Source organism: Prosopis cineraria, unplaced genomic scaffold (assembly GCF_029017545.1).
Source record: "Prosopis cineraria cultivar Desert tree isolate PC_DT_omini unplaced genomic scaffold, ASM2901754v1 PC13, whole genome shotgun sequence".
Taxonomy (NCBI): Eukaryota; Viridiplantae; Streptophyta; class Magnoliopsida; order Fabales; family Fabaceae; genus Prosopis; species Prosopis cineraria.
Window position 1 is genome coordinate 6,521,971 of NW_026555344.1, and position 72,089 is coordinate 6,594,059.

At 30.7% G+C, this 72,089-nt stretch overlaps 4 protein-coding genes and 1 long non-coding RNA gene across 5 annotated transcripts; all 5 read left to right on the forward strand.

The window, feature by feature from the left end:
• Window positions 1-8,609: 8,609 nt before the first annotated feature.
• On the forward strand, window positions 8,610-14,758 carry LOC129289825 (probable leucine-rich repeat receptor-like protein kinase At2g28990). The gene is made up of 11 exons (XM_054926592.1): window positions 8,610-8,809; window positions 10,354-10,799; window positions 11,023-11,158; window positions 11,529-11,600; window positions 11,689-11,766; window positions 12,009-12,169; window positions 12,689-12,906; window positions 13,019-13,145; window positions 13,343-13,405; window positions 13,495-13,684; window positions 14,341-14,758. The coding sequence occupies exons 1-11, from the start codon at window positions 8,610-8,612 to the stop codon at window positions 14,756-14,758; spliced, it is 2,109 nt and encodes a 702-aa protein (XP_054782567.1).
• A 6,560-nt stretch (window positions 14,759-21,318) lies between these two features.
• On the forward strand, window positions 21,319-22,112 carry LOC129290638 (uncharacterized). The gene is made up of 2 exons (XM_054927464.1): window positions 21,319-21,505; window positions 21,659-22,112. Exons 1-2 carry the CDS (start codon window positions 21,358-21,360, stop codon window positions 21,763-21,765), a joined length of 255 nt encoding a protein of 84 aa, XP_054783439.1. The 5' UTR covers window positions 21,319-21,357; the 3' UTR covers window positions 21,766-22,112.
• A 21,284-nt stretch (window positions 22,113-43,396) lies between these two features.
• LOC129289826 (probable LRR receptor-like serine/threonine-protein kinase At1g05700) lies at window positions 43,397-46,996 on the forward strand. The gene is made up of 3 exons (XM_054926594.1): window positions 43,397-43,481; window positions 45,687-46,257; window positions 46,464-46,996. The coding sequence occupies exons 1-3, from the start codon at window positions 43,397-43,399 to the stop codon at window positions 46,936-46,938; spliced, it is 1,131 nt and encodes a 376-aa protein (XP_054782569.1). The 3' UTR covers window positions 46,939-46,996.
• A 79-nt stretch (window positions 46,997-47,075) lies between these two features.
• LOC129290640 (uncharacterized) lies at window positions 47,076-47,835 on the forward strand. Its single transcript, XR_008588474.1, has 3 exons — window positions 47,076-47,197; window positions 47,377-47,448; window positions 47,755-47,835. It is a non-coding gene; the product is annotated as an uncharacterized LOC129290640 (long non-coding RNA).
• Window positions 47,836-48,009: 174 nt separating this feature from the next.
• On the forward strand, window positions 48,010-50,657 carry LOC129289827 (probable leucine-rich repeat receptor-like protein kinase At2g28990). Its single transcript, XM_054926595.1, has 6 exons — window positions 48,010-48,256; window positions 48,660-48,877; window positions 48,989-49,115; window positions 49,313-49,375; window positions 49,465-49,654; window positions 50,135-50,657. Exons 1-6 carry the CDS (start codon window positions 48,010-48,012, stop codon window positions 50,655-50,657), a joined length of 1,368 nt encoding a protein of 455 aa, XP_054782570.1.
• Window positions 50,658-72,089: the final 21,432 nt, after the last annotated feature.

The window sequence follows — 72,089 nt, forward strand, 5'->3', positions numbered from 1 at the left end:
TTTTATGATGTTCAGACTAAACAGTGGATCGGTTCTTGATTTAATTAGTCGAATCGACCGGTTTTGTTCGATTTTTATAATATTGGTTACAATATATTAATTAGTTAGTTCATAGGCTTGGCTTGTCATAGAATCATAGTTTGTATATATTTGTTTATTTTGTAAACATTTTGACTATTATATTTAAAACCATATAAATTGTTTTGACTGTGTCATATATGCGGGATGCAGGATCCAGTGAAATCTTTTTGTTTTTGAAAAATCTTTTTTTTTTTATACAAACAAATTAGTATATAAACATCATTAGACTATAAGAGGTGTTGGGCCTGAGCCCATTATTAAGTTAAGGTCCATTTCATTTGTAACAGAATATGGTTGTACTGTTTCTATTCCTTTGACTACAAAAAGGAAATCGTAGTCCCTGTAATGGACCTTAACGTAATAATGGGCTGAGGCCCAATACCTCATATAGTCTAATAAACATGACAATGTTGGATTATAATTCGAGGCCTTGTTCAAACAAGAGAGGTTGTTATATCACTGAGACAACTTGCTATTTACACACTTAGAAAAATCTTTGATCCAACTTAATTGATGATAAAACCCTTTATTATATTGAGATTTTCCCCCTAGTAGTCATGCTATTTTTTTAATTTTTTTTAATGGTTTGGTTGTTACAATTTTTAATAGAAAATTTAACTTAATTTCAGGCAAAGAAGATCAAGAGTGGAGGAGAAAGTTGGGGAGGTAAGAACTAAGCAACTAACGAATATGACGATACACACACTTCTAAATTATGAGTAATCAAGAAAATTGAAATTAAAAAGAGGATAAAATTGAAATAATTTTAAGATGTTTATATTTTTTTTATTTTTAACAACAAAACAAGTTTATAAATTTTCAAATAATTCCAAAGATTGATACACACCCACATTTTTGGATATACTATCCCGTATACATGTCCTACAGTAAGAAATAAACATATAGTATTAGAAATCATGAATGACTCTTTTACTTAAGCTGACTTTTTCTTTTAAATAAATCAGGTCAGAGAAACTAATTTCAAGCATTTTCTATTATCAAATTTGTAAAACTTAAATATTTGGGCCGAAAAGATCAAATTGAAAAACTTAAAATATTTGGGAATATAAACCCTAAGTTCAGAAATAAAACTTGCAGGAGACCATGATCTTTGAAAGATAATATGTTTTTCAACAAAAAAGTGAAAATATATACCTTTCATTTTCTACGCTCTTCCTCAAGATACATATGATTAAAGATTCATAAATGACTTTAATATATCAATTGAAAAAAAAAGAATATTTTATTATTTTCTCTGAAAATATATTATCCCTCCAGAAATATGATCATCGCTGAGCTGGCCCTATTTTTACATCTAGAACTTGTACCCAAATATTTGTGTCTTCTGATCTACGGGACCAATTTTTCTTAGATTGTAACATGCATGGGCTTTGCGTGTTGGACGATGCATTAGAAAAATGTACGTATTCAGAATGTGGGACCAGACATATTAAAATTCTCCAGTTGACTCAACATTTCAACCTATCATAAATCTTAAGATAGATGAAAACCTTTATATATATATATATATATATATTAAAAAAATCATGATAACCTCTCACTATCAAAAATTGTAATAATCAGTGTTAAAGAAAATCGAATTAATTATTGAACTGGCTAAAACTTTGGTTATGGATTTTTTTTTCCCCTTAATTTAGACCAAGTCCAATCATAAAAAAGCCGTCGTCGTTCTCCAGAATTGGTTGAAATGTGAGTGCCTCTTTCAGAATATTGATACATACTGCTGCTTGTCTTCTGAAAGTAAGCGGAGCAAATAATTTAAGCTGCCAAGTTCATTTCTCATCTTCTATTTTTCTCTAAATTCGCAAATTCAATTTTCAATTTTACAAATTTATTATGATAAATTTATAATTTATTTTTTAAATTTTAACATTATTAAAAATAAATAAATTTTTTTATTAAAATTTAAAACATAAGCTATAATTTATTACAACGATATTACAAAATTAAAAATCAAGTTTGCAAATTTTTAGAATTTGATATTTGAGACCTAAATTAAATTAATTGATCTTTTTAGAACCTCTTTATTATTCTCCCTTTCTAGATCGTCCCCTATCTCATATGTAATGGTTTTTTTAGGCCATTTTGGTAATTTCACAATGTTTAAGACATAAAATAAAATTCCTACCTCCATAGGATGAGGATTTGAACTCTAATTCCAACTCTAAGCCTATAGGTAAACAATAAGCATAATTTCCATTGACCCACCTAACAACTCATTGTATCTGCTCTAATTTTTTTTTTAAAAAAAGTTATCATCAAAATATGTTTTTATTAATTTTAATATTATAATTATTTCCAGAGTTGTCACACGGGCACACCTATATGCTTTTGAATAACATTTAAGTCAAAATACCAACAAAACCCATTAATTATTTTATTTTACATTTTCCAAGTTTGCACCAACTTCTCTTTTGCTGCTAAAAAATAAAATTATTTATCACATATTTTTTAAAAAAATCCTAGATTTTCCAGTCGTAACACGTTACTTGAAAAATCTTAATTTTTTAAGATAAAAATTTAAACTTACCCAAAAAAAGTTACATGAAAAATCTTAATTTTTAAGATAAAAATTTAAATTTACTCAAAAAAGAATATAATATAATATAATATAATATAATAATTTGGTATTTATGCCAACTTAAATAAGTCAGAAAGTTCCATGTGTTAGGGCTAGATTTAGTTATATAAAGTTTTTTTACATATTTAAGTATGTTAAACTCAATCTGAATAAATCTGGCCTCAAATTACAAAGTCTAGTTTCATCTATCATTTGGGTAATTGACAATGCCCTCAGGATTTTGTAGTTATTGGTTACTCCCACCAATTTTATTTATAAGATATTTTTAAAAGATTTATTCAAATAGAAAATGTTTTGTAATGTTATATAATATTTTTTCATTTTTTTATACAAAGGGAGGAAAAAACAACACAGCATGGCTTTTCCTTTTTACCCTTAAATACTTTTAATTGTTGAACCTTAAATGATTTTTTGTTAAATTTAATATTATAACAAATTGTTTTAACATGCGTCAAAAAAAAGATTGAGAGAATGATAATTAGGCACCCTATAAAAACATTAATGATAATTATAAATCTTAAATTATTAAAATTCTAATAACAAAACGTGATCTTTACTTGCAATTAAAAAAATGTAAATAGTCAAATGCAAAATCTACTAAATATATTTAAAATTATTTGTAACATTAGTTGAGAATTTATAAGAGTCAGCTTTGAATTTCAATTTTTTGTTATTATTAATATATAGATAAATCACTTGAAAAATTTATTAAATATACTTAAAATTATTTATGATGTTAGTTGGATTTATGAGAGTCAGTTATAAATTGCAAGCCAATCATTTATAATTTTTGCTCTGGCTTTAAGAATTAACAAAAGAAAGTTGAGAATCTTTGTAATGTTAGTTGGAAATTGGCTAAAATTTGTTGTGAATATCATGCCAATTAATAACAAATAATTTATTATAAATAAAGATTATAATTTATTATTGAGATTTTAATAGTTTAAAATTTATAATTATTATTAATATTTTTATGAGATTTTTAATTATCATTTTTTCAAAAAAAAATTTTGAAACATGGATAACAAACAAGAAGGGTGAGTGGTGGGTATAGTATGTTGAATAGTCTCTGATCCATTTGGACAACGAGCTCTCTGGTTATTCAGACCCTAGTTTAGTCGCCTACTCGTTTACTTTATACCTTAGAGGACTTATTTTTGGTTCTGTTTTAATGAGAAACAGTCTTGAAGGCTACGCGGGGCGTTGCAAACACGGTATACTTTGTTAGTTACTTTCTTTGTCTTACTCTTACTAGTCTTTTTTATAAACTATTTTTAACTAATTCATTAAAATTAATGTAAGATAGTTAGAATAATAAAATTATTTTAAAAATAAATTACTTCCAATTTTATCCCTACGTTTGCAAAAGAATGATTTGACATGGAGAACGAATTTTCTTGAAAATATAAATATTACACTTCTTTTTAAAATTTGTTGGAGGATACTTTTAAAATTAAGAAAAAATATAATTTTGAATCCCTGTATTTTACTCGAGAGTACAAGAATTAATAGCAAAACGGGAGTAAAGTGTAGGGACTTAAAATTATATTTTTCCTAAAATTAATATCAAAAGTTACAAAAACTAAGAGAAAGTGATTTATATAAAGGATAATTTTTTTTTAAAAAAATGCAACTTATAAAAAGGACTGAAGGAGTATTATTAAATCATTTTTAACATTCATTTTTTAAATTAAGGAAATTTTTAAAACTTATCCCATCTAAAAATTTAATAAGCTTCCACACTTTAATTTGCATTTATTGAATATATATAGCATTTTAAAAATACAATTTCTTTTTTTAATAAATTAATGACATTCTTTATAAATAAGATAAAAAATATTTGTTCTCTATCTTATACAAATAAGATAAGATAAGAGAGTACAGAAAACTCAATGCAGGAAAGGGTGCCCACAAAGAAGAGGAAGAGGAGGAGGAGTACGGAAGTGTGGACAATCCACTTTTTTATTTGATAAACTAGGTTTCAATGAGTTCAATTTCTAAGCTTAATTCATTTAAACTTATTCAAGGCTGGTTTTGAGTGATTTTAGATATCTTATATAAATTTTTTAATAATAAAAATTAAAATTTTTATGTATTATTTTTTTAAAAAAATGTAATAAATGAAGTAGGGATATAATTAAAAATTAATTTTTTTAAATATATTGTACCTTACATTTTAAATCAAATAAAATTTTTAGAAAATGTCTTATGTTGTGATTTAGATGAAATATTTTTTAGTATTAATTTTATATTTATCACTCATTTTTCAGCATGGTCCTATAACCACCTTATTATAAAACCCTTATAATCTTTTATTTTTATTTATAATAATTTAAAATTACTATATATAAAATAAAAAAGGAGGTCGGATGACTGTAATTACTATAGAAAGGAAGATTAAATAAAATACTCCCTCCGGTCCCACCACAGAAAGAATATGAGAAAGGAGCAGATTGAATCCTCGTCTTCTTGTGCTTTCAAATGCAAGCCACTAAAATGTTCCAAAAGGGTGAGGGCGTGTTTGTTTTTGGATTTGAATTATATTGATAAAAATTAATTATAAAAAAATTGATTGACAAAACCTGTTCCATTAATATTTTCTGAAATTAATTTTGATAATAGAAGATGTTAGAATAATTTTTTAAAATCAATTACAAAAATGAGGGTAGGAGAAATGGAAAATGCTTAGATATTAGGAATTGATTATCAAATAGAGAAAAAAAAAAAAGCTTTCCCAAATGAAGTTTGGAAAAATTGTGACTGTTTGGATAAGATTTTTCTAAAAAATTTGAAACCAAAATCAATTCCGGACGTATATCCAAACAAGTCTGAGAGAGAAAGTTGAGACCAAGTCCAAGTCCCCGTCAACGGTTGAACTGTTCTTAACTGTGAGTCTATTTAAACTCACTTTTCTCCGTTAATGAAAACAGTGCCAATCGTTAAAGCAACCAGTAAGTTCTTCTCTCTCTCTTTCCCCCTTCCTTTAAACTTGAAAGCATGAAGAGCACACCACTGTGGATTCTCGCTTTGTATGTGACTGTTCTATTCCTCCTTGCTGGCCACTCTGTTCAGGTTGGCAATTCATCAGGTAATTACGTACGGTACTTGCCCGTTTTTTCTACTATAATTATTATTATAAATAATAAATAATGAAACTTTTAGTTTTTCAATTTTATTCCACTTATTATTTTAGTTTTTTTAAATTTAATTTTATCGATGATCCCTTTTATTTTCTTAAAATATAAATTAACCATTAAAATAGTTTAACATGTAATGTATATTGATAACTTCACATGTTTATGTAGCGAGAACAAATTGATCTTCAAATTATTTTAATTTTTGTCAATATAATCTTTTATACTATGTTTTTGTTCTCTTGTTTTTTACAATTTCAAATTATGTTTTTTCTATTTAAATAATTATACTTTTTTTTCATTAATTTATAAGGCTGCCATCAATATTTAATTATCTACATTAGCAAATTTTAATATTGTAACCTCCCTTTTAATAAGGACCAAATTGATAATGAAATAAACTTAAAGCATAAAATTTATAAAAATTAAACTTAAGGGTCTAAATCAATAACTGAAATAATTTGAGGGACTAAAAGCTATATTATTCCTTTATTTTAATTTAGAAGAGACTTTATTCGTTATTTAATTAGTTCCACTTTGTAGTGTTTTTTTAAAATCCTTATTCAACTACCCACGAAGGCACATTAGATAATCATCATCCACGTATATAATAAAACTTGTATCAAATCTCATCTTGTACAAGTTATAAATGGTGTTATTCATTTCTCAAAGCTATGTACAATACATAATATTTAGTAGGTATCAATGAGCCATGATATCTATATTTAGGGCTCAATCAAGTCTCAAATAAGATTCTTTTCAATAGAATAGGATCTTGTAAACAATAAAAGAGGGAACTATTTAGTGGGTATGAAGAGTCTTAAACCTTTATTATCCCTATAAATGTAATAGACTCCTTAACATACATGTAAGAGCCCCGCACCCAAAAAAAAAAAAAAAAAATATACAGAAGAATTTTCATCATGTAAACAAATGAATGAGAATGGATGTTTTGTGTAACAGACCAAACAGAGCATACATACAGACTCACAGCGTTTCATTTTTTATGATTAAAGGAAACGTAATATTATATCATTCTATGGAAGAAATTTCTCAATCAAAAATTATTTTTATTATATTTTATTTATCAAACAAATTAGGACTAATCAAAAACAAAAGATAGGGCCATTTAGAGGAACACATAAATGCATATTACGTAATTTGGTGGGTATTTTAATTTTTTGATATAATAATTAACATTATTTTACAAGAATATAAATTTTCTTAAGATAACTTCTAATTTTTAATAATAATCCAAAATTCTAAGTTATTTCGAATTAATTAATTTCATCCACATATGTAATCGCTTTTTTAATTACATGAATTTAATGGTCTTAATAGGGATAATGTAACTTTTAGTCCCTCAAATTTATCTCAACTATCAATTTGATTTCTCAAATTTAATTTCTATCAATTTAGTCCCTTAAGTTTATATTGATTATCAATTTGGTCCTTATTATTAAGAAGTTATACTGTTAAAATTTGCTAACTTGGATCATATAATATTGATAGTAGTCAAATAGATTAATGAAAGGGATCATAATTATTTAGGTAGGAAAAATCATACTCTAAAATTTTAAAAAATAAAATAACAAAACACAGTGTAAAGGATTATATTAATAACTCATATGAGGGTTAATTTGTTCTCATTTAATTATATATATATATATATATATGTCAAATCATCAATATACTTTACGTATAGGATTATTTTAAGAGATAATTTATGTTTTAAAATTTAGAAGACTCATGTGATAATTTAAGAAAATATAAGGGATCAAATTGATAAAAATTAAAATTAAAAGACTAAATTGATAATTGAGACAAACTTGAAGAATCAAAAGTTTCATTATCCCATCTTAATATTGTTAAAATTTTTAATTTTATATTATTTTTGAACAAGGATTTTTTTAAATCTTTTTATGAAGTAATATTTTCTTGATAAAAAATATGAGTATTTAAAATTATATGCTTAATAAACTATTTTGTTACATTTTAACTATTTTTCTTTTTTCTTCCTTCATATCCGTTTTATTAATTATACAAGTTAAATTCTTTTGTAATATAATTTTAAATACGATGTAATTTCTTTGCAAGCTGTATATTGTTTATATCGAAGTAATCATTTTAAAAAATTGCGTCTAACATAATTTATATTTCAATTTTTTATTACAGATCTCAATTCTAATTACTAGCTAGCGATATTTCATGCTATATATATAAAGTAAATATCCTAAAATTGATATCGGTGAATTTTTGAGAATTTTTTTAGTATTTTCTCTTATTTTATTAATTTTATAAAATATAAAATTTCCTTTATCGGTAGTTTTTTTATTTTTAAAGAAAGATAAACTTATTGAAATTCACGATTTTCAACTTTAAATCATCCATTTGCACACACACACACACACTCTCTTCGCTGATTCTTTTCCAATTTAACAGAGGGGATAAGCATTGATTGTGGAGTAACCCAAGCAAGTTGGGACGAGAATTGATGGAAATGTGGTAGAATCAGGCGAAGTGCATAATGTATCTTCTGAATACATGCTTCATGATAAACAAGAACAGGCATGGAAGCAGTTAAACACCTTGAGAAGCTTTCCAGAAGGGAAAAGAAATTGTTATACTCTGAAACCCATACAAGGCAAAGGCAACAACTATCTCGTTAGAGCTTACTACATGTATGGAAATTATGACCTCAACAATTCAGTCCCTTCCTTCCAATTCCAGCTCAGCGTCAATTTCTGGACTGACACTGATCTCGACAGTACCGAGATTGGTTTCATTGACGAATGGAAATCGTTCATGTTTCTCCAACTGACAACATTGATGTCTGTCTCATCAACGCTGGCGACGGAGCTCCTTTCATTTCGTTGTTGGAAGTTTGGCCTCTTGCCAATTCTATATATCGAACCACTTCCAATTCATTGCCCCTAGATCTCATGGCCCGCTTTAATCTGGGAATGTCTGAAGAAGATTCTAGTTTCATCAGGTAACTATTTCCAGCCACTTCGTTAATTACTTTTTATTCTTTCAACCTCGATAAATTTTATCCTATAAATATGTATGTTTTGCCATTTGCTATTAATAACCAGTATATAATAAAGGAAAAATAATAATAAAAGTCCTTTAGCTTTTATAAATGATAATGTGGTTTTTCGAAATGTCACAATTTCAATGAAGTCTTAAAGAATCTCTTTGTCAATAGTTTTTTTAGTGAAAAAGATTTACCTTTGTTAAAAATAACAAACCTTATTCATGACTTTGCTTTGTAAATCGCAAGAATTAAACAAAAAATTATAATTTGTCAATTGTAATTTCTGTTAGAAAACAAACCGCAATAACAACTTTAGTTTGCTCAAAGAATAATAATTTTTGTTTTGTGAATCATAAGAATTAAATAAGAAATTACAATTTGTTAAGTTTAACTTCTATTATTGAAAAATATGTTCTCAAGATAATAAACCCCATTCACAACTTTTGTTTAAAGAATAACAACTTTTTTTTAAAAGAATCGCAAGAATTGAATAAGAAATTACAAATTATCAATAAGGGTAAAATTATTTTTTTAATTTAAATTTTATTGACAAGAAGGTCCCAAAGGACTTTATTGAAATTATGACATTTCAAGAAATTAAATTTTTATTTATATAATTGGAAGGGATTTTATTATCATTTTCCCTATAATAAAAGAGAAGGAGGTCTTGATGGACTCACGCTTTAAGAGAAATATTGTTATATTGTGTAAATATGAGTGGAAGTCTGATGTTAGATAAAGTTTATTCCCTCTAATTCAAAATATAAGCATTTTCTTTTAATTAATCTTGGTTCAAATTATAACCAAACTAGCACATGTAAATTTTTTTTCCTCATATTCCTTCTTGTATTTATTAATCTAGATATTTGTGTAAATGTATCTTTCACTTATCATGGAGTGTATTAGTAATTGAGATCAGGGGTAAAAAAGGAAACAATATTTTTTTTTATAGGAATGAAGACTTTATTAGTATACAGATTTTTCCTAAAAACTGCTTATATTTTAAATTAGAAGGAGTACTTAATAATTAATATACAATACTCCCTCGATCCCTATATATAAAATCTTTTAGAATCTTTTTTGTCTTTAAATATAAGATATTGTCAATATATTTTTATAATAAATGAACTATCATACCTTTATTACATTGGAAAGGAAAAAAGAGTACTCATAAATTTACTTTGAAAAAAGAAATTATTTTTTATTTACAATAATTAGGTGTAAAACTGAAATGTTACTGTGCTTTTGAGTAGACAATAAACCTTTAATGGTTTGCGTGATTTTTATATATAAGGTAGGAGGGAGTAAATAGAAAGAATTACCAATATACTTTCATTGTTTGGTGTGACTTTTGCACTTGTGATGTCTTTAACGTAGAGTCTCATCCATTCATTTTGTCCCCTGTTCTCTGACAATAAAAAACGTTTCATAACATTTTAGGAGATATTAACGTCCTCTATTAAAAAATAATACGGGTACCCGGATGATATCTATGGCAGGTCTTGGCGCAATAGGCAGATTGAAAACTCCGAGACAATCAGTGCATTAGAAACGATTCACAGTGATGAAACAGACTACAAGCTGCCAAATGAAGTATTGGGCACTGCAATCCAATCACAGAAAGGCTACCCCTACCCTGTCTTATTTATCCACTTGAATTTCGATATAGATTATGAATATCACCTGTACCTTCATTTTTTTGACTTCGTGGGGCATCCCCAAAATCAGCTTAGAAAGATGTACATTGCTTTCGATGCAAACCTGCTGGCCGTAACTCTTAAATATCAGGAGCCCCAGACGATAAAGCAGATAATTCCAAAGGGGCTCGGCCTAAATAAAATTTCAATTGTAGGCTCCCCAGATTCTAGTTTGCCACCCATGATCAATGCTCTGGAGATCTTTAGGGTACTACTCCAACCAAATGCACCAACTCATGAAGGAGATGGCAAGTACATTTATTGTTTTCTTCTATTTCAATGTCGTTCTGATCTACTTTTCTTAAGTTGGTCTCTCTTTAGAGTTGTGCTCAAGTCAATTCACCAGGCACACTTCCTTTACTTGAATTTTTAGTATCAGGTGCTACCTAGCTGACGCCCGGCTCTTCGATTCTGATTTATTATGTTTATATTATAAAACTCTGAAACAATTACTTCTTCTGGAAATACCAGTCGATGCTATGCGGAGCATCAAGCATGCTTATAACATCACGAGAATCGACTGGCAAGGAGATCCATGCATGCCAAGAGATTATAGATGGGAAGGTCTGAATTGCAACTCTGACAACATTCCAAGGGTGACTTCGTTGTGAGTGGTCTTCCGTTCTTTTAAAATTTCTATCTATTTAAGTAGAACAAACAGAGTTTTTCTATGCTGTGACTTTCAATCTCTCTATTCATCTCTGCTTGAGCTAATTCTCACAGCCAAATCTCCATTCTTTTTTTTTAAAAAAAAAGCAGGAACTTGAGCTCATGCAACCTGATGGGAGAGATAAATTCTTCATTTTCCAAACTCATGGAGTTGGAGTCCTTGTAAGTAATATGTCATCTTACATTTTCTACTCTCATTCATTATCCAAGGCAATACATATAGAAGATTCACAATGTAGTCTGTGCATAAGGCATGAAAACTCTCATGTAATAATTCCATCTAATTAATTATATGTTCCATGTTGCAGGGATTTGTCCAACAACCCATTGACAGGAGAAATACCTCAATTTTTAGTAGAACTACCCAATTTGAAGCGAATGTGAGTTGCGGTGCTTTAGCTTATGAAAAATACTTTCTAGCTAGTTCCACAAATGTTGTGGGTTTCTCACGTGATGTATTATTAGCAGTAACTTGTCAGGGAACAATCTCACTGGTTCAATTCCCAAGGCTTTAAGGGAGAAAAACGGCACTACTTTGATATTAAGGTTTGCTCATATTCTGTGCTCTGCAGTTGCATTGTCTGCATAGAATGGCATTTCTTCTGTTTATACTGAGAATGTTCAGAAGAATTTTCCCTATTCACTTCCTTCACTGATGATGAAGTTTAGGTTAAAACATATTTGTAGTCTTAATTCAGATTATTATTAATAGCATTAGTGCCAAATGCTAGTTACTAATGTGCATATCATATTTCAATCATACAACTGACTGTTGTATTTTTTCCTAGTTTGGATGGAAATCCAGGTCTCTGTCAAATAGGTGTTTGCAGAACCAAAACACAGAAGTCCATTATACCAATTATTGCATCCGTGGCAGCTTCTGTAGCAGTTCTTGTAATACTAGCCTGTATTTCTGTGATGTTCTGCAAGCATAAAATGAAAAAACAAAGTGACATGGAAGGTCACCCAGGTGAGCTTACTTACACTATCGCTTTTCTTTTGTATTCAGTTTTCCTTTCTGAATCATTGGAAGCTTATTATTTTATTTTTTTTAGCTTTGCAAATTTTGTGCTTTAATTTACTTTTCCTTTTCCTTTCCATCATTCCTGGATTGCTTAGCCTTGCCTCATTCATTTATATGCAAAGTCCTTGCTTAGTACCCTTAACTGGTTAACTATAATCAAGCAGAGAACTTTTAAAGTTGACAGATTATAAAGAACTAATTTGAGGACTGATTAATTTCAGAGATGCGTAAGAAGCATCATCAGGGACAGAATATTTTTTCTGCAGAACTCATCTTTGCATGAATTTATTTTTTGAAGTTTCTTCACCTGTGCATTTCCCCAGTAAATTGTAATTCAAGTTCCCCTAATATTTTAATTTATATATATATATATTATTTCTAAAATCACTCAAATTCAATTATGCACATATGATGCTATTTTGAATTTTGTCCCCATTATTGCAGTGAACTTTTCTCCATTCAAGAAGGACGGGGAACTGAAATCGAAAAATCTTGCATTTAATCACTTTGAAGTTCTTAGTATTACCAATCACTTTGAAACCGTAATTGGAGAAGGGGGATTTGGAAAAGTGTATCTTGGCACCCTTCAGGATGATACGCAAGTTGCAATCAAGTTACTGTCGAAGTCATCACAACAAGGGTTTAAGGAATTCCAGTCCGAGGTTAGAAGCAAAAATCATTAATTATTGATGAAGGATTTGATCAATGTTTCCTTTATAGTGAACTTCAACATTAATTTGTTTAGTGATGATAAAGCTGAAATTCAAAATGCAGGTGGAACTTTTGATGGTTGTTCATCATAGGAACTTGGTTTCTCTTGTTGGCTATTGTAACGATGGTGACATGAAAGCACTAGTTTATGAATACATGCCTGAAGGAAATCTCCGACAGAAATTATCAGGTTTGTCAAGTCTTATGTTCAAAATCTTGTTACAGCACTCATATCAATCTCAATATCCTTATTCTTCTAGCTAATTACAAATCTCGTTAAAAGCTGTTTTAGGATTTGCCTTGACATTACCCTAAGAAACATCCAGGCAATGAATTTATGCACAACCTAAATACTCTTTCTCTATGCACAACCGAAATATTTTGCAGATAAGAACCCACGTGTTTTGAAATGGAATGAGAGACTTCAAATAGCATGGGATACAGCATGTGGTGTGTGAAATCCTTTTCCCCCTCTTTGAAATTGTCAATCCATGTTCCTTTTTCTTTAGAAAGTATCTTGTTGCTCAATAAAAATGCAGGGTTGGACTATCTACATAATGGTTGTAAGCCAGCAATAATCCACAGAGACCTCAAAACTTCTAACATCTTGCTAAGCAAAAACATGCAAGCCAAGATTGCTGACTTTGGATTGTCCAGAGCTTTTCTCAACGACACTGATACTAAAGTCTCAACTTGTCCTGCTGGCACGCTTGGTTATCTTGATCCTGAGTACGTTTTCCCCCTGATTTTTAAACTTTTATTACCACCTCCGATGGCAACAATTGCATAAAAGAAATTTATTCCATTTACCTGAACATTAGAAAAGTAGAGTAGCCTGTGAATACCATTTTAAACACATCTAGCATTACATATACATAGGTGCAACTCGAAATAATCCAATACTGATGATGTAGCAGTGATTGTGCCTAAAATATTATATTTGCTTAGCTTAATTTTCTCAATGGATAATTATTCAAGCAAAATTTACAAATTCCATAATGCTGAAAATCTAAACAAAATTTAGAGAAGTTTCTCCAATACTAAGCATCTATATTTCTTGACTTTCAGCAAAATGTAGTCTGATGATGTAGCAGTGATTGTGCCTAAAATATTATATTTGCTTAGCTTAATTTTCTCAACTGATAATTATTCAAGCAAAATTTACAAATTCCATAATGCTGAAAATCTAAACAAAATTTAGAGAAGTTTCTCCAATACTAAGCATCTATATTTCTTGACTTTCGGCAAAATGTAGTAGAATAGATTGAAAATGGCATCTTTGTCTTTTGAACACATGTACCATGACATTATTTTTTTGGGCCAAATCTAGGATCACATGAAAACAGAAATTTTTTAATGGATACTTAATCTTGAAAAATTTGCAGATTCCATAGCTCTGGAAACCTAAATAAGAAAAGTGATGTTTATAGTTTTGGGATAATTTTACTTGAGCTCATAACTGGTCGGCCAGCAATAATGGGAACACGCGGCAATACAAATCACATATCTAATTGGGTCCGTCCAAGGCTGGAGAGTGGGGATATCCAATCCATTGTGGATCCAAGATTAGAGGGAAAATTCAATGCTGCTTCAGCATGGAAATTTTTAGAGATAGGCATATCTTGCATTCCACCAATTTCAATTCAAAGGCCTGATATGGGTCATGTAGTGGCTGAGTTGAAGGAATGTCTAGCCTCGGAAATATCCCTTGAAAGTGCAGAGGGTAACAGTGGAATTTCTGGCTCTGCATCAAGGATCCGTTATTTTCCACTTGAATCAAACTCAGCTCCATGTGCCAGGTAGGAGTATTTGCAGAATCATCCTATCTAACTAGAAAGATTTGTTTTGTTTTGTCAAGTAATCCTATTTCTCGTCTATATTTATAATAAGCCTGTTTGTCCGACGTTAGTTTGGCTCATGCTATGAAGAAGTTTGCTACTGATATGTACTAAACTATTACCACTGTTTGCTGAAGTTCTGTTTTCGTTCCTTTTTTTCTTCTGTGAAAAACTCGAATGTCCAGAAGAGGAAAGAAGACCTCACATAATCATATGGCTTTGTAAAATGCTCTGATATCAACTTGTTCGCAATTTATATTTTCTTTCTCCATTATGAAGTTAGTGAATATTGAACTACATATCTACATAGTGGTAGTAATCCACCTCCAATTGACAGAGGCATGACAGCATCCAACATTTTACCAAATGAACATATACAGGCCAAGATTAATTATTGATTTCGGTGACGATGTTGAGCCTCAATATATGTAAGTGGGACTTCTAATTTAACAACGGATTTTAACTTAGAAGAAATAATATGCAATTCAGTCTTTTCACAAAAAAAAAAAAAAAACCAATTGCAAGAGAGATATTTGGACCTACAGTATTATTTCAAATTCTATTCGACTTTAAATGTAAATATGTTGGTTATAGGGACCTGCAGTGCAATTTTCCCCAAAAAAAAGGTAGTTCCATACTTTTTTATTAGAAAAATGATAATAAAATCATTTTGAATTATGTAAATGATATTTTAGTCTCTCGAAATATTATAATTTTCTTAAAGTCTTTAGAGACTCTTTAGTCATTAAGAACTTAATGTATATTATCAATTTTCTCTTGATTCAGGATTTCAAATGCGAATTTACAAATTGCTGTTGCATTCTTTCAATTTTAAAAAGAAAAGTTGTGAATCTTATAACAAAATTTATAAATGACAATTGATATTTACAACACTTGAGGATTATCAAGATTACAAAATGTGAACTTGCGAATTGCTATTCAATTCTTGTGATTTTAAGAAAAAAAGTTGTGAATGTTAGAATAAAACTTATGAATGATAATTGATATTTGCAACGTTTGAAAAATATTAAAATTTTAAATGTAAACTTATGAATTGCTATTGAATTTTTGTCCTTTTAAAAAAGTTGTGAATCTTAAAATAAAATTTGTGAATAACAATTGACATTTAAATTAAGAGCAATTGATCATTTTGTGACCTTTCAAGCAATTGGCCAAAATATTGATAGTTAACTTTAGGATCATTTATGATTTTTTGTGTATATTTCAAAAATATTTTTAACCCTTAACTTTTAAAATTATTTGATATTGATTTGAAATAATGTCACATCTCTAGTCCTCTATTGAACTTTCCCCAAATTTCTTAGATTGTAACATGGGCATTGCGCATTGGACAAACCATTAGAAAACTGTACATATTGAGAATGTGGGACTCGACAAATTAAAATTAGGAGAATCACATTCAAGTACCCTCAAAAAAATTATTCTCAAACAAAAACTAATACAAAATAAATTATTATTAAAATAAAAACATAGCTTAATTTTTTTTGAATAGGACTTATTGTTAATTTTATTTGTAAATAATTTTCTTGAGATATCCTTGAATATGACTCTCCCTAATTCTCCAGTTGACTCAGCATCTTAACCTATCATAAATCTTAAGAGATTGATGCAGCCCTTTGTGTGTTTCTGAGTATATGTTGAAAATTCTCTAACCAAAAATTGACAATGACATTGGCTGGAAATGAAAATAATAACAAAGTAAAGCAAAGAAATCATAATAACATCTAACAATCAAAACCGTTTATTATTGATTTACCCAAAAAAAAAACTATTTATTATTGAACTGGCTAGAACTTTTATTCATTTTTTAGTGGTGGATCATGGTCATAGTAAAACAATTCATGAATAAGTTAATATGTTTTATACAATTAAATCAAATAATCATCCATAATAATAATAATAATAATAATAATAATAATAATAATAATAATTTAAATTCAAAAAAACAGGCAAAAAGAAAATACCCATCAATACTCTACTATTTTGCCCAATATAATGCATACCTACATTTTTTTTATATTTGTCATTTTTCTTTATTTTTATATTTATTTGGTAATATATATATATATATATATATATAAAAATTGTAGTTTAGAAATATTGATTAAATTATTAAAAACTAAAAAATAAGAAAAAAATATGCGACTAGTTCAAATGCTAACCACCACTCTTTTGATTTTGATTGACTTAAGGTTGGTTCAACCGATTCTAAATACTTTCACTTTTTTATGATGTTTGGACCAAACATTAGATCGATTCCTGATTTAACTAGTCGAATCAACCAGCTTTGTTTGATTCTCAAAACAATGGTTACATGTATAGTTCATAGGCTCAACTTGTCATAGAATCATATATAGTTTGCATATATATCTGTTTATTTCGTATAACATTTTGAATATTATATTTAAAACCAGTGGCTCCATCTATACTTGAAAAATCTTTTGTTTATTTCTTATACAATCAAATTAAACATTCACATATGTAAACATGACAATGTTGGATTCTAATTTGAGAACTTTTTCAAACAACAGAGGTTGTTATGTCACTGAGACAACTTGCTGTTCACATACTTAAATAACCTTTGACCTAAATTAATTGATGAAAAAACCTCTTATTATTGAGATTTTATTTTATTTTTTTTTCCTTCTAAATACATCAGGGACAGGGAAGACGTACGGACAGATTTGGAAGCAGTAGTTAAACACTCTGAAAAACTTCCCAGATGGGAAAAGTAATTGCTATTCACTCAAACCCAAACAAGGCAGGAACAACAACTGTCTCATCAGAGCTTACTACAGGTATGGAAATTATGACAACAAAAGTTCTGTTCCGAACTTCTACTTCCATCTTGGAGTCAATTTCTGGACCCAAACTTGGCAAACTGAAAGAGTGGAGGTCATTTATGTTTCTTCGACCGACAACATTGATGTCTGTCTCATTAACACTCACCAAGGAATACCCTTCATTTCGTTGCAAGAACTTTGGCCTTTGAACAATTCTGCATATCGAACCAACGTCTTCCAATTCATTGCCACGAGACCTCAGGGCGCGCTCTAGTCTGGGAATCTCAGATGACTTTGGTTTCATCAGGTAACTATTTACTGGATAAGCCTGTATTAATGGTATTAAAATCCAATCCAAGCTGGTCGGTCAGCTAGTGAACCCGTAAACTAGTCTCCTGGCGAGTCTAGTAAAAAGTTTCTGGACAGACGGAAACCTTCTTCTATCGACTATTGACAAAAATGCCGTCGTCTAAGAAGCTAATTCTAGCTAGCTTCGATGAAAACCTATTCGAGATAGATGCGAAAGCCATGCTGAAATCACAAGTTCTGAAAGGCATGATCGAGGGAGGTTGTAGTGTTGATGATGTAATCCAAATATAGAATGTGAATGGCCAAACCATCGCCAAAATCATCAAGGATTCCCAGAAGCTCGCCATTATGGATTTGCGGCCGTCATTTGACGTCGATAGCAACATCGTCATTTTTATTATTTTTAGCCTGATATAATATTAAATGTTTTTAATGACCCAGTGTGTAAATTAAAGAGTTTGGATGCTTAGCCTTATTAATTAGGATGCTTTTTTAACCAGTAATTAGAGACTTATATTCACAAACCATTCAGGATTTGTTTAACCACTAATTAAAAATTTATTGGTTGCCCAAAAAATATTACGTAGATTTGTCTTAAATTTGTTAACTATAATTAAAAATGCACATGACAAACCTCTAGGGGCAGAACTAGACTAGTAAAGCTGGGGGGCCAATTTTATAATATATAACTATATATAGATCAAGTTATTTAATTGTTATTAATAATTTAAAATAATTTTACAATAGAATTGAAAAAATTATAAGATAACAATTCATTTATAAGAATTAAAAAAATAAAGAAAAAAGCTTTGCAAAGTGTACAAAAAACTCGCGCTATAAAATTTTAAAAAAATTAATATTATATTTATATTTTTATCTACTATTATTTATAAAGATACTCTTCTAGTTTTATCTATAAGTCATTTTTTAACATATTTTATTAGAACTAAAAAAATCTTAAAATTTATTAACTTTATTTAAAAATTTAATAAGTTTTAAATTTTGACTCTATTAAATGTATATACTTTAATAACATACTTTATCTCTCCAGTGTTTAATAGAAGATAAAAGAAAAAAATTGTGATAAAAATTTAATGCTTTAATTTATAAATAGGATTTAAAAAACACTCATTTCTTTACCTTGTAAGTAAAAAGGCTATACACAAGCAAGTGTAGAAACTAGAGAGTAAATAATGCAATGCATACTTGCATAGGGACTAAGGAATAAGAAATGTATAGTGAAAATATGGTAAAAGTGAAAGTTAAAAAATTTAGGGGTCAAAGAAGTAATTTTTTTCTTATAGAAAATCACCTCATAACTTGGTGAAAAAATTAAAAAAAAAAAAATCTGTGAAGCCGTAAACACTACCTAAGTCTGCCCTGCAAACTAAACTTCAAATATACATGATTGCCTCCAATAAAAGAATATTTATAAAAATTTAAAAAAAAAATGCAAATGACAGACTGTGTGTTAGTCAAAGAAATGTGGGATTAAATTGTCAAATTATTTTTATATATAAGAAAATGTTAATAAATGAGCATGTAAAAAGCTCTGATTTTTTGTTTGATTTGCTAGATACTTGTTTGTAGTTTTACTTTTAAATTTTGGGTTTCTAAAAGTAAAGATTCCCATATTGTATCGATTATTTTATTTCATCTTTCTATCAACCCATAGCTTTCATCTCTTAATCATTTTTACTTTTCTATCAATCCATGACCTATTTTAATTCATTTTATTCTTTATCAATTCATTTCATTTAATAATTCTTTTTTGTCAATTGAAAGGGCACTTATTTAATTTCAATTTTAATCCTAGTTGAGCTGCCTCCTCACTTGGTTGCTTTATGGAAACCCCAATCACTCATTGAAGCTCAGGGTCAACACACTCGTTAAAAATTGGGCAAGTGAAGAATTATCCATTGGCATGTGAGCATTTTCAAGCCGGCCTATATTCTTATTGTTGGGTACAATATAGAAATCTTAATGATGCAGAAAAAGTCTTTGATTAAATACCTGAAAGATGATGTTTTCTGGATTTCATTTTATTGGGATTTATCCCCCAGCAAATTAAGCCTTTAACGGTGGCAATGAATGAAATATCTGTGTGTAACAGTGTCGTGTAATAATGGAATTAGGCCAACTTCAGTTATTCTATCCACGAAATTCAATAAGCGTTTTTTCTTCTTTTAAATATGATGTAGTCGTGGGTGAATCGAATTTTGAGATACACACACACACACTATAGACTAAAAAATTATTAAATAATTTCGATATTGTTGAAAATTACAATACCATTATTAGGCTGTAAACAGCTCCTCCACCAATCATTTTTATAAGAGAGATTTTTAACAATTTTTATAAATAATTAAAGGCACGGAGGCAAAACAAATATTTAATGTTTCTATAAATACAGTATATAAAATATTTTATCAATAGACCAGAGAGAATAATTAAATACTAATAGTAATTATTTATTAGATTTTTTTTTAATTTCTCAAGGTATCCCTACAACCAACAACAACTGTGAGATTAATCCCTCAAAAAATTTAAAAGTCATTTAAGGGCTTATCTCTAACACCTCTTAGAATTAAACCGTAAAATGATGCCACGTCACACCCCTTTGGTATTAGAATTTTAAAACGATGCTCCCTCCTTTCAGTATTATAAAGACATTTTTTTCTGTAGTATAATGTTAAAAAATACTTCCTTTTATTCTTGATACAAGGCAAGGTTAACCAACTTCACACTTATTGAGAAATAGTAGTTATATTCTTAAAATATCTTAAAAACATATGACTTTTCAATTTTACCCTTCTTTGTAATTATTAATCCTAATAAATTGTTGTCTAGGAATTCAAACAATAATAAATAAACAAAGGGTAAAATTGAAAAAAAAAATAATTACTCTAATTTTGTCTTCTATTAATTGAAGATCAAAAAAAAATTCAAACTTTGTCTTATATATTAAAGACTGGGAGGAGTATATCAAAGGTGTAATTAATAAAAATTTTTAATTGATCCAGACTATTAAAAAAGGATAAATATGAATAAACAATTAATTCTAAATATTGTTAACTAAATTATCAAGGGTGGAAGTTAAAAGTATCTTATAATATTGAATGAGCAAGTAATTATTATCATTTTTTAATTAATACGAACTGTACAAAGTACATCTAAATAATCAATATGCATTGATTATAAAAATTTTTGTATTAAAATAAAAAATTTATTAAAATTATTTTATAATTTATATTAAAATTATTTTATAATTTTTAATAAACTGGACCATCCAAAATGGATGATTTATATGCTCATCCTTGGAATGAGCATGAAAACTGAACCCGCTGAACTGGTAGTACTATAAATATGTCCAATAACAACATTTTTATTTCCATCAAATCTCCGTAACAAACCTTCTTTCAGAAAAATACACACATTTTTTGTTAACAAAATGGCGAGTAACTCTTTGAAGCTTTCTTTGCTGACTCTTTTCATCTTTCTCATGATCTTTTCTCCGATGACGACCTTGCCGTGCGACGCAACAAGGGTGCCGCCGCCAGGAGGACCAGTTCCAACACAGCCGTTTCCACATCCTCCGAGTAAATCCTATTTTTCCCCACTTTTCTTCTTGATGACATTTTTATATCCCTATTAATTAGTAACAATATTTCATTAACTTTTAAGTTTATCAAATATTGAAATATATGTGTTTGAGGTTCTATATAATTATTTAAATTAATGTTGTTTTACAGAAATTCCAATTGCATGCCCTCGATGTTTGTGTTGTGCTCCTCCTCCAGCTCCAGGCAAATGCTGCCCTTGCTTTTGCCCTCATCCTGCCGAGCCTCCCAGTTACTGAATTCTCACAAAGACACGCATGATTATACATGTTTTATCTAATATATTTATATTGCTATATGGGTTCAGTTTATAAGAATAAGTATACCCATTGAATCATAAAATAACATGTATAATGTCAAGGTTTTATACATACAAATCTTGGCAGGATTTCATGCATGCTCGTTTATGGTTGGTGTGGTTTTGCTTATTTCTTATGGATTGAATTTTACTATTCAATGAGTGTGTCTCTCTATATGTATAACGGTAATAATCAGGTTTGTTTCTGTCATTTGTATTAAATAAAAGTGGGGAGTCTCACATTCTTCTCACTGCAATGTTAATTTGTTGCAAATGTTTGCAACTCAAGTTTCCTGTAACACAGTATGTGTTTTATATATGAGTACACTGAGTTGTCTCTAAAGCGTACATATTTATATATGGCAAGGCTAATTTATAGATGTGGATTGTGCATTCAAATTAAAATTCTATAAAACATCATGTTGTAATAATTAAGCTTTTGATCGATGTGCAGGTAAAAAAAAAAAAGATTTTCATGTGTGTATATACATAGGATGATGATACTACTAAATTATTTGGGACACAAATCGAAACTTACATGCTGATAGGCTCATATATATTTAAAAATTCAATTTAATCAGATTCACGTGTTTGTGATGACCGGTGTCAAATGCAATTTAAATATAATTATTATTTGATTATTTGACATTATTAAATCACATTATGAGCTAATTATACTTTCCTCCGCATTGTAAGTTGCACAGGCTCTTTCTAGATCTTACCTTTCAGCATAAATTTCTGAGTGTTTTTTATGATTTTATCCCTCGTAATAACAAGAGAGTTGAGGGAATGAGTGAGACAATTATATTCCCTCTAATCTTACTAATAGAGCATATATAAAAGATTATTTTAGTCCTATTTATTATCACAATATTAAATTATTATCACAAATTTCTTCTTTTATCCCATTAAATATTGGAAAAAATATATTATTAAAATATATATATTAATTAAATATAGGTGAATTGGAGAACTTATTATTAAATTTTTAGACAAAGTTAATAAAATTTAGGTTTTTATTGGTTTTAATAAAATATGTTGAAAATAAGTTATAAATAAAATTAGAGAAAAAATTAAATTAAGGCAAAATTATACAAAGCTCCCTTAAACTTTGAATCATAATGTACAAATAATTTTTATATATATAGAGTACTCCTTAAACTGAGAGTCAATTATCTACATTAATTTAAGATTTTAGGATGGTAATTCATTGTAAAATTCCAAAGGTTAGAGAGGTTTTCTATACTAAATGATATATATATATATATATATATATATTAATTTTAGGGGCTCTTGTATAATTCATTGTTAAGGGAATCAAAAAATATTTTCATGTAGATTATCAGCCACCCTACAAGTACGTACATTTAAATCGACCACAACGTCATTTTTTTTCTATGTAATTGAAATACTTTTAGGTAGTGTTTGAATTGGAAAATTTAGATTTGAATTTTATTAAATTTCAGTAAATCCTATTTGTTGCAGGAATTCCCATTCCAATATGCCCTCAATGTGTGTGTTGTGCTCCTCTAGCTCTAGGCAAAAGCTGCCTTTGCTCTTGCCCTCGCCCTCCTTATCATGCTGCTGAGCAATTATAAATTTTCACAAAATATATATTATAATTATGTTTTATCTAATATTATATATATATATATATAGATAATTATGTTAGATATGTTAATTTGTATAAGAATGAGAATGTCCGTTAAATCATAAAAGAACATGTATATATAATGTCAAGGTTATGTATAAATAATCTTGGCAGGATATTTCATGTTTGTTTATGGCTAATTAGTGTGGTTTTTCTTTTTCTTATGGATTGAATATATAATAATAATAATAATAATAACGACGACGACGACGACGACGACGACGACAATAATAATAAGCTTTTTCTGTCATCTGTGTTAAAAAAAAAACGGGGGAGTCCGACATCCTTCTCTCCGCAACGTTTGTAATTAGTTGTGATTATATTGCAACATAGTTTCATGTAATAGAGTGTAGTACCTATAGGTATCTTTTTTATTAGAAATGATCATATTTGGAATACAATTGACCACTCTTTATAGTGGGATTCGAACTTTAATTTATTATGTTGGAGGAATTTTAATTCATTGTGTTTTTGTTTGCCCACAGGGCAAGGCAATGCGTCCAGAAAATATAATGTTGATAAAATATCAGATATAATAAAATTGATTAGTGTTAAGAAAAATATTGCATTTGATTGTATATATATTTACAAGAGAAGCATAGCCATGCATGCATGATTACCAGTGACAAGTTAATTACAGTAATCATCTTTAAAATTACACACACACTTGAACATTATCAATTATTTTTACATGATATTAAGTCAAAAAAAGTAATTTGAATTTTTAAAGGAGGTTAAAAATATTTAAATCATAAAAAATATACATGATGATAAAAAATTAATATATTATATAACTTATAAAAGGAAAATAATAATATAAAATAACTAGTCTTCAAAAAAAAAAGAAAATATGTGTTTTATTATGAAGAAAAGCATTATTTTAATTCTTATCTTATATTCTGCTTCCATTAAAGTGAAAAAAAAATACGGAGAAATACTGTGAAGTCTTATCTAATCAATTCAATTGCCACTAAATCCAAAATCCTTGTGCAATTAGAAATATACCATAACATTATTTTTTTAATAAAAAAAATATCATTCATCCACCACCATTGCCAAAGTTCTCGTGGGAGCTCCAGTTAGCCTCTATCGGAGACCTCCCAATCACCACTGCAGGTTGCTAGAACATCCGCCGGCACATTCTCAAAAGTTAAACTCATATCTCTAGTTAAAATACAGGTTTAATCTTTACCTTTTTTTTTTGTTGCAAGAAAAGGAAAAAACAAAAAGCAAGCTAAGGATTGCTTCTACGAAGTCTCCAATTTCCAAAACCAAGGGCGTTATCTTGCAGTAGCCTGGCACAACTTGCTGCCTGTCCAGTGTTTCTACTCAATCTTAATTAATTACTTGATTACACTCAATCATAATTATCGTCACATATTATTATATCCACCCACCATGCTTTATATATAATCATAATTATATATGCTCTTGGTATGAGTGAGAGGGCATTGTATACAATGGTATATTTGTGTGTTTCAAATCACACAAGCTAGCTGTAAATTGTAATGCACGGTGGATTCTCCACACAATTAATTCATCTCTCAAAATTAAATAAATCATTACTCAATTGGAAGAGGTCTCGTTGCTCTCAATATTCTGAGGTACATATTCTCTAATATTGGCAGGGCCTATCGTTTATATTTATTTTAAAAATAAATAAAGCATTACTCTACCCTTTGAATAAATCCTCATTTCCTTTCTGTTCCTTTTTTATTTCTTTTTTAATCAATAATATTTCGGATGAAAAGGTCACCATAAGCGGTCACTATCGTATCCCGCCTGCTGTTGCTAAGTAAGGGTGTTCAAAACCGATCCAAACCGAACGGACCGATCCAAACCAACCCAAACCGAAAGGAACCGATCAAAATCGATCAACAATCAAGTCTACTTTGGTTTTTAGGATAAGGAAACCGAATGGTTTGGTTCAGGTTTCGGTTTTAAAAATTAAAAACCGAACCAGACCTGAACCAGACCTGATTAACAAAATATTATTTATTTATTTATAAAATATGTAACCTTAATTTCAATCCAAATAAACCCAAACCCCCTTATGCCTTACCCAGCCCATTACCCAATAAATAATTAGTAGCCCACTTCCCAAGCCCAAATGAGATCAGGAGAGACCATTAGGCTCAGTCAGACCAAACTTCACGAGTTCACGTCATGCTCACGCTCACGCCTCAGTCCTCACGGTCACGGATTCATCACGTCACAGAGTGGTTCAGCTTCAGTCTGGCCAGAGAGAGTCACGACTCACGAAGACACGAACGACTCACGACCTGCCTTCTCTTACGTGTGGCTCACACTTTAAGTTTAGGTTTCCTTAATGCTTGAGCCAGGCTTGCACAATACGCATCACACAGATAGACACACACAGACTGTAAAGAACCTCAGAACCAAGCCAAAGACGACGCAGAGCCAGAGATAGACAGAGTCAGTCTTGGATGACCGACGACGGACATGAACGCAAAGTCCAGTACCCAAGTCGCACACAAGCCACAGTCGTCGGCCACTCACAGCGTTGCACACAAGCCACAGCCGTCGCCCGTCGGTCACTCACAGCGTTGCAGACCAAAGAGTTCGTCACAGAACAAAGTTCACCGTCGGCTACTCAAGTTCGGTTTTCACTTTCTACAGTTCCACTTCCAAGTCGCGCATACTCACACCGGCCACAGCCGTCAGCCATTCGCGGCGTCCCAGAACAGAGTCTACTCGAGTTCAGCTTCTACGGTTCCACTTCCACTCTTCCAGGTTCGAGCCACAGTCTGAATCACTTTCTGCATTTTACTTCCCTATCTCAGTTGCCTGGACTCTGGAGCTTCGGTTGGTGTAATAATCTTATTTCCTAATCCTAGCCATTGCCTGATTGCCTTGCCACTATTCTTATTCTTATTTTGGTGTTTAGGTTGACTTAGATTTATAAGTTATATGATGCGTTTGTTGATCAAAGATTGTTGCCTAATTAGGTTGACTTGCTCTGCAATTGATAAAAGATTATTGCTTTGATTTTAAAACGATATAAGTAAGTGTGACTGTGGGGTAGATCGGTAGAGCAAAGAGACCAAGAGGGACCACTTGTTTTGTTTTGATATCATATCAATGATATGCACATGAATACAAATATACAATAGGTAATAGAGTAAACATAATTTTTAACTTTTTTAATAAAGAGGATAGCATATTGTCTTTTTAATAGAACAACTTAATTTAATTTACTTTATTAAATTATCTTTCCTTTCATAATATAATGCAGGATTATTTGTCTTTCTTGAGAGGCCACTTGCACAATGCATATCCTAGAGTTTCAATATGAGTGAAAATGAGGTAAATGTTTTATATAGTATTTTTTTTTACAAAAAGCATTTAGTATCATATTTGATTGATATAATTGCTTATGTTTTTTTTAGCAAGAAACATATATGGAGTTGATGGATGTTCATGATGATGATGAGCAACCTAAGAATAACAAGCCGGAATTGATTAACAATACTCATGTAACTATGGATTCAAATCAACAAAAAGAGAAAGAGAAAGAGCAAGAGAAAGAGCAAGAGCAAGAGAAAGACAAAGGTGAAAAGCAACCAGAAAATTCAAAAGTTACAGGTAAAAGAAAACCAACTAGACCTGAATCTTGGGTATGGAGTCATTTTATTTTGATGGAGGGTTGTGATCCTGAATTTCCAAGGGTCACATGTAATTGGTGTGGCTTTGATTATGCTTGTCATAAAAAAAGAAATGGCACTTCTAACATGGCAACACATTTAGAAGAAAGATGCAAGAAATTTAGTGTTAGAGATATAGATCCTAAACAACCTAAACTTTCCTTCCAACCAAAAAAAAAGAAGAAGGAGAAGGTTGTGGAACTAGTTTGAAGGGGGTGACATTTGATCTTAATTCTTGTAGGCAAGCTCTTGCTAGAATGATAATTGTTGATGAGTTACCTTTTAAATTTGTTGAGAATGAAGGTTTTTAGTATTTCATGAGTATTGCACAACCTCTATTTCCCCTTCCATCACGTACTACAGTAGCTAGAGATTGCTTGAGTCTTTACTTGTCTGAACAAGCTAAGTTGAGGAATGTATTTTGTAAATCAAAACAAAGTGTTTGTTTGACCACTGATTGCTGAACATCTTTACAAAATATGAATTACTTATGCCTCACTGGACATTTCATTGATGATGAGTGGAAATTGCATAAAAGAATTTTGAACTTTTGTCAAATTGCTGATCATAAAGGTGAAACTATTGGTGAATTGATTGAGAAGTGTTTGTTGAGTTGGGGAATTGATAGAGTTTTTACAGTTACAGTTGATAATGCCTCAAGTAATGACACTGCTATATCTTATGTTAAAGATAGGATACTTGATTGGAATGGGCACATTATGAAAGGAGAATACATGCATGTTAGATGTTGTGCGCACATCTTGAATTTAGTTGTTAATGATAGGTTGAAAGAGATTGGTGATACTTTAACAAGAATTAGAAATGCAGTTCGATATATTCGTGCATCACCATTACGGTTCCAAAAGTTCAAGTCTTGTGTAGAGCAAACAAGAATTCAAGAAAAGGATATTGTGAAGTTAGATTGTCCTACAAGATGGAATTCTACTTACATGATGCTTGAAAGTGCCTTGAAATTTCAAAAGGCATTCAAGAGATTAGAAGAAAAGGATACTACTTTTGCAATTGATAAGGAAGGACCCCCAACCATAAAGATTGAGAAAATGCACGTGTTTTTGTCAAATTTTTGAAAATATTTTTTGATGTCACCAAAAAAGTCTCTGGCTCATTGTATGTTACATCTTCTCAATATTTTCATGAGTTTTGCTTGGTAGTAAAGACTTTGAATGATATGTGTCTAAGTGATAATCCTTTGTTGAATTCAATGGCAAGGAAGATGAAACAAAAACATGACAAGTATTGGGGGAATGTTGATAATTTGAATATGATGATCTTTATAGCTGTGGTACTTGATCCTAGGTACAAGTTGAAATTTGTGGAGTGGAGTTTGAAAAAACTCTACGATAAAGATATGGCTGAATATTTCACTAGGTAGGTGAAAGGGTTGCTCTTCAAGATGTATGATAGATACAAGTCTTTTCATGGCCTTAAAAAAAGTTCAACCAATACTCAATCCCAAGTGAAGGAAGGTGTTTCCTATGATGATGGTGAAAAAGATTCATTTGCAATGGAGTTTGATAAAGTTATGAATGAAGATGATAATGTTGAAAATCAATCAGAGTTGGACCTCTACTTGATGGAGACTAGAGAAAAAACAAATCCCAAATTTGACATACTTAATTGGTGGAAAGTGAATTCATCTAAATATCCTATCATTGGACAAATTGCTAGGGATGTATTAGCCATGTCTATCTCCACTGTAGCTTCTGAATCTGCTTTCAGCACTGGGGGTCGTATACTAAATGAGTATAGATGTTCATTGGGTATCAAGACAGTAGAAGCCCTTATTTGTGCAAATAATTGGTTTCGATCTACTCCATTAGCAAGTGATGTTGAAGAGAAGGTGGATGAAATTGAGAAAATAGAAATTGGTAATATTTTTACAATTGAAAGTGATGTTTATTTAGTTTAATTATTTATTAAATTATTCATTGCTTTGACAATTTGTTTTATTATTATAGATCTTGGTGTTGTCACTTTAAATGAAGATGATGATAATTAGCTATCAAGATCTTCTAACCTCTTTTTGTATATGTAATTGGTAATATTTTTATAAATTGAAAGTTATATTTATTTAGTTTAATTATTTATTAGATTATTTATTGCTTTGATAATTTGTTTTATTATTATAGATCTTGGTGTTGTCACTTTGAATGAAGATGATGATAATTAGCTATCAAGATCTTCTAACCTCTTTTTGTATATGTAAGTACTAATGTACTATATAGTATATATGTGTCAATTATTTTATTTGTCATAAAATTATTCTTTTTATTTGGATATTGACTTGTTTTCTTCCTTCATTTCAAGTGTTATGCCTCATATAACAATTGATTGATGCTTGAGATGGAATGATTTTTTTTTGGATAATTTCAAGCATATGAATGTCTCTTTTTAGTTTAAGGACAAGTTTAAATATGTCAATTTTTTTTTTGGAATGCTAGACATTTGGTATAGTTTAAGTAAATATTATGATAGATATTATGATATTGAGAAATGATTGCTAAAGACATGAGGTTATATAAATTGTATGTGTTAAGAAATGAGAATCTAACAATTAGTATCATCTTATTGCTTTAGATTAAGACAGCAACACTTGGCAACTTTTTGCTTTCTCTATGTTTGAATAATTATTAGCTTATTACATGCACACCTTGAAGGAAGTCAATGATTAACATGTTCTTTTTTATTTTCACAAACTTTCGGCTCATAATCAAAGGCTTGGCCTCATTGTTGCCTGTCGTTCTCATCACTGTAAGAATGGAAAAAACAAGATGAGTTAGTGTCAACGTGAGAAAGTGAAAAAGAAAACAATGATGACAAGGATTTGCCATAATGGAAAGAGAATAAGAGATTACATTATATTGACAACTATATTATAAACTTGGAAAGCTAAAATGTTAAAAATAGAGAAAGAATGATAAACATAGACCATGATGGGTGTTGGTCTGTTGGATATGTTGTTCTAAATTACAGTATAAGTATATAATAAATGTGCCCTAGCTTCCTGACTCGTTTAATTTCGTTCCTCCCCCATGCTGCTTTCGAGGATATTTGTCCTCTAGTTTTGTCCACACAAAAGGACTTAAACCAAAAGTTTCATATATTCAATTTATTTACAAGAAACATTTTGTTTAGAATTTTTTATAGTTATTTTTCGTTATATATTACATGTTAAAATATAGATATGTAGATAAATATTTTTAAATGACCTGAATAAAAATTCATAACATTAAATAATTTTAATTCTAAACACTATTACTAATATCAATTTTTATGATTAATTATTGTTATCATATTAAAATTTTATTATATTTTTATGCCTCTATTTATAAAAAAAGGAGTCAAAAAAATTAGGTTTAATGAATATGGATAAAAAATAAATAAATAAATAAATTCATTAAAACTTGATCTAAACATTAACCAAACCGAACATAAAACCGAACCAAACCGATTATAACAAAAACCGATAAGGTCCCATTAATAAGTAAACCGATTGGTTCGGTTCGGTTTGGTTTTTGCCCAAAACCAAACCAAATCGAACCTATGAACACCTCTATTACTAAGCATCTCCGACTCCGAGGGTTGGGTTTCTGTCCTCAACTATTTTTTTTTTATTGTCTCTCAACTGTAAATTTGAATCATTTAATTTAAATTTGTATTTTTAAAAATTATTAAATTTAAATTTTTAAATTTAATTTAATAATTTAGATCTGCACTGATATTTTCTTCTCTCTCCTTTATAAGGGAGAAAATCTAACTCCGTATCTCCAATCAGTTGTATAAAAACCAGTCACTTTGTGTTAGGGCCCCAAAAAAAAAAAAGAAAGGAAGCGTGTTCGTCTGTGTGAGCTTCTCATTCAAGGAGTTGAATTTGAATCTTAACGATTGGGCCTAGTGATTTTACAGGCAAAGTCTGGACCATGAGGGCCTTGTTCAGACTATTAAAATCAACATTTGTACTATGTACCCAAAAAAAAAATCAGCATTTATATTAATTGAAATTGAATTTAGTGGAATAGATTAATTCTTTATAACATAATAAACTAAAATTTAATTTTTTGTTGAAAAAAGTACCTACATGTAATATCCAATTGTCTTTTGAATAGAATTGACTTTGTTAGAAGGATGATTATGAGGGGGAAAAAAATTCAACGTTTGTGGTTTTAGAAAGGAAATGCTCATGCTCAATTGTTATATGCTTTTTACAATTGTTGATACCTATACTTTTAATGTATTTTAATATTAATTTTTATACTTTTATTTTGTTGTTCCAAGTCCCTTATGTTTCAAATATCTACAATATTACTCTTTATCCTCATAAGTGGGGTTAAATTTGCATATGTATACATAACTCTACTTAATTTTGTTGATGAGTTGATAAAATTATAATGAGTTGAAAATCGTATAAGCAAAATAGCCATAAATCTCTCTACCTGTCTACCCTAGCTGTGTGTTTTCTTCTTTTTGAAGTTTCATCCAATGCACATTTCAAAATTCTAATTTAATGTCCTACTTTTTTTTTTGGTCTTATATTTATTTTTTATACAATTTATTAAAATTTTAACAAGTGAAGTAATTGAGTTTATGTACATGTTAATCACTATTAAGTCCTTATGGTTATGTTTAAAAATATAGAGACTAATACTAAGGCATGTTATTGTTGAGTCCTTCGCTTAAGAATCAGATGAAGTATCTTAATATCATACTTTCTCACACCTTAATATCATATTTTCTCACACCAACATTTAAGGAAAGTAAAAGGAAAACTTGTGATAAAAAATTAATGACACACTCCCTCCGTTAAAAAAATGTAAAATATTTTTTAAAGGGTTAGATATTTAAAAATGTAAAGTATTTTTAGTTTTTTAAAATGTAATTATTTTCTTTTTAAAAAAAGTGCTTATATTGAATAAATTACTTTATATTTATTTTAGAGTGAAATACCTTATTAAACAAAAAAATAAGATTAATTTAAAATAATTAACTACTTTATTAGAGAGTGAATAAAGGGAGTAACTTGTAAACATTTTAAAAAATTTCTTTTCTCTTAACCTTATAAATACTGCAAGCATGATCAACTTTCAATTTTGCAATCAAATACTCCGCCTAATTACGTGGATGAAGCTTGACTTTAAATCAGCATTTACAAGCCAATTGAAGACAACACTTTCCCATTTTTCCTTTTATGATCAAATCAGAAATACAAGCCAACGCCCAAATCCAAAGTTATCAACCAAAAGATGACATCGCAGAGTCGTATTGCGCACTATTATTATGTTGGTAAATTATAAATTATTACAGAGTCCAAATTATAATTAATTATGGTAGTTAGTTCATGATTCCAATCGATATATAAACCCGGCAAGAAATATTGATTCATTTGATTGAGTAAAATGACTAAACTAGAAAATGGTATTTCTTCTGGATGGCCAGATTAAAATGGTACAAATTGGTCAATCTTTCAAACCTCAGATTTTCAAGCTGGCAACATCAGGTGATAAAACAAATGTATTATTGAAGATAAAATAATGATGCCTCCCCACAACAAAACGGCTCGTCTCTCATGCTAAGACCTCTAATTAAACTTGCACAACTTGCTTACCAATTGAATCTGTTGAGATTACAAAAAGTTGAAGAAAGAAAACAAGATTGAACATTCATTGATGAAAATGATATAACATTACACCATTATAATTCTTCACTTGAAGAATTTACAACCAAAATTTATTCCTCACTAAAGGTGATGAGAAATAATCCCCACATATGGGATGAGGTGAGATTAACACAATGTACCTTCTTATCTAAATGCCTAGCCTTCAACTATGTATATAGACTTAGACTATGAACTAATCATTATTAAATAACAACTAACCTTTGTCCAGCGTGTGTGTGTTGCAGTCCTCCTCCACCTGGCACAACTTGCTGCCCGTGCTGCGTTTCTCCTGTTCCTGCTCCTACTCAATCTTAATTAATCAATTACACTCATAATCATAATTATCGTCACACCGTGTCTATACCAATAATAATTATACACATAATTAACTACCTTGTTCTTGATATGAGTAAGAGGACACTGTATCCAAGATATCTAGTTGTTTCAAATCGCACAAGCTTGTTGTAAATTATGTTGTAATGCACGGTGAATTCTCCATGCAATCAATCCATCTCTCGAAATTAAATCAAGCATTACTTCTTTGTGTCGATCAATCATCATTTCCTTTCCTTTTTAAATTAATAATAATTTTGATGATTACAACAACAACAACAACATATTATTATTATTATTATTATTATTATTATTATTATTATTATTGATGAAACGGTCATCATCTGGCCCGCAATTGCTATTTGCTAATTGGGCCCAAAAAAAAATCTGCCTGCCTGTCCCACATTTTAATTCTAAAAATGGAATTTTAATCTAAATAATTGGGCCTACTGATTACAGGCATGGTATGGACTTCCAGAGCGTTATTCAGACTTTTAAAATCAACATTTATTATTATATTTTTTATATAAAAAAAAGAGATGATAAAAAAAACAGAAAAAATAGAGGGGAAAAAAGCAAAAATTATGAACACGAGGCCTTTGAGAAATTATGTTCTGTAGGGAAATGATCATAATGCTCTTCAATTATATTTTTTTTTAAATAAAAGATATCCATTTATTATTGCCAATGCTCCAGTGCTCAAGCCCTTGTTAGCGATCAAAGCTCCGATGGCTGTCAGACAAAATTAAATCCTCAAAGGTGACCAAGCCATTGAAGCCGGTTAGCCTCAGTAGAAATAGGAGCTGCCCTTATAGGAGCCTGATTATCATGCCAAATGCTATTCTTTAGGGCTATGAGTCATGCATTTCTTTCGGCAGGCAAAAGTCAAGCACTAGAGCCATTTTTAGGCGGGTGCTTTTTATCCCAACCAGTTAAAGGTAGGACTTTCTCTTCTCAAAGGGAGGGCTTTTATGGATTTACCTTTGATTCAATTAAAGTAAATAGGCCTTTGCCAAAGAAATTGGCTTTCATTGTATTTCAACTAATCTCTTAATAGATGCCATTCTCAGATCTGGATGTGATGACAAGTGCTAAGGCCAAGAAGAATAGTAGTAGCGGACTTCCTCTCCAGCTTACTATTTATGGGCAGTTGAGCAATTGTCATACCTTGCTCGTTAGCGAAAGGGCTTTCAATTCGGAGATCTCAATAAGACATATGCAATGTGCCTCTAGAGCATCTACTGACCTGCCTGTGCGAAGGCCTTCTCCCTCTTCTCAGATGTCTACAAAAGGAATTGACAGTTAATCCGATGACTTTCCATCTAAGACATGGTAATTGCTTTCAAAGGCTAGATGCTGCAAGTGAATCAAAAGTAGAGAAAGGGTAAGCTCCTTCACTTCATGCCTTTGCTCGCGCAAGCGTAGTATTATATAATGCTAAACCTTATATATAAAATAAAAGAATCCTGAGTGAACATGCTATTTAGTAATGTTATTATTTGTTAATTCAACAAAAGAGCTTGTTATAGTGCAAATTGAATATTCAATATTATTTTGTAACAATATGAAGTGGACTTATTAAAACAATAATTTGAGTTATTATTTTTTTTAATGTTATTTGTAAATTCAATAAGAAAACTTGTTAACAGCACATATTGCATATTTAATCTTATTAATTTGTTATAACATGAAATGCGCTTGTTAAAAAGCTTCACTTATTATTATAGTAATGTCACTTGTTAACTCAATAAAAAAACTTATTACAATACATTTTACATTATTCAATATTATTTTGTAATAACATGAAGCGAATTTGTTAAAATTATGACTTGACTTATTATTTTAATAAATGAGCTCTGGTTGCTATCGATAGGGTTCTGATTATTAAACCTTCAATGGTAGTAGATAAATGTTTTTTTAAGAAAAAATAATTAAAAGGAATTTTGGTCATTTTCCTATAAAATATAATTTCAGTTTAATGCTTTAATCCTATAATATAATTTTAAAATTATTTGCGATTCATTTGAAATAATGTCACATCCCTCGCCAGTCGTCTGTTGAATTTCTTAGATTCTAACATGGGCATTGCTTTGGCCCAAAAAAAAAAAAAAAAACTAGCCTCTTAGTGAGCCTATCATAAACTTAGGAGAAAGATGCACCCATTTGTGTGAACATGTTGAAAATTCTTTAACCGAAAAAGGGCAACGACATTGGCCCAAAATGAAAACAATAACCTCACTATCAAACTGGATCATGGTTGGATCACGGTTAAACAATTCATGAATAAGTTAATATATGTTATACACTTAAAATAAGTAAAAAATAATCATCCATATAAAAATAACAAAAATAACTATTTAAATCCAAAAAATAGCCAAAAAAGGCAATATCCATCGATACTCTACTTTTTTTATCCCATACAATGCATGCTTGCATGTTTCTTATGTATTTGCCATTTTTCTTTGTTTTCTATATTTATTTGGTAACACACACACACACACACACACATGTGAACTACAGTTTAGAAATATTGATTAAATTATTAAAAACTAAAATATAAGAAAAAATATGTGACTGGTTTGAGCTGCGCTAACCATTGGCTCTTTTGATTTTGATCGATTTAAGCCTGGTTCAACCAATTCTATGCACTTTTGATTTTTTATAATGTTTGGACTAAACAGTGAATCAGTTCTTGATTGAACTAGTTGAATCGACTGGTTTTGTTCGACTTTCATAATATTGGTTACAATATATTATTAGTTCATAGGCTGGGCTTGTTATAGAATCATAGTTTGTATATATATCTGTTTATTTCGTATAACATGTTGAGTATATTTAAAACCATATAAATTGTTTTGACTGTGTTATATGCACCAGATGCAGGTTCCAGTGGCTGCATACTTGAAAAATATTCTGTTTTTTTTTTTTTTTGTACAATCAAATTAATATAATTCGAGACTTTTTTCAAACAAGAGGTTGTTATATCACGGAGACAACTTGCTGTTCACACACTTAAAAAATCTTTGATCCAACTTTATTGACGATAAAACCCCTTATTATTGAGATTCCCCCCCCCCCCAGTAGTCATGCTAAGCGTGTTTTTCTTTTTTCAATCACTCACACCCCCTGCACTTTCTCCACAGGAAAGCCCTCACACATCCCTTTCACAATATTTACTCGAACTTTCCCTGGTTCTATCCTGCAACCTCTCTCATTTGAAAGCGCCTTCGATGCCACTAGCCAGGCCAATAGGCCATTATTGGCTGCTAAGCGTGTTAAGCACTACTGAAAGTTATAGCAGAGGGGACCCGACAAATTAAATGTCCACAGGGGGAAAAAAAGGTTTAGACCAAGTCCGAGTCAAGTCAACTTCACAGCCATTGAGCACATAGGAGTGATTGATGACAATGATATAGTTGGATATATACAGGCTGCCAGAAGAAGTGTTGAGATAACTGCGATCCGATGACGCAATGGTTCATCTTCATTGGTTATCGACTTGACCTTGGCCACTTACAGTTTGGATTATGATTATTATGTTTACCTTCATTTTTTTGACTTTGACCGCCATTCTCAGAATCTGTCAAGAAAGATGGACATTGTTTTAACTGATAAAATCCATGACTCTACAGATCTTAGCGACCGGAAGCTCATAACCATGGTTAAGAAAATTCCACAAGGGGAGTCTCTTAATCTCATTTCAATCACATCGTCTCCTGGTTCTAGTTTACCTCCCATGATCAATGCTAATGAGATTTATTTAGAGTACTACTCCAACAAAATCGTTCAACTAACGAACAAGTTGGTAAGTGCACATATTTATTTTATTTAATTTGTTCAAATTATCACTGCTACAAAATAAGTCTTTTGCTTGCGTTTACACTTTCAAAACTTTTATTCTTAACAAAATATAGAAGCAGGAACTTAAGCTCAAGCAAATGAAAGGAAGAGACAAATGCTGCATTCTCAAATCTCGCAGGATTGGAGTCCTTGTAAGTATTTAAGCAATTTCAAGTTATATTATATTTGTGAAGCACCGTATACGTAGAAACTTCGAGTTTTGATTGTTTGCCACAAGGCATATATATATATATATATATATATAAGAACTCATTTAATGATCTCGTGTCAGTATGACTTTGCAGGGATTTGCCCAACAATCAATTGACAGGAGAAATACCAAAATCCTTGGCTTCAAAACTACCAATTTCGAACTCCAGTAAGTTCCAATGCTTTAGTGTCTCTCATATTTTATACGAAACTCTTAAAATTATTCCTCAGCAGTTGCACTAATTGTTTACATTGGACGCAATTTCTTGTATTTTTTTTTTAAACTTTCCCTTCACTTTTGCTGTGCACAAATAGTCTTCAGTTATTATTCTTCCTTGAGTCTTTTTACAAAGGTCCTTCTAAAATATTTGCTTGGTCCCTTACTGATATAAGGTGCTTTATAATGCTTAAATCCTTCCTTTTTTTTTTAAACCCAAAACGACTTTTGCTAGTAATTGTTAAAGATAATGAAATCACACCGGCATTAATTTAATAACCTTCATTTAATGTGGGTAATTTTGAAAAATAATTCAAATTTAAGACATGTTTGATATAAGGTTAACTAATTTTAAGTGAATTTCTTAAGCGTGTGAGGTAATTGATAGACCCTTATAAAAAGGATCGGAGGGATGAAGTATAATATCATTAGTACCATGATCAATGCCAAATTCAAGATCTTGAACATACAGATCAGCTAGACATTATGGCTCGTGTACAGGTAAAATTGACAGTATATATAATGATATATTTTTTCTTGCTAATTTGGATGGAAATCCAGATCTCTGTACAAGATCTTGCAAGAACATAACACTGAAGTCCATTAGAGCAACTGTTACATCTTTGGCCTCTTTTGCAACAGTTCTAGTAATAATCTACATTCATGTGATGCTCTACAAGCGCAAGAGGAAAAATCACAGTGGTCGGTAGTTAATCTCTCATTTTTCTTTAATCTCTATCTAGCTTTTCTTTTCTTAACTTTTCTTTTTTTTGTTAATGAAGGTTTACAAATGATGTGGAACTTTTCTACTGAACAGAGTATAAATGATGTGATATATAGTATATCTATAAGAATTTCTTATAAGGATTTTAAAAGCTTCTTAGCATGCTCATTTTGCCATATGAATAGCATTAAACTCATTAAGGCTGTTCTAAGGTTTATTCATTAGAATAAAATAACAGTTTAGAAGTCAAATATATTCTTTTTTATGCTCTTTTTTTGTCAGCTATAATTCAAGTAGCATTAAAATTCTATTGTTGGGTTTTCTTATACAAGTCATATTCAAGGCAAGAAAATAAGGCAGCTGAAATAAAAAATTCAGGCATTTTATCGTGCTGAATTTTGCAGCATCACCAATAACTTGGATATTGTAATTGGAGAAGGAGGATTTGGAAGAGTGTACCTTGGTAAAACTACTAGATGGTACACAAGTTTCCATCAAGTTACTTACTAAGTCATCACAAGAAGGCTTTAAGGAATTTCAATCTGAGGTAATTAGAAGCAAATATAATTTGCTAATTAACAATGTTGGGTTTTCAATCATTTAATTATTTTTCTTCATGTTTTATTCAATCATGACAAAGCTAATTAGGTTTAAAACAACAGGCAGAGGGAAATTGACCATTATGATTATTCTGTCTTAGAAGGAAGAAAAAAAATATATTTATCATAAGAGAATAAGATTCAAGTTCTTAGTTACTTGGCTCTGTTCTATATTTACATTCAACCTTTTGGTAGTGGCACGTACACTTGATGACCCTTAAGCATTTTAGTTACGAAAGAATCATCATTGAGGACATCTCCCATACATGCATCCATATACATATAAAACTCACATAGATACTCAACATTTTTAGTTGAATATATATATATATATATATGGGAACATTCAACTTAACCATTCAGAAAATCATAAATCATATATATGGTTTTGTCCTTAAGATGATAATTTTCCCTAAAGAAGAATGAAAGCCAATCATGGAAATAATCCGTTTCAGGAGATGAATGATAGTTTTCTTTGCACTTTCAAAATATTTTGCAGATAAGAGCCGATATGTTTTGAAGTGGAATGAGAGGCTTCAAATTGCATTGGATGCAGCTTGTGGTGTGTAAACTGTTTATTCTTTTTCTGTTGGCCTTAGCTATTATTTGTTTCATTTATTATATGTTCAAAGCTAACTATTTTATATTGCTCAATGGAAGTATAGGATTGAACTACCTGCATAATGGGTGCAACCACCAATAATCCAAAGAGATTTAAAAGCTTCCAACATCTTGGCCAAAGCATGCAAGTCAAGATTGCTGACTTCATATTATCTAGAGCTTTTGCTAATGAAATTAACACATGCGTATCAAGTCAAGCTTCTGGCACAATTGGTTACCTTGATCCTGAGTATGCCCTTCAATGATAAATATTCCATTCCTTTGGAAAAAGATCTTTGATTAACTTTTTGGAGCAAAATTTTTCCATAGGAGAAATTAGTCTCTATATATAGCATTACTTATAAATTCAACTTTATGATGGCTAATTAATCTTACAAAATGTACAGATTTCATAGCTCTGGAAACCTGAACAAGAAAAGTAATGTTTATAGTTTTGGGATAATTTTGCTTGAGCCAATAACAGGTCGGCGGGCAGTAACAGGAACAAATGGCAGCATAAGTCACATAAGTGATTGGGTGAGTCCAAAGCTGGAGAATGGAGATATCCATTCCATTATGGATCCAAGATTTAAATATTGGAGAATTCAGCTCAGAATCAGCATGGAAGTTCTTAGAGATAGCCATGTCTTGAATGCCACCAATTGCAATTCAAAGGCCTGATATCAGTCATGTTGTAAATGTGATCTAAAGGAATGCTTGGCTCTTGAGCTATCCCTTGGAAATGCGGAAGGAAACAGTAGAATCTTAAACACTACATTCGATATTTGTTGCGTTTCACTTGAATCAGATCTCTCAACTCCATATGTCAGATAGGATTGTTTATATTTGAAGAACTGACACAAACGGTGGAATCTTCGTTTAGTTTTTCTTTAAATATGCCTGCTCGTTAAATTATTATTGTGATATATAGTGATTTCAGTTCCTTCCTAAATAAACTTTTTTGTTATACGTCCGGGTCAGAGACTCTGCAGCTGAAATGGCTATATGTGAAAGTATTTGTGTGGTAAATATACATGCACTGATTTTAGTTCCTCCATTAATTTGTATACTTTGATGAACAGTAAGAAGATCTGTGAACCAATTAGAGAAAGTTTATTAGTTCTTCATTGATGCCTGCATGAAGTATTTATATATGTGGAAGTATTTTTGTGGTGTATATATGCTCTGCCTGGTATGAAATATGCCCGGTTTTTACCAATACCATGACCGGGCAAAACTAGTATATAATAAGACAGGGGGTTTGACCTTGTGTTGAAGGAACTGTAAAAAAAAAAAAATGAAATAACAACTGATAAAATAAATTTATTTAATAAATTATCTCCACTAAAAATATATTCTTTTAAAAAATAATATTATGATAAAAAATTCAAAACCGTAGTAGTAATTAATAGACTATAGTAGTAAACAAGATAATGTTTTTATATACACAGGCCAAGCTTTATGTCTAGCCTGTTTATTTAAACAAGCTAAGTCTGGGCTTATTCACCGCAAATTTATTTTTATAAATTGAGAATAATCACCATAGCAAATTTATACAATTCATTAAGTTCAAATTATTAATGTTTTCACCCTTTCTAAATTATTAAGAATATTAAGAACAAATTATGCCATTGAGCACATGAATATTTATAGAAGCTTTTTTTGATAAAAAGGTCATGATCTATTATAGCCAATAAATATTACAATTCATTATAAGTTAGTAAAGGTAAAGAAAAGAAAGAAGAAGAAGAAAACATGGGAGCACAAAATTGGCTAATTTGTTCCATCAGCACTGATATAATAAACCAGAGCATATGACTAATGTCTTATCGAATAACAGTCTCCTTTTGACGAGACTGTGAAAGCAAGAAATTTCCATGATGCAAAGTAATCTTCTAGCCTCCCAATTGCAAACCTCCAGTAACATCGGTACCTATCACCCATTATAAGATGTTTCGAAGGCAAGCTTGCATAGGTTGGCATGAAAATGAACAAGAGTATTTTATAATATGAAATTATTGCACCTCTTCTTTAAGAGCAATGCTGCACAAAAATTGAGGTTCCTTCTCTTGAATTTTGAAATTTTGATCGTCCAGAATATTTATAGAAGTTAGAACAAGAATTAAATGCCCCCTCCGTCTCTATATATGAAATATTTTTAATCGAATTACACAAATTAATAAAAATTGATCTAATTAAAAGTATAGTAATATTTTAATTTTGCTCCTAATTATTGTAAATAAAAAATAAGAGTACTTCTCTGTTTTTTTTCAAATTTAATAAGAGTATAATTGTTTATTTATTAAAAAATATGTTAACAATCTCTTATATTTAGGTATAAAAAATTTTAAAAGATTTTTTATATATAGGTATGGATGGAGTAATGCCCAAATAAAAAACTGCAGCCAATTAAACCAAAATTGAATCGCATTTAATTCATTTAATACCAGTTGCAAATTGCAATAGCCTGATGTGCTGATATACACTGTATCATCCAGCATTTGCGTTATTGACAATGCATTCAGAATTTTGTGGTCGAGTCAATCCCAACAATTTTATTTATAAGATATTTTTTAAAAGATATTTTAATTGAAAATATAAAATGTTTCGTAATGTTATGTAATAGATTTTCATTTGCACCCTTAAATACTTTTAATTATTGATCTCGCCGATTGTGAATCAAGGTTTTAATAGGACAAAAAATAAAAGAAATTAAATGATTTTTGATAAATTTAATACTACAACAATAACAAATTCTTTTTAACGTGCGGGCAAAAAAGTATTATTGAAACATTTGATAAATAAGACAGGTGAGTATGGCTTGTTGAAAAGTCTTTGATCCAATTGGACACAGACCTCTCGTTAATGGGCATGGCCAGGGTCCACGCCTTCTGGATGAGCTCAATTGTTGTGGATGGGAGCCATTAAGGAAGAAGGTGGTCATTGTCACATCTAGAAGAGGAAAGAAAATTAGAATTTAAAGGATAAAGATGGAATAGGCATGATGGAATCGAGTTCCATCAAAGTGGGTTTCTTCTCCTGTGAACTCCATTCCATAGAGGGGGCTTGATGGAAACAAGTTCCATTGATTTTGGTGTTGGTGAGTTCCTCCAAGAATTGGGTTGATAGGCATCAAACATGCAATTTTTATGCTTTCACTTTCATTTAGTCTTAATTTCAGCGTACCAAATGAGATGTTAGTTTAGTTGCCTAATTGGTAAGGGTTCAGGGAACCTTGGTCTTCTTTTTTTTTTTTTTTTTCAATTTAAAGAAAAACAATGTGGAAGGCTAAGCTAGCATTGTAAACAATAGAAAAAGTTACTTTCTTTGCCTCATTTATAAATCACTTTTGATATGTGTTATTTGAGTCAAAGAAACTTTAAAACATTTAATAAATTTGTACTTTTCTCATTATTAAATATACATGCTTTAATAATTGTTTGTTCTTTCTAACAAGTTAATAACATACCTTACAAATAAGATAATAAGATAAAAATGATTTTGTTTCTACATTATACTTTCTCCATAAAAAAATATAAGACATTTTCTGGCGTTAAAAGTTATAAAGCATTTTTAGTTTTTTAATATGTAATTAATGAGTCTTTTCCTCTAAATTACTCTTAAAAAATAAATCAATTAAACATTCACCTTCAATTAAAAAATTCTATTAAATAAAAGTAAATATAGAAAAATGGTATAAGTTTAAAAACTATTAATTAATTTATTAATTTACTCATTGAAGGTGTGATTTAATTAAAAATATCATATATTTTTAAGATATTCCTACAACTACAATACCAGTAGGTTAAAGGAAAGAGAACGAGAAATGAGCACATTCAATTCCCGGATCGTCTTCTTGTGCTGTCAAAAGCAAGGCACTAAATGTTCCAAAAGGATAAGAAAGAAAGTTGAGACCAAGTCCACGTTCCAACTAATGGTTGAACTGTTCTTACTTGTGAGTCTTTTTATACTCATTTTTCTGCCAATGGAAGCAGTGCCTTTCGTCTGAGCTGCCAAAAAGTTCCTTTCTCCTTTCCTTCTTCCTTTAAACTTGAAAGCATGAACAATAGTTTGTGTGTGTCTGTTGTTCTATTCCTCTTTGCTAGCCACTCAGTTCAGGTTCTCGCAGAAGCTGGCAATTCAGGTAATTATTGCGTACGCCACTCGCCCCGTTTTTCAATCATTATTTGTTCTATTTCAGAACAAGCTTTATTCATTATCAACACTTCATTCTCTTTAATTAGTTCAACTTTGTAGTTTTTTTTTAAAATGATAATAAAATTCCTTTAAATTATATGTAAATGATATTCTAATATTTTAAAGTGTCATAATTTTTTTAAAGTTTTTAAGAACTTTTTTATTATTAAGAAATTAATATAAATGATCAAATTACTCTTAATTCAAACTTGCAAATTGCTTTAGAATTCTTGTGATTTTCAAAAAAAAATTATAAATCTTGAAACAAAACTTATAAATAGTAATTGATATTTGCAACACTTGAGGAATATCGAGATTTTAAATTCAAATTTATGAATTGCTGTTAAATTCTTGTGATTTAAAAAAAAAAGTTGAGTCTTAAAATAAAACTTATAAATGACAATTGATATTTGAATTAAGGGCACTTTAGTTATTTTTATTAATTCCTTAATGATAAAATTTTTTTAAAAAACTTTAACAGAATCATGACGTTTCAATATATCAAATTATCATTTACATAATTTCAAAAATTTTTTTATCATTTTTAAAAAAATTCTTATTCAATTATCATAATTGTGAATCATCATCGACATTGACATATATAATAAAACTTGTGTCCCATCACATCTTATCCAAGTTTTATATATGAATATATAGATTTATATCATTTAAAGTTGATATAAGTTTTATGAAACTTATCTTTTTTTAAAAAAAAAAATTTCATTATTATACAATAATAAATGAGGAAAAATATTTAAAAACAAACTTCCCAAGAAGTTACAAATATCAATTTAAGATTATTCATACACTGAGTTTGGGCTATTTCCAACCTCAACGGAAAGTTAAATCAAATATATTTTTAATTTTTTATGACATGATAAATTAAGACTTAAAATATTCTTAAGAGAGATGACTATATTTAATGAATAGGTGTGTAGAATAAAAAGAAAAGAAATACTTAGTGGGTATGAAGGGCCTTTAAACCTTTATTAGAGCTTTTTTTGGTTATACACGGAAGAATTTCTATCATTTTACAAAGGGTAAAAAAGTAAATTGACTTCCTAAATTATATATCCAAGATCATCAAGAACCTTAAATTTATTTTTTGTATAAACTTCTCCTTAAACTTTGAAAAATGATATAATCTAGTTCTTATCATAAACAAAAGTTAACTTTAATCATTATTCAACTAAAAATAATAGAAAATAATCTCAAAATTATAGAAAATGATAAAAAATTACAGTAAATGATTTAAAGATTACATAAAAAGGACCAAGAAAATGTTTGGTCTTTTTTTATAATTTTTGAGATTTTTTTAATTTTCTGATTAACTATTGATTAAAGTTAACTTTTATTAATGACATGAATTAGATTGTATCACTTTTAAAAGTTAAAAAAAATATTATACAAACAATAAGTTTAATGTCTCATAAATTCTTAAAATTATAATTTAAAGTTTAATTTGCTCATTTAACTTTTAATAAATGGATGAGAATGAATGTTTTGTGGTACAGATCAAACAGAGCAGACACAAGTTTCACTTTTTATGATTAACACCTAAATTCACATTAATACACCTGTATATATATATATATATATATACTTTACAAAATTCCGTGCGTATACAATTTTTTGGATATAAAAAATTAACATTATTTGAAAAATATAACTTTTCATAAGATAACTTCTAATTTTTAATAATAATACAAAATTCTAACTTATTTTGAATTAATTTCATAAAACTTTTATATGAAGTGCCATCTCTGTCCCAATTTATTGAATACTTATAGATTAAATTACATGTATTAATAAAATTTATTAAATACATTTTACAACATTATTTTATAAAACATAAATATAAATTTTTATAAATACTCAATTTAATATAATTTTATATGTCAAACATTAAATAAAGAGAAAAAATATAATAAAGAGGAAAGGGTAATATTAGAATATTTATAGAATTTTTTCCGTTTTACCCATTATGTTTAATGTGAATTTATGAAAAATTGGGATTAAGGTTAAAAAAAAATGCATGCTTTTACGAAAATAAAATTTTATCAGTATAGGGATGGTTGTTTAGAGCTGTTTGTATTTTTGCGAAGGAGTACCCATCCATATTTACTTGGCTGATTCTTTTCCAATTTAACAGAGGGGATAAGCATTGATTGTGGAGTAACCCAAGCAAGTTGGGACGAGAATAACTTTTATTATGAGGCAGATGATGGAAATGTGGTAGAATCAGGCAAAGTGCATAATGTATCTTCTAAATATATGCTTAATGATACACAAGAACAGGCATGGAAGCAGTTAAACACTTTAAGAAGCTTTCCTGAAGGGAAAAGAAATTGTTATATCCTGAAACCCATACAAGGCAAAGGCAACAACTATCTCGTTAGAGCTTACTACATGTATGGAAATTATGACCTCAACAATTCAGTCCCTTCCTTCCAATTCCAGCTTGGCGTCAATTTCTGGACTGACACTGATCTCGACAGTACCGAGATTGGTTTCATTGAACGAATGGAGATCATTCATGTTTCTTCAACCGACAACATTTATGTCTGTCTTATCAACACTGGCAACGGAGCTCCTTTCATTTCGTTGTTGGAAGTTTGGCCTCTTACCAATTCTATATATCGAACCACTTCCAATTCATTGCCCCTAGACCTCATGGCCCGCTTTAATCTGGGAATGTCTGAAGGAGATTCTAGTTTCATCAGGTAACTATTTCCAGCCACTTCGTTAATTACTTTTTATTCTTTCAACCTCGATAAAATTTTTCTTATAAATATGTATGTTTTATCATTTGTTATTAATAACCAGTATATAATAAAAGAGAAGGAGCTCTTGATGGACTCACGCTTTAAGGAGAAAGATTGTTAACATCCTAGGAGATATTAACGTCTTCTATTAAAAAATAATACAGGTACCCGGATGACATCTATGGCAGGTCTTGGCTCAATCCGCAGATTGAAAACTCAGAGAGAATCAATGCATCAGAAACGATTCACAGTGATGAAACTGACTACAAGCTGCCAAATGAAGTATTGAGCACTGCAATCCAATCACAGAAAGGCTACTCTTCCTTATTTATCGACTTGTCAGATTACGATGCAGAGTATGAATATTACGTGTACCTTCATTTTTTTGACTTCTTGGAGCATCCGCAAAATCAGCTAAGAAAGATGGACATTGCTTTCAATACGGACCGACTGTCTGTAACTCTTAAATATCAGGAGCTCCAGACCATACGGTGGATAATTCCAAAGGGGCTCGGTCTAAATAATATTTCAATTACAAGCTCCCCAGGTTCTAGCTTGCCACCCATGATCAATGCTCTAGAGATCTTCAGGGTACTACTCCAACCAAATGCACCAACTCATGAACGAGATGGCAAGTAAATTTATTGTTTTCTTCTATTTCTATATCGTTCTGGTCTACTCTCTTAAGTTGGTCTCTCTTTATTATGTTTATTGTATGCTAAATCCCTGAACAATTACTTCTTCTGGGGCTGGAAATACCAGTCGATGCTATGCGGAATATCAAGCATGCTTATAACATCACGAGAATCGACTGGCAAGGAGATCCATGCATGCCAAGAGATTATAGATGGGAAGGTCTGAATTGCAACTCTGACAACATTCCAAGAGTGACTTCGTTGTGAGTGGTCTTCCGTTCTTTTAAAATTTCTTTCAGGACTTGCTGTTTATTGATATGTCAATTCTATTTAACTAGAACAAACAGAGTTTTTCTATGTTGTGACTTTCAATCTCTCTATTCATCTCTGCTTGAGGTAGTTCTTACGGCCAAATCTCCATTCTTAACAAAAAAATAAGCAGGAACTTGAGCTCATGCAACCTGATGGGAGAGATAAATTCTTCATTTTCCAAACTCATGGAGTTGGAGTCCTTGTAAGTAATATGTCATCTTACATTTTCTACTCTCATTCATTATCCAAGGCAATATATATAGAAGCTTCACAATATAGTCTGTGCATAAGGCATGAAAACTCTCATGTAATAATTCCATCTAATTAATTATATGTTTCATGTTGCTGGGATTTGCCCAACAACCAATTGACAGGAGAAATACCTCAATTTTTAGCAGAACTACCCAATTTGAAACGAATGCGAGTTGCGGTGCTTTAGCATATGAAAAATACCTTCTAGCTAGTTCCACAAATGTTGTGGTTTTCTCACGTGATGTATTATTAACAGTACCTTGTCAGGGAACAATCTCACTGGTTCAATTCCCAAGGCTTTAAGGGAGAAGAATGGCACTACTTTGATGTTAAGGTTTGCTCATATTCTGTGCTCTGCAGTTGCATTGTCTGCATAGAACGGCATTTCTTCCGTTTATATTGAGAATGTTCAGAAGAATTTGCCCTCTTTACTTCCTTCACTGGTGATGAAGTTTAGGTTGAAACATATTTGTAGTCTTAATTCACATCATTATTAATAGCATTAGTCCAAATGCTAGTTACTAATGTGCATATCATATTTCAATCATACGACTTGACTGTTGTATTTTTTCCTAGTTTGGATGGAAATCCAGGTCTCTGTCAAATAGGTGTTTGCAGAGCCAAAACACAGAAGTCCATTATACCAATTATTGCATCCGTGGCAGCTTCTGTAGCAGTTCTTGTAATACTAGCCTGTATTGCTGTGATGTTCTGCAAGCATAAAATGAAAAAACAAAGTGACATGGAAGGTCACCCAGGTGAGCTTACTTACACTCTCTTTTTTCTTTTGTATTCAGTTTGCCTTTCTGAATCAGTGGAAGCTTTTTTTTTTTTTTAGCTTTGCAAATTTTGTGCTTTAATTTACTTTTCCGAACTTTTTAAAGTTGACAGATTATAAAAAACTAATTTGAGGACTGATTAATTTCAGAGATGCGTAAGAAGCATCATCAGGAACAGAATATTTTTTCTGCAGAACTCATTTTTGCATGAATTTATTTTTTTTGAAGTTTCTTCACCTGTGCATTTTCCCAGTAAATTGTAATTCAAGTTCCCCTAACATTTTATTTTATATGTGTATATATATATATATTGTTTCTAAAATCACTCAAATTCAATTATGCACATATGATGCTATTTTGAATTTTTCCCCCATTATTGTAGTGAAGTTTTCTCCATTCAAGAAGGACGGGGAACTGAAATCGAAAAATCTTACATTTAATCACCTTGAAGTTCTGAGTATTACCAATCACTTTGAAACCGTAATTGGAGAAGGGGGATTTGGAAAAGTGTATCTTGGCACCCTTCAAGATGATACGCAAGTTGCAATCAAGTTACTGTCGAAGTCATCACAACAAGGGTTTAAGGAATTTCAGTCAGAGGTTAGAAGCAAAAATCATTAGTTATTGATGAAGGATTTGATCAATGTTTCCTTTATAGTGAACTTCAACATTAATTTGTTTAGTGGTGATAAGCTCAAATTCAAAATGCAGGTGGAACTTTTGATGGTTGTTCATCATAGGAACTTGGTTTCTCTTGTTGGCTATTGTAACGATGGTGACATGAAAGCACTAGTTTATGAATACATGCCTGAAGGAAATCTCCGACAGAAATTATCAGGTTTGTCAAGTCCTGTGTTCAAAATCTTGTTACAGCACTCATATCAATCTCAATATCCTTATTCTTCTAGGTGATTACAAATCTCGTTAAAAGCTGTTTTAGGATTTGCCGTGACATTACCCTAAGAAACATCCAGGCAATGAATTGATACACAACCTAAATACTCTTTCTCTATGCACAACCGAAATATTTTGCAGATAAGAACCAGCGTGTTTTGAAATGGAATGATAGACTTCAAATAGCATTGGATGCAGCATATGGTGTGTGAAATACTTTTCCCCCTCTTTGAAATTATCAATCCATGTTCCTTTCTCTTTAGAAAGTATCTTGTTGCTCAATAAAAATGCAGGGTTGGACTATCTACATAATGGTTATAAGCCAGCAATAATCCACAGAGACCTGAAAACTTCTAACATCTTGCTAAGCAAAAACATGCAAGCCAAGATTGCTGACTTTGGATTGTTCAGAGCTTTTCTCGACGACACCGATACTAAAGTCTCAACTTGTCCTGCTGGCACACTTGGTTATCTTGATCCTGAGTACATTTTTCCCCTGATTTCTAAACTTTTATTACCACCTCCGATGGCAACAACTGCATAAAAGAAATTTGTTCCATTTACCTGAACGTTAGAAAAGTAGAGTAGCCTGTGAATAGCATTTTAAACACTTCTAGCATTACATATACGTAAGTGCAACTCAAAATAATCCAATACTGATGATGTAGCAGTGATTGTGCCTAAAATATTATATTTGCTTAGCTTAATTTTCTCAATGGATAATTATTCAAGCAAAATTTACAAATTCCATAATGCTGAAAATCTAAACAAAATTTAGAGAAGTTTCTCCAATACTAAGCATCTATATTTATTGACTTCCAGCAAAATGTACTAGAATAGATTGAAAATGGCATCTTTGTCTTTTGAGCACATGTACCATGACATTATTTTTTTTGGGCCAAATCTAGGATCACATGAAAACACAAATTTTTTAATGGATACTTAATCTTGAAAAATTTGCAGATTCCATAACTCTGGAAACCTAAATAAGAAAAGTGATATTTATAGTTTTGGGATAATTTTACTTGAGCTTATAACTGGTCGGCCAGCAATAATAGGAACAAGCGGCAATACAAATCACATATCTAATTGGGTCAGTCCAAGGCTGGAGAGTGGGGATATCCAATCCATTGTGGATCCAAGATTAGAGGGAAAATTCAATGCTGCTTCAGCATGGAAATTTTTAGAGATAGGCATGTCTTACATTCCACCAATTTCAATTCAAAGGCCTGAGATGGGTCATGTAGTAGCTGATTTGAAGGAATGTCTAGCCTTGGAAACATCCCTTGAAAGTGCAGAGGGTGACAGTGGAATTTCTGGCTCTGCATCAAGGATCGGTTATTTTCCACTTGAATCAAACTCAGCTTCATGTGCCAGGTGGGACTATTTGCAAAGGCAGGCAGTCTCTCCGAACCAATCATCCTATCCAACTAGAAAGATTTGTTTTGTCTTGTCAAGTAATCCTGTTTCTCGTCTATATTTATAATAAGCCTGTTTGTCCGACGTTAGGTTGGCTCATGCTATGAAGAAGTCTGCTAATGATATGTACTAAACTATTACCACTGTTTGCTGAAGTTTTGTTTTCGTTCCTTTTTTTCTTCTGTGAAAAACTCGAAAGTTAAGGGGAAAGAAGACCTCACATAATCATATGGCCTGTGTATGTTCATTTGGTAAAATGTTGGATGCTGTCATGCCTCTGTCAATTGGAGGTGGATTACTACCACTATGTAGATTTGTAGTTCAATATTCACTAACTTCATAATGGAGAAAGAAATGGCGTCTTGCAATCCATGTAGCCGACCCCACCTAGTGGGATAAAGGCTTGTTGTTGTTGTTGTTGTTGTTGAACATACACAGGCCAAGATTAATTATTGATTTTGGCGACAATGTTGAGCCTCAATATATATAAGTGGTAATTTCTAATTTACAACGGATTTTAACTTAGAAGAAATAATATGCAATTCAGTCTTTTCACCAAAACAAAAAAAAAAAAAAAAAAAACCCCAATTGCAAGAGAGATATTTGGACCTACAGAATTATTTCAAATTCTATTGGACTTTAAATGTGAATATGTTGGTTATAGGGGCCTGCAATGCAATCTTCTCAAAAAAAAAAAAAGTAGTTCCATACTTTTTTATTAAAAAAAGGGCAATAAAATCCTTTGAATTATGCAAATGATATTTTAGTCCCTTGAAATATTATAATTTTTTTAAAGTCTTTAGAGACTTTTCTATCATTAAGTAATTAATGTAAATTATCAAATTGTCCTTAATTCAGGATTTTTAATGTGAATTTACAAATTATTATTGCATTCTTTTGATTTTAAGAAGAAAAATTGTGAATCTTAGAACAAAATTTATGAATGACAATTGATCTTGCAACACTTGAAGAATATTAAGATTTTAAAATATGAACTTACAAATTGCTATTAAATTCTTGTAATTTAAAAAAAAAAAGTCGTGAATTTTAAAATAAAACTTATAAATGATAATTAATATTTACAATACTTGAGGAATATTGAGGTTTCAAATATAAACTTGTAAATTGTTGTTGAATTCTTGCCATTTTAAGAAAAGATATGAATCTTAAAACAACATTTATAAATAACAATTGATATTTGAATTAAAGGTAATTAGTCATTTATATTAATTCTTTAATAATAAAAAAGTTTTTAAAGACTTTAAAAAAATTATAATATTTTAATATATTAAAATATTATTTATATAATTTAAAAAAAATTTATTATATTATTTTCTTCTTTATATTCGTTTTGCTTGTATGAATCTTTGCAAATATGTGCCCAAGTTCAAAAAATTTCCATGCTTTTATTAACTCGGTTGGTCATTCTGCCTTAACATTATATTATAATTAGTTTTTTTATAGATGTCACATCCACTTTAGTATGATATTTGATGGTGACATTGTAATTATGCTCGTTGCGTCCGTTAAGTTTTCTTCGTCCAAAATGGATGAACAACTGAAATAAAAAATCGGAATATTTTCTTACTCCGAGATTCTTTGTATTGCAAGATTATATGAAAATTCATTTGGTCTTTTTTCTTGTAATTTTTGATACTTTTGTGCCTTTTTCTAGTTAATTAATAGTTAAAATTAATTTTTTATTAAAAATATAGGCTATAAATTGCATTGTTTTCAAAAGTAGAGGTATTATATAAAAAATAAATTTAGAATCTTAAACATTCTTAAACTTATAGTTTAAGGATTAAATTTATAGATAACCCTATTATTTTAATTGTTTTTAAGTTTTAGTTTGTATAATTTAAGATTAAGATACATTTTTACTCCTGAATTTTTTTTAGAACGCTAAATATTATGTACTAATAAGTAAAATAATTTTATCCTTAAATTATTTTTCTGAAGAGCAAAAAACCCTTCTATTAGTTAGTCATTAATTTTTTTCATTTTCTGCTAACGTGAGATGTGTACATAGAGTTCACGCACAATGACAAGTAAAACTCTGACCATATCCTATGATGCTCTATGTTGCACAAACATTGATACACATATTGGTATGTTGATATTTTTATTTTTAAAAAGATAGGATACGATATGTTTTCGATACATGCAAATATATTTATAAAAAATATAAAAATATTAAAAATATACTTTTAATTTAGAAATAGCATATATATATATATATATAGTTTTTTTTATAGTAATACCAATCAAAATAAAATCATTAATTATACTTTAATTTCATCTCCACCTAATTATTTACCGTCTAGTCTCTGCTGATAGTTAGGGGCGGTGCTGTGAAGAAGTTAGGGGCCAAATGCATCCCCTGACTTTGAAAAAAATTACAAAAAAAAGGTAGTATATTTTACAATTTACTTTAAATATTTTGCACTCCTATCCCAAATTTAAAATGGTTGGGTTCTAAAATATTTTAAATATATTGCTGAAGCCCAAAAAAATTCAACCCAAAATTTTAAAATCATTAAATTCAAACATTAATTTTATTTTTATTAAAAAATAAATTTATTATACATAAATTGATATTTTTTTAGGATTAAGAGAAAAACTAACCTAATAATTGATAGAAGGGTGAGAAAGAGAAAGCTTGAAGTTGACGTCCATTTGCGCCTACATCTTGCTGCGGAAAGAGAAGAACAAAGCGTCAAACTGAACGAAGCGTCAAAAGGGTGTTGTTTGTGCTGCTGAAGCCTGAAGGCTGAAGCTGAACAAAGAGTCAAGAGAAAGAGATAAAGAGTTAGAAAGAGGAGGACTGATGGGACAATCTCGTTCTCATCTTAGTAACATCACCAACGTGTATTATCACTCTCTCATTGAGTCGTTGTAGAAAAAAATATATTTATAATCTTATGTTTTGTCTTTTAGTGTGAGGTTTGAAATCTTTAAATTTGAATCTCATTAATGCGAAGTAATACTAAATTTGTATTGTTAAACAGAATTGGTAGTCTTGTATAAAAATTGGTGGACACAAAAAGATATATAATTTATCTCTTAATTTATACTCTCTTTAAGTTAGCAATGATATTACTGTTTATCACAGTAACAGTAAAAAAAGTTTTTTCTACTATAAAGTTTGTGAAAAATTAGTTACAGAATGGTATGGAAGATTTATTGATGAATAATTATTTAATGACTTTTATTGAAAAGGATATTTTTCTCAGCATCGACAATGAAATAATTGCTCGATGATTCTAGAATATGAAGTCACACAGGGTACAATTGTAATGTATGCACATGCTTTTTTTAAACTTATTAAATTATTTTTAAATTATTAATTTTAAAAATGTTGCACCTCCTGGCCTAAAGTTTTGGCACCGCCACTGCTGATAGTTCCATCCTTAGAGTTTATATGCCAAAATATTATATTCCTACATTTTTATAATTAAAAATAAAATTTATCCTTTTATTATATCTAAAATGGTTAAAGTATACATTTAATTATTTAACTTTATACAATATTTCATTTTAATTTCTTAATTTTATAAAGTATCTTTTTGGTCTTTTAATCTTAACATTGTTAGTTTTATTCCAATAAAATTTTCATTGAACTTTTAAATATTAACAAAACATTATCAAATGTTGATGGAGTTTAATTTTTTTAAAAATAAAAATAATTGACAAAAAAATCATTTAAAACTAACGATATTAAGATTAAAGAACTAAAAATATACTTTACAAAATTAAAAGACTAAATTAAAACTTTATATAAAGTTAAAAAACTAAAAATATATTTAGCCTATCTAAAACTTATTTTTTTAGTGAAAAATATAATCTTTAACTTTAAAAACAAATCACAGAAATATATTAGAAACAAAAAAATTAATATGGCAATATTTAATAAAATTTAATTTCTTAAAAATAGTCTTAAAATTTTAATTTTAAAGTATCAACTCGTAATTTAAAAATATTGGGATAGTATCAAAAATTAAAATTTTCAAAAATTTAAAAAAATAATATTTTAATATTCTATGGATGTGTATCAAAGAAGTAACAGTAAATATCGGTATCGAGTATGATACTAATATGGATACGTTAGGTAATTTAAAGTATTGGTGCTTCTTCGATAGTGCTAATTTGCCTTTAAACTCTTTTTCTAAAAGTGCTGTGCACCTTAAAGTTTTTTTTTAAAAACACTGGGCATCCAAAAGTCTTGTTAAAATAAAATATAATAATCGAGATTGAATAGTCGACTTTCATATAAATTTTTTTTTTAGTATTGTTAGAAGTTTATTGAGACCCTAATATATTTTATAGGATGTTGGAAGGAAGGAGAGGAAATCGATTAATGTGGTAAGAGGAGGACCTTATACTTTAAAAAACTTTCAAGTAAGTAAATGACATCCCAATTATTTTACTAATAATAAATTTTACTAAAAGATTTCATCTGTCTTTACGAAGGTCATTTCTAATTATTATGATAATTTGATTATACTATTAATTAAATTATTTTATCATGTGAAATATAAGATTATTGCGGCGAAATAAATGTGATGTGGTAGATACATGTAAATTTTTCTAAGATTCTTATTTTCAAGATTTATGAAATTATCTTGATTAGCTTTGGAAAATTTTGATTGTCCAATAAATACAAGTATGGACATTAGTTATGAAATTTTATTCTAGCAAGCTTTTAATGCTCAAAATTCTTCATGCGAGTTGGATTTTGAGAATGAAAATTTTATTTTTATAGTAATAATTTTCTCGCATGTTTGAAAATAGATTTAAAGGAAAATTTTATACAGAACACTAGTTGCTAAAGACAATTCCATTAGCCTTTGGCGTGCCATGATTAATGACTAACTAGTTTGATTTTTGTGAGCTCTGTTCTCACGTTTGCTATTCATGAGTCTCGTACTTAAGTTTGTTTTGTGGCTCTAGCCATGTTTGGTTAGTATTACCCTCGTGGATTGTGTGTCCACATTTGTTTTGTAGCTCAAGTTGCATTTGATTATTTACCCTCATAAACTATATGTCCATGTTTGTTTCATAGCTCAGGCTGCATTTGGTTATTTATTCGCGTAAACTTTGTGTCCACATTTGTCTTCGTGGCATAAGCCACGTTTGGTTATTTTATTCTTATGGACTCTGTATCCATGTTTGTTACCTGTTCTGTTAAGTTTTTAAAAATTCTAAAGTTTTAATCAACTTGTGTATTTGAAATTTAATTGTTTCGATTAGTAAGTATACTAATTTGATTTATATATGGATAATTTATTTTCTTCAAGTATGATAGAATACAGCAATTTCAGTACACTCTCATTTTATGATTACCATTAAGATTTATAGATTTATTAAGTTTATTATATTGAATTATCATTTTTTATTTATTTCTTTTACATAATTATTTGAGTTTATTATCTTTACTCTTTTAAATTTTATTTTGGGGATGCTAATCACTAGAAAATATTTTATTCTCAGATTTATTAGTTGATGCTAAACTTGCTGCTGATTGTTGAGGAGTTAATCAGTGATTGGAAAGTGGAAGAGCTGTAGACTAAGCTACTTTTTTTTATGTAAATTTGAATTATAAAATTGTATTTTTTTTTTATTAACTTCTAGGTGCTCCACATAGGTTATAGTTATGATTTTTATTTTGTTATATATTCTGTTGGCTGGCTGGATGGGGTTAAAATTTTTACAAAGATATTGAAGCTTTCGTTATATTGTAAATTTATGTTTTAGAAATAAAAAAGTTTCTTGACTTAAGGCTTAAGGGATATGTGTTTATGCATATATTCTGTGTCAGTCATGTTTAATTTTTGGAATGTGACACATATATCATGAGTAATGCCAATAAAGCCAAAATAGTTTTCAAGGCTCTAGGATGTCTTTCAAATTACTTAGTTTGATAATTTCTACAAAGCTTAGAATGTAGGTCATCAAATTACTTTAGTTTGTGAGGATGCATGACACAATGTGAATATTTTGCAGATAAGAATGAACATGTTTTGACGTGGAATGAGAGACTTCATATTGCATTAGATGCATCATATAGTGTGTAAGCTTATTTTTTTCCCTCCCTTGGTATTAGCCGTGTCCATGTACCTTCGCTCGTATCCTTTTTTCCTTTATTTAGCTTAAGAAAGTATCATGTTGTTCATTGAAAATGCAGGTTATCTACATAATGGTTGCAAGCCACCAATAATCCATAGAGACTTTAAAACTTCCAACATCTTGCTAAGTGAAAACATTCAAGTCAAGATTGCTGACTTTAGACCATCCAAGGCTTTCTTCACTGACACCGACACTCATATTTTAACTCGTCCTATTAGCACATTTGGCTATCTCGATCCTAAGTTTGTTGTTTCTAATTTATTGATTTTTCTTAGTTATTCTTGAAGGGAACAACTCTTTGATTAGCTTTTGAACAAATTATCCAAGAAAATAAATTTGATCTATTTTCCTCAACTTCAGAAAATTTAGTATCGGAAAGCTTGTAATTACCAAATTGATTTGTTTAAACACCTCTAGCATTACAGTCAAAACATAATCCCGTGTCAAATGTAGCAGTGATTGGCTGTTGGTTAGCTTAATGGATTTCTTTGACGGATAATGATCATGCTAGAATTTATGTATTCCATAACGCAAGAAATCTGAACAAATTAAATTTATAGAAATTTATCAGAAAGAGACAATTAGTCTATAAAAAAATTAAGGCTCAACCTTAGCATATTAGAATGGCTTGTTAGCCATTTACATATTTTTGCAACTTCCTCATTGGCTAATGAATCTCAAAATTAATTTATAGATTCCATAGCACTGGAAACTTGAACAAGAAAAGTGACATTTATAGTTTTGGAATAATTTTGCTTTAGTTGATGACTGGCCGGCAGCAGTAATAGGAAAGGTTGGCAACACAAGTCACATATCTGATTGGGTCACACCAAAGCCGCGGAATGGGGATATCCAATCCATCATGGATCCAAGGTTATAGGGAAAATTCAATACTGCTTCAGCATGGAGGTTCTTAGAGATAGCCACGTCTTGTATTCCACGAGCTGCAATCGAAAGGCCTGACGTTAGTCATGGAGTAGCTAAGTTAAAGGAATGTTTGTCTCTAGAAACATCTCTTCAAAGTGCAGACAGCAACACTGGAGTTTCAGCCTCTGCATTGAGTATCTCTTCAAAGTGCAGACAGGGACACTCTGTTCCAAGTGCTAGGTAGGATTATTTGCAGTTGCAGAGCCATGCAGTCACTTCAAACCAATCATCCAATCTGACAAGAGAGATTTGGTTTGTTTAGTCAAGTAATCCATTTCTTTGATGTATTTCAGTTAAGCTTGTTTGTCCAAGGTTAGGTTGGTTCATGAGATGAAGAAATTTGTGAATGACATGCACTAAACCATTTCCATTGTATGCTGAAGTTTTTGTTTTTGTTCCTTTCTTTCTTGGATGAAAAACTGAAATGTCTTGAAGTGGAAAGCAGACTTCAAATTGCGGTAGATATGATTGATGATTTGCAAAATGCCTTGATATATATCAATTCTTTCTTTATCCATTATGGAGTTACTGGATTCTGCAACCTACATATATGATGGAAGCAATCCACCTCTAATTGACAGAGACATGAAGACACCTAACATCTTACTAAACCAAAATATATAAGCCAAGATTGATTACTTGATCTTCTGCAGGCTTCATGTAAATATTGTAGAAAAGTGACCTTTTACTTCCATTATGAATCATCAGAATCAGAAAGTTGATGACGCAGAAATTATTTTTTTCTTCAACTTTGAGATGATTTTGTTAGGGTGGAATGAATGTTGATTTTATTGAAAAGAGAGAGATTACAAGAATATAAAAGATACAAGGCTACTAAGAAATTTCAGTAATGCCTCTAATAAGAAAGCTAGTGTTTGGAACGCGTCAATCTAAGTCAATACAACACCAACTAGTGCTTGTTCAGTCAACATGTAATGGCGAAGCAAGTTCTCTTGTAAAAACGTTCAACATTGTCCTGTTGTTAGTCCCTGGGCCATTGAATTTATACCCAACCCACCATTGTATGCTTTCCAAGTCTCATGTTTACGCCTTGCGTTTCTTTTCCTCTTCTGAAGCAATGAAGAGGGAGTCACGATGGTTTCTGGTTTTAGATCTGTTCGTTTCGTTCATCATTGTTCTTGGCGACTTAGCGCTATCTTTTTTTTTCCCCCGATATAAACCATCCGGTGTCCTGGTATCAGATAAGCAGTACTGGATCTGTTTCCCATTCCTTTGGGCCAACTTTATATGTTCCCTTTCATCATTATCTCAAGTTTTGGGTTTTAGATTCACATGCTAGCCTTTCATCCTATACAGATTATCTTCTTGTCAGTTCCTAAATTTTAATTCATTCTAATTTACTTTTAGAGTTTTAATAATTCAAAATATTAGCCTTTAAGTTTTAAAAAATAACTTTAGTCTTTATAATTTTATTTTTAAAATATATAAATTAATATTTTAAATTATTAAAATTAACAGAACTTGATAATACTAAGACAAATTTTAAAAATTGAGTCTTAACTAAGTCAAAAACTAATATTTTTCCTTATTTTTAATCATTGTCAATACTAATATAGTCTTTCCTTTAAGAAGAAATTTTTAATTAAATTTCACCTCCTAATAATTAGTTAGTTATTTTTAAACTAAAATTAAATTTTCATATTTATCCTTATTTAAATGGTATTTTATTTAAAAATAAATATAAAGTAATTTATTTATTAAAAGCATTTAAAAAAATAAATTAATTATAATTTAAAATATTAAAAATATCTTATATTTTTTAATCAACTTCTAAAGAACACTTTACATTTTTTAATAAAAAGTAATTGATTACCTCTACCCTAAAAAGGTTTGAAGACACAGTGCGATTAAGGTAAAAAATAATAATAATAATAATAATAACACAGTGCAGTTAATTAAGTTATTTCTTCTTTGTTATTATACTACCGTAAAGTCTAAAGTATAAGCTTATATAGAGTTAACTTTTTTGAAATATTAAAAAAATTCTTTGTGGGATTGGGAGGTATAATGAGGTGGTCACAAGTTACCCACCAGTGGCATCAGAACTTAGACTGAACAAGAAAGATTTAGATGCTTCATTCATCAGGTGACTAAATTAAATCGAATATTTAGATGCAAATGTTAAATTATAGTAATAATTAACGTTTTATTTGTTCAAAATAAGTAGATACCCATATGATGTCTGTGGTAGGTTGTTCAGTGACGTTTCAGCAACTCAGTGCAAATGAATACAGCAACGGCTATTGACACTGGTGTATCAGAAAATACCTTCAAACTGCCGAGAGAAGTGTTGAGAACTGCTGTACGATCACACAATGTCTCTTCTTCCTTGGACATTGACTTGTATTTCAATATTAGATATGAGTGTCATGTGTATCTAATCTTTTTCGAGTTCGAGGAGGAGTCTCAGAAGGATCAGCGAAGGAAGATGAATATATTTCTTTAACATCACCGTACCTGTAACTCTTGAATACAATAAGCCCCTTACAGTAGTTCAGAAATTTAAACAAGAAGATCATATTGACCGCATATCGATCAAATCCACCTCAGATTCTGATTCACCCCCCACGCTCAATGCTTGTGAAATCTATGAAGTACTACCCCAACAAAATTCAAATACGGATGAAGGAGATGGCAAGTATATTTATTGTTTTTCTTTTACGGTTTCATCTTTATTTGAGAACAGCCATTTCTCTCGCCTGCGTGCATAAGTAATCTTTATCCTCATTTCCACCAATATATAACACAAAAGTAATCAGGAACTGCATTGATCTATTGAATTTAATTACATTGTCATCAATAAAACGATGCTTTCTTCTGGGGGAAAACACAGGTGATGCTGCCCGGAATATCAAACACTTTTATATCTCAATCTCTCTTAACTTCCTTGCTTTTGTTTCAATTGACTTCATATCTTTTCTAACAAAATATGAGCAGGAACTTGAGCTCTAGCAAATTGACGCAAGAGATAGCTGCTTTATTCTCTAATCTTACAAAATTAGAGCTACTGTAAGTATTTAATCAATGTCATCTTGTATTTGTAAAATTGATTCATCTTGATAGCTATCAGTAAAATGTTTCATTTTGTAGGGATTTGTCATACAATCAATTAACAGGAGAAATACCACAATTTTTAGCAGAACTACCCAATTTGAAACTCATGTAAGTTCACCCTTTGAGCTAAGCAATAGCAGCTCAAATGCTAAGGCAACATATCTGCAATATATCTGCAGTAATTTGACAGGCAATAAGCTCATAGGTTCAGTTCCCAGGGCTTTGAGGGAAAAATCATCAACCACTTTGATATTGAGGTTTGCTAAGGACATTATCTGCAATGCTTTATAACATAAATCAAACTATGATGAACAGATTAAACTTTTGCAAATAATGAATGTAAAATTTACTTTTGGTTGCTAGTTTGGATGGAAATCCAGGTCTTTGTGACACAGGCTCATGCAGAAGTAGAATACACAAGCCCACTGTGCTTGAAGCATCTGTAGTAGCTGTTCTTGTAATAATTGTATCTGTTTCTGTGATCCTCTATAGACCTAAAGGAAAAACCAATCAGGTAGTTCCATACTTTATATTTGTTTTTCTTTCATTTTCGTCATTTTTCCTTAACATTCTATTGTAATTGGTTTTTAACCACTTTAATATGATATTTGATGATGACATTGTAATCATGCTCGTCGCTGCGGTGAAGTTTTCTACATCGAAAATGGATGAACAGCTGAAATAAAAAATTATAATATTTTCTTACTCTGAGATTCTTTGTAATACAAGAAACTATGAAACTCTAATTGGTGAAGGTGGATTTGGAAAAGTATACCTTGGCACACTACAAAATGGTGGACAAGTTGCAATCAAGTTACATTCTAACTTAGCAGAACAAAGAGTTAAGGAATTTCATTCAGAGGTTAGAAACAGAAACCACTGATGATTTTGAATTTTCAACCATTTCTTATACGATTTTACCAAGACAGGGTAAAGTGAAGCTTCAAATTGCAGCTACAACTCTTGATGACTATTCATCACAGAAACTTGGTCTCTCTTGTCGGGTATTGTGATGAAGACGACAAGAAAGCACTGGTTTATGAATATATGACAAAGGGAAATCTTCACCGCCTATTGTCAGGTTTGTTTTAAGTATGTGTGTCGCAAAGCTCATTATAAATTCTTAACATAATTCATTGACAGTTTTCATTTTGCTTTTGATTTCCTCTGTAAAAAAGGGAAATGAACCATTTAGAAAAATTTCTTCTTGAAAACACCAATGCCATTCAAGTGAAATGAAATTCTTACTAAGACAGTATTTTTGGAGCTTTAAATATTCCTAGATGTGCAGCGTATTACTGTCCTGAAAATTCTGATTTGTTGAAGGGAAATGCCTCCGTAAGTCTATGCAGTCATCAGATAATGATATGTATGTTATGCCGATTAACCATTTTTTTTCTTTATTACCAAATGTGGTATGAGTGGGATCAATAAGCATATAATTTACCTTGAGGAGAACCCCATACGGTACCTAATCTAGACTATGACAGGATCATCAAAAGGAAATAAACTAAATGGCAAAATCACTTAGTTTAAGCTTTCACTGCCAAACGTGTTACGTTTTTCATGACCAAAACAAATATTTTGCAGATAGCTACCCAAATGTTTTAAAGTGGAATGAAAGACTTCAAATTGCACTGGGTGCAGCATATGGTTTGCAGGCTACTTATCTGTCTATTTTAACAACAACAACAACAACAACAACAAGCCTTTATCCCACTAGGTGGGGTCGGCTACATGGATTGCAAGACGCCATTGTGCTCTATCATTTATTAAGCTTTTAGAAATATTATTAATTAAGAGATCACGTTCAACAACTTCCAAGAGTGTTCTCTTAGGCCTTCCTCTACCTCTCTTAATCGGACTCAAAGTTATATGTTCCACTCTTCTCACTGGTGCCTCCCTTGGTCTTCTTTGTACATGCCCAAACCATCTCAACCGATTTTCTACCATTTTTTCCTCAATAGGTGCCACCCTCACTTTTTCACGTATGTGCTCATTTCGAATTTTATCTTTACGTGTATGTCCGCACATCCATCGTAACATTCTCATCTCTGCTACTCCAACTTTATGCTCTTGCTGTCCCGTTAGAGCCCAGCATTCACTACTATATAACATTGCCGGTCTGATAGCAGTACGATAAAACTTTCCTTTAAGTTTATTAGGCACCTTACGGTCACAAATAACTCCTTTAGCTTTTCTCCAATTAAACCACCCAGCTTGAATTCTATGTGAAATATCTCCACTGATTTCGCCATCATTTTGGATAATGGCTCCCAAATATCTAAACTTTTCCACTTGAGGTATAATTTGATCTCCCAATTTCACTTCCAAATTATTTTCGAATAGTCCTTTATCAAATTTACAATATAAATATTCCGTCTTACTTCTACTCAGACGAAAACCTTTCGACTCCAATGTCCTCCTCCATAACTCAAGTTTGCAATTAACCTCTTCTCTTGTCTCTGCTATAAGAACTATATCATCCGCGAAGAGCATACATTTCGGGATTTCCTCTTGAATATGTTCCGTCAAAACATTTAAAATCAAGTTGAACAAATAAGGACTCAGAGATGATCCCTGATGTAGCCAATCTTTATAGGAAAATCCTTTGTTTGACCACTAGGCGTTCTTATACTAGTTTTTACCCCCTCATACATATCTTGTATGGCTTTAATATAAGCAATCCGTACTCCCTTTTTTTCCAACGCTTTCCAAAGCACTTCTCTTGGTATACGGTCATAAGCTTTTTCCAAATCAATAAAAACCATGTGTAGATCTTTATCTTTACAACGATACTTTTCCATTAATCCCCTTAGTAGATAAATCGCCTCTGTAGTTGATCTACCTGGCATAAAACCAAATTGATTCTCAGAAATACTTGTCTCCAATCTCAACCTGTGCTCAATTACTTTCTCCCACAATTTCATTGTGTGGCTCATGAGTTTAATCCCTCTATAGTTAGTACAATTCTGAATATCTCCTTTATTTTTATAAATAGGAATTAATGTACTTCTCCTCCACTCATCAGGCATTTTCTTGGACCGTAAAATCACATTAAATAACTTAGTTAACCATCTCACCCCTTCTTCACCTAAACATTTCCACGCTTCGATAGATATACAATCAGGTCCGTTAGCTCTACCATTTGCCATTTTCTTAAGAGCTTCCTTTACCTCCTTATCACGTATGTTTCGATAGAATGACAAATTTTGTTCTCCTTCACCAGTTACTAAATCCTCCAAGTTACTAGATGAATCCTCTCCATCATTGAAAAGTTTAGAAAAATAAGTCTCCCATCTATTTTTAATTTCATCATCTGTAACTAAAATTCTTCCCTCTTCATCCTTAATACACCTTACCTGTTCTAGATCTCTTGATTTTCTTTCCCTACTCTTGGCAATCTTATAAATATTTTGCTCTCCTTCCTTCGTCTCAAGGTTCTTATAAAATTCTTCAAAAGCTTTAGAACGAGCTTCACCCACAGCTCTCTTAGTTTCCTTCTTAGCCATACGGTACCTCTCCCAATTTTCCTCATTGTTACACAAATGTATGGCTTTAAAACAGTTCTTCTTATACTTGATTTTGTCCTGTACACTATTATTCCACCACCAAGACTCCTTATCTCTCGGACCAGGACCTTTCGATTCTCCCAAAACTACTTTTGCAACCTCCCGTATCTTTTTAGCCATATCCTCCCATATGATGTTAGCACTTCCCTGAGAATCCCAAATTCCTTTATCCAAAAGATTTCGCTTGAAAATATCTTGCTTCTCACCTTTTAATTGCCACCACCTAATCCTTGGTGTTACTACTTGTCGACGTTTTTGGATTTTACTCATAATACACACATCAAGGACTAGGACCCTATGTTGTGTCGTTACAGCATCTCCAGGGATCACCTTACAATTTTTACAAAGTTTTCTATCTGTGTTCCTAACCAAAAGAAAATCAATCTGCGACCTTGAGGCTCCACTTTTGTAGGTGATGAGATGCTCATCTCTCTTCTTGAAACAAGTATTGGCAATCTTAAAATCATACGCCAATGAGAAATCAAGAAGAGTTTGCCCTTCATTGTTTAGCTCTCCAAAACCAAAACCACCATGCACCCTCGCATACTGACCAGCTTCCCTCCCGACATGCCCATTAAAGTCTCCTCCAATAAAAATCTTTTCACTCTGTGGTATGTGTCGAATCAACCCCTCCAGATCCTCCCAAAATAATTCCTTAAGACTGGCTTCTGTCCCGACTTGCGGCGCATAAGCGCTAACAATATTAACAGTCTCACGTCCAATTATCATTTTTAAAGAAATAATTCTGTCTCCAATTCTGCTAACTTCTACAACGTTCTTCTTCCACTCCTTATCTATAATGATGCCTACTCCATTGCGTGCACTTACTTTTCCTGTATACCAAAGTTTGAAACCTTGAATATCCTTAGCTTCTTCTCCACGCCATTTTGTTTCTTGCAAGCAAAGGATATTGATTTTCCTTTGAATCATAACCCCTACAACCTCTACAGATTTACAATTTAATGTCCCAACATTCCAAGTACCAAATCTAATTTTGCTCTTATGGACTAACTTCTTTAGCCGCGTGCGTCCAGAATGACGCGGTAGCCCTTGCTCATTTAACACTACATCCGGGCGCCGATGCAGCGGCTCTAACTCACTTATCACTGTACTCGAGCCATGCAGCGCGTTACTTACGGGCAACGACCTAGCATTAACATTATAACGTCTATTGTCCATGTTCATGATAGATTCAACAAATTTTTACATTGGCTGTTGATGGCCTAACACAACCCTCCTCCTTTACCCGGGCTTGGGACCGGCTATAAACATAGGCGGAGTTATCTGTCTTAATGGCATTTATTTCCCTTTGTTTCTTCTGCTCTTTTCTCTTCCACTTAAGTTACTAAGCATTTTTTTTTTATTAATGACAATGCAGGATTAGATTATCTGCATAATGAGTGTAAACTACCAATAGTTCACAGAGACCTAAATCCTTCCAACATTTTGCTAAATGATAAGATGCAAGCCAAGATTGCTAACTTTAGATTGTCAAGAGCTTTTTCACATGATAGTGACTCTCACCTAGTAACTTGGCCTGCAGGTACAGCATCAATGAAGGACAGAATCTGGACTAAACTATGGAAGTGGAATATTCCAGAGAAGATCAAAACTTTCCTCTGGCTCCTGGGCAAAGACAAACTTCATACAACAAGTTTGAGGGAGAAAATAAATATCATGGATTCCAATCAATGTCCCCTGGGATGTGGTGAAGCAAAAACAGCCGTGCACATTGTACGTGACTGTCGTATTGCTCAAGAATCGTGGAAACAACTTGTGAAAGCTGATCTTTGGATACAATTTTTGAACCTTGATTGCTTAGATTGGATCAGATGGAACTCTATAAATAAAGCGGGTTCTTACTCCAATTTGCACCTCTTATGGCCAATAGTCTTTGATTACATGTGTTGGGACTTTGGGTTACACGATGTAAAAATGCCCTAAGAAATGTTTGCTAAATTATCCAACCTGACCAACCTGACCCTAAGAAATGTCTGCTGAAAGCCTCAACTGATTCTAAATGGCTGGGAAAAACTCAAAATAGGTCGTTCTACGTCTAGTGGCACGAAATCTTGGCACCCACCTTCACAAGGAGCTATAAGACTTGATGTTGATGGTTCTTGTCTAAATGAAGCAGCAACCTGTGGAGGATGTATCTTAGATGACAAAGGAGTTTGGGTTATGGGCTTTAATTCTAAGCTTGGGAATTATCCATCCATCATTGCTGAAGTTCTAGCAATTTCTGAAGGTTTTAATCTCTGTTGGATTAAGGGGTTGAGAAATGTTGAAATATACTCGGATAGCGTGGAAGCAATCAACCTTCTCATGAGAGGATACCATGAGGAATACCCTTATAGGGACATCATTCAAAGTGTTTATAATTTCATTCATAAAGATTGGTCTATTTCTGTTAATTTTGTTTATAGGAATGTCATTAGTCATACCCATTTTCTTGCTAGTGACGCTCATTTTATGGAGAGTTCATTTTGTTTCTTTGTTTATCCCCCACTTAATATTACGTTAGGAGGTGTATAATAATTGAGTTGACTCTCTTCGGTCTTGTATTTGTTTCGTTGTACTGTCCTATTTGCTGACTGTTTATGAATTTCAGTTTTCATTCAAAAAAGTAACTCGGCCTGCCGGCGCATTTGGCCACCTTGCTTGTCAATATGTGGCTATTTCCAATTTTAAACTCATTTATGGAAGAAATAATAAGAAAAAAAAAATTTCATCTGATGCAAATTGACTGATGTGAAAATGTCTATCAAGAGCATTATCTAAATTGTTTAGTTCAGTTTCGTTTTAGTCAATGGAAAATTTGCTTTGATCTCCTTTTTCCCAAATGATACGAACCTGCTGACGATTGCATCTTGCTAGTTGCTGCTGGATTTGATAATTTGAAAGTTCGTTTTGTTGCTCAATGAAATAGCCGTAGTTAGAAAGGTAAATGAAATGTTACTCAGAGTGTATGACTGCTACATGATGTTTAGCATTCGGTCATCTACAGGTGTAGATTTAGGAAAGTGAAAGTTTTCAATTGTACTTACGATTGAAAAACTCTGCAATGCACGCTTCTTTAGTGTTTTTCACCTACGTCTACATAGTTTTTGGTTCATCCTTTTGAAGCATTCTATAGCATGGAAGCTAACCCCTTGTGCTTGAATTGATAGAGAAAGAAGACGTTATTGCAAGAACTCTTGATTTTGATTTTAGTCGTGATACTTGTTCCATGCAGATCTCGTATCTCAAAGAAAAGTGACATTTATAGCTTTGGGATAATTCTGTTTGAGCTAATTACTGGCAAGCCAGCAGTAATAAATAGTTCTGGCAATTGTATTCACATACTTGAATGGGTTTTACCCCTTGGTGAGGAGGGACATATCCAGAACATAATGGATCCTAGGTTACCCAGAAACTTCAGTACAAACGTGGAATGGTCTCACCGGCTATTGAATTCAATTTTACAAATTATATATGCACTGCAAGAGGCTTTATTATATATCCTGAAGGAGTGTTGTCTCTAATCTCCATTACCACTACCAAGACAATCACTCTTCGCACAAAGTGGTTTTTCTTGTTTGGATAACCTCTAAAATCAATTTAAAAAATTAAAATAATTATTTTGTGAAAATATTTTCAACCATTTTTACATGTTAAAATTAATTATGAATTTAAAATTATATATTTTTTAAAATATTTAAACTCTCATTATGCATGTCAAAATTAATTATGAACCCAAATCATAGTATTCTTAAAAATATCCAAACATCTCTATATATGTCAATCAATTATGAACCCAAAAATATAATTTGTAAAACAATTTATATGATATTTGGATAATTTTTGAAAAATTAAAATTAAAAAATAGGTAATAATAGCTTGTGAGATTACTATAATTTTGAATTTATCATTGATTTTGTCATGTAAAGGGATGTTTAGATATTTTTAATAAAACTATATTTTTGGGTTCTTAATTGATTTTGATATGTTTTTAAGAAAATCATAGTTTTGAGTTTATAATTGATTTTGACATGTATAATGTGTGTTTGGATATATTTTTATATAATTATGATTTTACTTGATTTTTAATTCTACTTTTCAATTTTTCTTTTCAATTCTAATTAATATCAATTTTATAAATTAATTATATATCACATAATATAATCAACTATATTCAAAGGGAAGAATAACAGTTAAGTCTCAAAGAGACTGATTAATTCAAAATAAATTCCAACCCATTTCAAAGTTTACTGGTCCTTCAGTGATAATAAGTCTAACAAGAATTTGCAAATATTTACAAATTTAACTCTCAATTTTGTAATTTTATTATAATGTATTTGCAATTTATTTTTCAAATTTTAACAAGAAACACAAATGTTCATCTTTAATGTTGAAAAGTGTTGAGTCTAATAATTCAAGGAATTTGCAAGTTTGGTTCCTTATTTTGTAACTTTGTTGTAATACATTTGCAACTCGTATTCCTAGTTTTAACATGAAACACAAATATTCATCTTTAATATTGAAAAGTATTAAGTCTGACAACTCCAGGGATTTGCAAGTTGGATTCTTAATTTTACAACTTTATTGTAATGAATTTATAACTTATTTTTAAATTTTAACAAAGAATAAAAAAGTTCATATTTAATGTTTAAAAATATTAAGTTTATTGTTTATTATTTGCGTATTTCCTATTTATCAATAAAATAAATAAACCTTTCATTTTTCCCTTGCCTATTGTTTATTCTTCAACCCTTGTAAAATTTAAAAAATAAATTACAAATATATCACAATGAAATTACAAAAATGGGAGTTGAACTTGCAAATTTTCAAAAATGTTAGACTGATTACTACTAAAGAATCAAGGGTTTTGTTGGTATTATAAAATCATATGGGATTTAACTTAAATTAATTAATCTTTTTAAGATTTAACTATCATTCTCCCTATTCAAAATTAGCCGTATTAATCAATTTTTTCTAATGTATATCCAAACAGGCTCGAAGTTTATTTGCTAATTATATGGTTATAATTTTTTTCACATGTAATAGAAATAAAAAGAGGGAATCAAAAGTACAAATGGTTAACAGAAGATACTTCCAAATGGAATCAATATATAAGTTAAGCCTCCAAAATTTATAACTATAATGTCATGTTTGGTACGGATAATTGTTTTTGAAGGAGTGGGAATGTAAGTGGATGGGGAGACCAGTGTGTTGATTTTGCATATGAAAGTAAGTAAAAAATTATTTAATACTCCTCCTATCTTATTAACAAAACACCTTTTAGAAGTAATTTTTAATTTAAAATATAAGACATTTTATAACAAATAAACCACTTTTTTAATTTTATCCTTTTTTGATTAGTGTGAGGTTATTTAATTTAGTTATATTATTATTTAAATTTAAGAGTAAAATAAAAATACATCTTACTTTTTTATGATATTATAAAAAAATATTTTTTTAAAATGCTTGAAATGATTATAAATATGTTATAATAAAAATATGAGGGAGTATATGTCTTTATATCAATATATCCGATAAAAGAGTTCCATCAAGCCGGTCCAATAATTGATGACTCTAGACTCATTTTACTATTTATAGAGCCATTTTTAGGTTATGGCACCGTGGGATCACATGGCTGGGCATCGGGCTCCGTGACTGAAAAGTCTGATACATCATTTTCTCATTTAATAGCATGGGCTTGGCATGGGGCTAATATGAGCTTGGTATTGGGCTCTTCACATGTCGAGTCTTATATGTCATTTTCTTATTTAATATTATTTTATAGTTTTATAGTTTATAAACTAAAAATCGTTAATGGCATTCGAGAATCACTCCCAACTTCTTTCTCAGGTTTCCCTTACATGAGCGTTAAATCTGTCCGTCTGTGAATGCAGTGACTTCTTGGTGGCTCTTCCTCCAGCGATCGCCAAGGGAGAGGAAGTTTATGGTGGGTGCATGTATTGGGCTATTGGCGTTGGTGTTTGCGGTAAAAAGTGTGTGCTGAGACACGTCGAGAATCTGGATCCTGGTCTTTCTCCCTCTTTCTTAGTTAGTTTAAACGCCTCCTTCGTTTTGTTTCTTCCATGGGCATCTCCTTTATTTCTTTGATTCTCTTCTTCTTCTTGATAGTCTTCTTTATCTCTATGGATGAATTACTACTACAAAAAACACTTTTTACACCACCTTTTTACACCGATTTAAAAGTAACCGATGTAAAAAATATGAGTGGTGATATTTTTGTAAATAAAATGATTAGATATGACACTTTCTACACTGGTTCCGCATAAAACCGGTGTAAAAAGTATTTTTTACACCAGTTTCACATACAACTGGTGTAGAAAGTAAATAAAATTTATTTCTTAAAAAAAAGTTTAGTTTCTAAACTTGGTGGAACTCACCCGGTGTAAAAAGTGCCTTCAATTTTTTTATAAAATAAATAAAAAAATTTTAAAAAAATTTCTACACCGGGTGGAGTTTATCTGGTGTAGAAATTAACCAAATTTTTTTAAAATAAATAAATAAAAAATTAATTTTTTTTACACCAAGTAGAGTTTATCCGGTGTAAAAAGTGTCTGAAATTTTTTTAAAAATTTAGTTTCTATATCTCTTTGAGCTTACTAAAGTGTCTGAAATTTTTTTATAACATAAATAAAAGAAATTAAAATTTCTACACCATGTAGAGATTATATGATGTAAAGAGTATTAATTTTTTTTCCCAAACAATCGGTTTTTATAGTCTTAGTTTTAAAAAAAAAACATTTTAATTTAAAACAAATTCATCGGTCCTTCCTCTTTCTCAGCGCAGCTCTCCCCATCTCTCAACGCAGCTCTCCTCGTCTCTCACAGTTCTCCCTTTTTCGTCCCACTGCGTGCATAACCCCACAGCCCACACCTCCCCCACAGTTCCTCCAACCTCACCCCAAAACCCACACACTGACCCCACCTTCTTCATTCCCGACCCCACCACCTTCTTTTTCCCTTTCCTAAAATCCCCCACAACCCACGCACCTTTCTCATTCTTTTTTCAAAATCACTTGACCCCACCCCACCCCCCACCCAATCGCCCAACCCCACACCCCCCATTGTCCTACCTCAAGTCCTCGACCCCCAACTTAAAAAAAAAAATTTTAACCTCTCAACTTTATTTATTTATTTATTTATTTTTTAAAAATTAGATTTGTGCTTGGATATTGTCTCTGAAAGATTTTTGATTGTGCCTTGCTACAGGTAAGCTTTCTAACCTTTTATCTTCATCTATTGTCTTCATTTATCTATATTTAAATTATTTTTTGTTTAAAATGGCTACTGAATATTTTAGGTTATACATAATTATTGTACATTAGTTCATTAAAATTGTTGTTGCTGTCACCAGATCATTACTCCCTCCCTCTAATGTTGTTTCCTTGCTTTTAGCTTGTTGTAATAATCTCACCCTGATTTAATTTGGCTGGGTCTCTTTTTTATCCAAAAAAAAAAAATTGTTGCTGCTATTAAAATCACTACATCATATGCTTTATGTGATTATATGCTTTATGTCACCGTTGGCTAAGACTTAAAGGAGAAGGGTAATCGACACTGAAGGTAATCAAGACGATAGAAAAGTTGTGGTTTAGGGTGCGTTGACATTTTGCCTTGGAGGTTTAGACCCATTGTACCTAAATCCCTCTTTTCATCCAACTCAATGATTCCATTATAGTTCTCTTTGTCTATTACGTTGTTGGGATCAAAGATTTTTTGGTGTTATAACGAAGCACATTATTTTTACCTATTATAATTGGTACACGTAAAATGAGAAG

Bases quoted from the DNA above. Each gene is read 5' to 3' on its own strand.
- LOC129290638 (XM_054927464.1), top strand. From the start codon at position 21,358: ATGGCGAGTAACTCTTTGAAGCTTTCTTTGCTGACTCTTTTCATCTTT. The intron at 21,506-21,658 runs GTAAATCCTATT...GTTGTTTTACAG, and splicing joins GCCGTTTCCACATCCTCCGA to AAATTCCAATTGCATGCCCT.
- LOC129289825 (XM_054926592.1), top strand. From the start codon at position 8,610: ATGGAAATCGTTCATGTTTCTCCAACTGACAACATTGATGTCTGTCTC. The intron at 11,767-12,008 runs GTTTGCTCATAT...ATTTTTTCCTAG, and splicing joins GGCACTACTTTGATATTAAG to TTTGGATGGAAATCCAGGTC. The intron at 12,907-13,018 runs GTTAGAAGCAAA...TTCAAAATGCAG, and splicing joins TTAAGGAATTCCAGTCCGAG to GTGGAACTTTTGATGGTTGT.
- LOC129289826 (XM_054926594.1), top strand. From the start codon at position 43,397: ATGAACAATAGTTTGTGTGTGTCTGTTGTTCTATTCCTCTTTGCTAGC. The intron at 43,482-45,686 runs GTAATTATTGCG...CCAATTTAACAG, and splicing joins CGCAGAAGCTGGCAATTCAG to AGGGGATAAGCATTGATTGT. The intron at 46,258-46,463 runs GTAACTATTTCC...AAAATAATACAG, and splicing joins GGAGATTCTAGTTTCATCAG to GTACCCGGATGACATCTATG.
- LOC129289827 (XM_054926595.1), top strand. From the start codon at position 48,010: ATGCTAGTTACTAATGTGCATATCATATTTCAATCATACGACTTGACT. The intron at 48,257-48,659 runs GTGAGCTTACTT...CCATTATTGTAG, and splicing joins TGACATGGAAGGTCACCCAG to TGAAGTTTTCTCCATTCAAG. The intron at 49,655-50,134 runs GTACATTTTTCC...AAAAATTTGCAG, and splicing joins CTTGGTTATCTTGATCCTGA to ATTCCATAACTCTGGAAACC.